The sequence below is a fragment of the Eucalyptus grandis genome, chromosome 5 (assembly GCF_016545825.1).
Source record: "Eucalyptus grandis isolate ANBG69807.140 chromosome 5, ASM1654582v1, whole genome shotgun sequence".
Taxonomy (NCBI): Eukaryota; Viridiplantae; Streptophyta; class Magnoliopsida; order Myrtales; family Myrtaceae; genus Eucalyptus; species Eucalyptus grandis.
In genome coordinates, this window is record NC_052616.1 from 29488735 (window position 1) to 29560823 (window position 72089).

Sequence of the window (72089 nt, forward strand, 5' to 3'; positions counted from 1 at the left end):
CTCCATCATCTAGATACAGCTCAACCAGATTAGTCAAGTATGAGAGATCTGGGATTACTCGCAACAATGCGGATTCAAATTGTAGGTGGGTTAAACTAATTGGGAGTGTCGGCAACTTTTGAATTTGATGAAAAGCCAACAATTCCAATCTTTGCAAGCAAGGAAGCATGCTAATGGTCTCTGGAACTTCACTAACCCTAGTACGTGATAGATTTAGAATTTTTAGGCAGTGCAATCTTCCAATTTCAGGAAGAAGTTGACCTTTTAAATAGGGACTATTGACTTGAAGTGTTTTCAAATTTTGAAGCTTTTTTTCAATAGCACTAGGTAACTCCCATAGTTTTTCTGAATCAAGAGTAGGATTGCTTGAAAAGTGCAACTCACATAATGACTTCAACTTCCATATGGAATCTGGGAGTTTCTTCACTTTATGACATTGTTGTACAATGAAGTGCTCCAAATTCATTAGGTCCCCAATTTCTTCAAGCAAATTTTGAAGAAAATGGCAAAGAAAAATCTTCAAGCCAATCAGATGCTTCAACTTTCCAACAGAGACGTCTATTTTCTCCAAATTGGAACAATCTTCGAAAGCAAGCCTCTCTAAATTCAGGCATCTGGAGAAGTCTAGTGTTCCAGTTATTCTTTTACAACTTTTAAGAGAAAGAAATTTCAATTTTTTTGCCGTTTGTCACAATTAATGCAATAGTCAATGGATGAACAATCAATTATTACTATCAAAAATAGAATAGGAAAAAGTATATCACACACCTTGATGAAGCTCTGTAGTTTCGAATCAACTATGAAGTCATTGTCTGAAAATTGAAGGACGACCACATTCTTTAAGTGCATATTGGTTGGATTAGAGTTTGGGGAAGGATGACTCCAAAAAATCCATCTTAGCTGGGTAAGATGGTCCCTAGGTTACCAACAAGGGTTCCCCCATTTAGCTTGAGGTACTTTAGATGTTTAAACTTTCCAATCATTTTGCTTCTAATAATGACCTCAGGATGATTTTTGGGTAGATCAAGATCCAGTGCTTCAACATTCTTCTTCATCTACAAATGAAAGCAAGAAGATAGTGGTATTTAGTAACCTATTTATGAGGAAAGTATTAAAATGGGCAAAAGAAAAAAGAGCATCCAAGTGCAACATAGAGGATCTTCTACTAGAGAAACTATTAGTTCTCTTAAGAATTACTTTACCTCATTTGTTTCTATTGCATGAAGGATCTCCTTGCAAATCCACATCCAACTTCGTTCTCCAGGATTTGTTCGATTTTCTTGATTAACAATCTCCCTTCCAAGATCTCTAAGCTAATCATGCATCCGAAACTTATGATTCTCCAAAATTACTAAAGACCTGCTAATGAGGACACTAAGTGCAGTATGCGGGAAAATCTCACAATCTTTCCATGCGTAAATTGCACTTGTCTTATCCTCACCAATAAAAAAGCATGCAATATCAAGGAAAAAAAAATTGGGCATTAGTTAAGGCATCATAGCTAATCTTCAACACTCGAAAAACATTTTCGTGAGGTGCTTTCTATAATTTGTTCCATGTGTCTTTCCATACTTCTTTCATCTTGTGGCGGGAGAGGAACAAACCAATTACTTCAAGAGCCAAAGGAAGTCTCCCAGATACAATTGATCTTGAAAGATCCTTATAGTATGAAGGAGAGTCTCTGTTAAATGCATGCCTACTAAAAAGCTCAAGCACATGATCATCACTCATCACCTCCATTTCATAATCTAAAATTTGATACTTTGTCCATAGATCATCTTTATTTTGAGTTGTAATCACTATTCTAGATCTCGAATACAAAGTACAATTTCCAATTAAGTACTTCACTTGTTCACTGTCATCAACATTATCAAGTACAATAAGGACTTTCTTATTGGAAAGTGCTTCTCCAATCCTCCGCATTCCATATTCGATATTGTCAATGGTCCTCGTTCCTCCATGAACGCCAATTTCATATAGTAAATTTTTTTGCAACCCAACTAAACCATCACTTCTTGATGACTTATATTGAACATCCTCAAGGAAACAACAATTATTTCCAAAATGAGAAGAGAGTTGATTAATGACAGCCTTGGCAAGAGTTGTTTTACTTGATACCCCCATACCATAAATTTTAATGAGTCACACACCACCGTAACCGATGTCTAATAATTTGTTTACTGCTTCTACTCGATCATCAATTCCTACTAAATGTTCAGTAATCAATCTATGTTTCGTCTTCAGCTTTTCCACAACCTCCTCAACTATCAAATTGATCGGTTCACCCTGGCTGTCACAATGAAAACCATTTTAGCAGGGGGTAAAACGCGAAATCACAATTACCTAGCTAGAAGTGATGATAGGATAAATTCTAAGACTTAACAATCTAGAAGTGATTTTCTAAGAGTCAATATTGGGCATAGACGTCATTCCACACAGAAATTTTGTGAATTATGTTCGAGCAACGACCGTAGAATGCACTTGGTAATGTATGCACAGTTGACTTCATTCCAATATGAGTTGAGGAATCTTGGGATGATGTTGATAACTTTCGCGCAAAACAGTTGTAAAAATATTTATATATTTGACATTAATATTTTGTGAATTATGTTGGAGCAACGACCGTAGAAGTTGAGCATCGTGTTTAGAGAAGAGAAATTTTAGAAAATTGAAAGATTAAATGTTTAGATAAAAATGTGGATGGAATTTCATTAAGCCGTTCTTTTTCCTCCCACTGCCCACAATCAAATCTTAATTCAGCTACGTTAGCTGTTAATATCAGTATTCACCCATTATATAAGACAACCTTGTTAAGCAGGTTCACATTTTTTTGACGAACGTAGTATAGGTTCATCATTTCGTAATGCTATACTAGCAGTTCCACCACAGCTGTACTGGAATTTTTTTACCAATAAAAATTATACTGGAATTGTCACATCTATGATTAAATGTTAAATTGGGAACAAGCGACTTGAAAGGAGTTAGCTTACCCTTCATAATTCTTCACTTCCCATCCTTTGATCGCAGCAACCTCCACGAGCCTCTCTCCACACAAGTACTTGCCCATTGCTCAATTTCTTCTCACGCTTCAAATTGAATATGGCATCTCGATACAATGAAGTTTTAAACTTAACATCGTCAAGTTCCACATCGAAGAAAATAGGTAGGATCTCTTTATTACCTTCCAATTTGTTGGTGTTTGTCACAAAAGGAGAGGCCATGACTACAAAAGCAGCTCGGAGAACACCATTTGAGCTGTTAGTTGCGGTTGATGGGAATGGGAATAGCTCAGGACAAGTGTTCTTGGATGACGGAGAGGATGTTGAAATGGGAGGGGAAGGAAATAAGTGGAGTCTAGTGTGGTTTTATTGTGAGAAAATTGGGAATGATCTTGTTGTCAGATCAGAAGTTGTTAATGGGGAATTCACTCTGATTGAGAAGTAGGCAATTAATAGGATGACAATTTTAGGATTGAGAAAAGGAACTAGGATGTTGAGACTGAGAGGGCATGAGTAATACAATGATGTAGAAGCAAAATCTGGACAGAGAACAGTGAACACAGTGGGAAAATGGAGTGATGGTGGAGAGTTTGCGATTGTTGAAGTCTCAGGATTGTCACGTTTGTTGGGAAAGGATTTCAAGTTGGACGTCATATTGAGCCAATCTTAAAACATCATCAGGAGAAACCAATCAGTGTGTAATAAAGAACAAAAGCATGTCTTCAATAAGTAGTTCCTTTCCAAAAGGACAAAGCAAACCAGTATCAAGCCACTTTGCATCAGTGGTTCTTTCTTTTCCCCATTCGAATGGGAGCGTGCAGCTTCTGAACTGCTTAAGTTCCCTAGATGAAATTTCTTCTTATTTTTCTAAGAAGAGATTTTTTTTTTTTTAAAGAAGAAAAATTAGGTATTCTTAGAAAAGCATGTGGTAATATTTTTGTGGCAACGAGACTGATTGACTTGACTCCAAAATTATGAGAAACTATTCAATCAGTCTTAGACATATTGTACATATGTCAATTTTATCTTAAAATTTTCAATTGTATCAATCTAGTCTTAAATCTTTGCGTAAAATTCAATTGTGGTCTTTTTAGTCTTAAATCTCTAACGTGGCAATGTGTCATGGATCGTCACATCAGCAGTTTCTGCCTAAAATTAATTAGAAGCACTATATTGAAATATCACGCAAAAATTTATGACTAAATTGGTGAAATTGAAAATTTTAAAATTGAATTGATATCCGCATAATGAGTTTAGAATTGACTGGGTAATTGTCCTCCAAAAGTTACAAGAGTGAATAATATACAATTTTTCTCTCTCCTTATTTTCACTGTTATCACACCCGGGCGACCAAATGCAACTTAAAATACAGCATAAGTTCTAAGGTTTAAGATATCTTCACTTTACACTGGAAATCAATATATATATATATATATATATATATATATATATATATATATATGCACGTGTATTGATCTATTTATAATTTTCTTTTTTCCTTTGTAAGGTTTTTCAAGTTCAAATATGAGAAATGGAGGAAGGAATATTTATTATTTGCATTTAACATTTCTTAATGTCTTAAAAGTTATGTTAACATTAAATATGAACTTTTTATTATTATTATGTAATATACTACTGTTTTTTGTTTCAAAGTTGATGACAGAGAAGAAACGAATTGAAGAAGAGAATTTCTTTGTATTCTTCCTTGATGATTTCATTACATTATTTACATGTATTTGTAGCGTGGTATATGAACAATAAAAGGAAATAATGAAAGATAAAGTGTTAATTGTAATCACAAATTGATTTAATTGTATCTTCAATATCAAGGCTATGTTAATAATTACAGTTGTGGGAACTTTTATTTATTTTTCTATAAAAAAGTGAGAGATCACAATATCCGTGAAATTGACAGAATCCAGGTTTCAAGATAGTTGTGTAGCTCTATACACACTTACATGCAAAAAATTTAAATTTAACGAGATTGTCAATTTGATCAAGCACACTCATAAGCTTGGGAATAATTAACCGGGCACTTTGATAAGATTTTAAATTTAAATGTGAGCAAAGTAATTAAGTTTTTGTTGAAAAATTATATTCTAGCTTTTCATTAAAACAAAGTATGGGAACTAAATTTGTTCATTCCTGTAAGTATAGATAAGGGTGATAAGTTCTTGACCTAGAGCTGAGAACTAGCCTGAAGCACCGATCTGGCTTGAGTCTGGCACTTCCCGTTCGCCATTCTTGCCTTCCTCCTCCAGTATATCCTCCAAGTATCAAAATCCTATATCTTTACTACTTTTGTTGACAAGTTCTCAATTATGAGAAATCCTCCAGCTTACCCCCAATCAGACACCAGCAAAAAATAACACAGAGTGAGAAGTCGACTGGGATAAGAAATTACCTTCTCATCCAGAAGGTATGAGGGATTGAGGATAAACTTTTTCTAGCAAAATTGAGATCTTGGCAACGACATGGCGCACAAGGCACTCGTGTAGGATCAAGCGAAGATGGTGAAGCAGATGAGAGAGCAGTAGCTAAGAGAGGCAGTGCTCTAAATGTTAAATATGCCCTCCAAAGAATAGGGGCTTCAACATGACCAGCTTCCATAATGTGACAGCCGGTGCAACCTACTTGCCCAGCTCGAGGCACTTGAACTTGAACAACTCTGCCTTGTCCACTGCCAAGTAAACTCGCTCCACCGGCAAGAACAAGTGCAACATCTACTTCATTCACTTCTCTGGAGTAGCCATTATCAGAGAACGCAATGGGGATTCAGTACCGCGACTGGGGAGAATAACAAACATAAGGCATTATGTTGAGGATGCTTGTCTCTATGCATGAGTGTGTTAGTGGTTATGTTTCGGGATAAAACACCAATGTGAGCTGGTTCCTAGTTAGAATCAATGGTTCTGATCTTAGAACCGAGAATCAAATCAGTCCTTAGCCAATTTTAGGTTTTCAAAATCGGGAACTGAGCCAGTTCTCTCTAGAACCAGCTTTGAGCAATTCGGTTCAAGCCGATTTAGTCAGGTTTATGAGTGGAACCGAACTCGGTGCTTACCGCTAGCAAAGGACCAAAAATGTAATTTACTTAAAAAGGATTGTATATATGAGTGCCACGCGTCACCAGCCGGTGCAGACAATCTTCTATAAGTTTTAATTGGAAGTTTGATAGAAGGACTTACGTTGGTACTGGAGATCTTCATATCTACTTTGAGGACGAGCGCCGCCAATTCCTCGAACTTTCTCGAGATTTTCATCTCTCTTCTATTACAATTTCTTTTCTTCTTTCTCCCTCTCTGTCCGGATTCTTTCTTTGTGTTTTCACCGATGCACCAAGCTTCTTTCTTATCCCCATTGTGGATCCATGCCGCCTCTGCTTTTCTCCATGCTTGCACCCATGCCTCTGTTCTCTCTGCTCTCTCGGTTTTCTCACGCTCACATTCCATCACTTCCTCAATCTCAGCTGATCTTCACTGTCATTTTCCCTCTAGTTTCTGATCTAGACTCGCTGAAAATGGCCTAAAGTGACCTAAACATCATAGTCAAATATGATTTGAGACAATGACATAAATGGTCCCTCTATTTTGACTTAGTGTGTAATATGGTCCATGAACTTTAAATTTGCTTAGTTTGGTCCATAAAACTTTAACCCAATGTCTAATATTTGTTCAATATGATCCCTAAATTCTTTGTATGCATTCAATTTTAATCTGTAAATTATATGAAAATGTTCAATGTTTTCTTTCAATTAATTCAAATTCAAAAACAACATTAAATTCATTCAAACAATTTAGGGACTAAATTGAATATGTACCCAAAGTTCATGAACCACATTGAACAAATTATATATTTAGGGATGACATTACATATTAAACTAAAGTTCAAAGACTGTATTGATAAAACTTAAAGTTTAGGGATCACATGGTATACTGCAATGACTGCTTGCGTCATTTACCCATGCAATTTCAGTCAACCAGTAGGAGGGGAAGGTAAGGTAAGGACTTGAATTTTGAGACAAGGAGAGAGAGAGAGAACAAGCTCGTAGGATGGACCTTAATTGACGGAATGGGCATGGCGGACACGTTGTTCCCAAATAAAAATGTCCGTAATTTTTAAGTGCGATGAAGAGCGAGGATGAAAGATTATCCGATATGAATTTCTTGTTCGGGATCGAATTCTGATGATTCGGAACGTAGAATGCAGGAAAAAAATTAAGTATCAACGGTCTCTTTCCACCTCTTTCTTTCTATGCCTTCCTGCTTTCCCTTTTGACCCAATGTACACACAATCCTTGTTCATGTCACCTCACTGGGGATCTAAAGGCCTTCACTAAAAAGTTACTTTAGTCAGCAATCACAAAATCCTAAGAAGCCCCGTAAAATATGATTAGGCACACCCATTGTTTTTTTTTTTTTTTAAACTATCCCAACCTCTTTTAAGCAAGGAAATTATCTTAGTTACATCCGGTTCATATGAGACTTAGACCGAGACGCACTATTAGACAAATAGTATATGCAATATGGTGCAATGGCGCGATTTGCACATGGTTGGCGGTGGCGGTACACATTTAACGACAAAATTATAGTAGAGTGAACCTTGCCAAAAATGGTGAGAAGGGGCATTAGCTCTAGCAATTTTCTTTGAGCGTTACCACAAAGGTCTTACAAAATATTCAATTTAAGTCATAATTATTGTGTACCACCAACTACCAAAAAATCCAAGATTGACAAATCTGTCACGACAATTTTATCAAGATTCTAGCAATCAACAAGCCTCTCAATATGTAGTAATTAGGCAACAAGACACAAATTCGTTCAAAAGATTGCTCAACACATGAGTCAAACGCATGATATCATGGAATGCATGGTGTTGTAATTATGAGTTAATAGCTCAATAAAGTGTCTTTAAAGTTATGTCTCTTTGGCTCATGTCTGTTCAATTTTTCTAATAAGTCATGTCTCTTCGGATCATGTACTTTCCGTATTCTGCAACGGCTGTGTCTCTTCAGGTCATGTCTATTAGTTTTGTACAGCATTGTACAACGTCTCAACAATCTTAAGGCAATTTATTTACGGATTGTTTAATGGGTTTATAAAAAATCGGGATGACCGATAACAATCAAGTATCCAATAATGTCCAAGACATTCTAGAGACATTCTTATGGTCCATTCGACTATTGTTGTTGGAGAGATTCAAACCTTGGGGCCTGGTTTTGTGGCAATACATGCTGCGAGCTTTCACGTCGAGACCATCTATGATGATATGGGTACAAGTCGCATGGTTGATCTACCCAAGGACTATTTTTCATAACAGTAGAAGTCAAATGACATATGATTCTATTTTTGGAGGGATGGTTCAATGGACTTTGCTATCAAGCCCAACAATGTGAGCTTATAACCCAAGTGGGGTCACTAAGGTGATGGGACATAGGCTTAGATACGTTGGGCCAAGCTTGCCATGGCTCTTTGCTGGCCTACCCATTCCAAGCCAACAGTTGGCTCATGTGGCTCAGGTGAAGGCTTGGACCTTGTGTGCACTAGAGTGGAGGGTTTAAGGGCAAAAACCTCCCTCCGCTCTAGGCAGTTGAAGGATAGCAGGTTGATGCTACTTAGCCCCGCCATGGCCAATGGGCTAAGTCCTACCAAATCAATGAGGTTACCATCCCACGAATTTTGAAAGTATGGAGGTGCCTTACCAAGGTGGTAATTCCTCCCCCTAAACAAATTTAGTTAGAACCTAAAACATTTGATTACATATTCATTAGTTATGCTCAAAATAGCACGCATACAAATTTTCAATTCACAAATTTGTAAATGTGAAAATCCATGCCAACAATATCCTAGAATTAAGAGATTCTAAATTTTGTGAGGATATATATCTTGGGAAAAAAATCAAGATGAACCTTCTCAAAAGAGACTTAGAAAATCAAAATTTGAGAAGGATGAAGTTGAGGCCGAAGAGCCAAACTTCGAAGGAGCAAAAGGTCACAAATTGGAAAATGTTTCGAAACTAATTTTTTGACATAGACGTTAGACGCCTCAAATGTTGTAATGTGTATAATGCAATAACATCAATTAGAATATCTATTGTTATAACTTTGCTATACAATTTGCACAAATTCTAATGAACCAAAATCGACTAGTGAATATGTGTTCACGTTAGGAGGTGTCTCAATAATGTGAAAATCCTCAACAAAAACTTCAGTAGTGCACTTCACAATGGAATTTAAGTTTACTAGTTAATTTGCTAAAGAAGCAAAGTGGTTTCAAAATGTTTTAGAGGATGTTCAATTGTGGCCAAAACCTATGCTTGTGTTATGCATTCACTGGGACAATCAAGCAACAATTGCAATGGCTAAAAATGTGATATATAACGGTAAATTTGGACACATTCGTCAAAGATATAATAGTAAGCCAGTTGCTCTTAAATGGAATAAATTCTTTAGACTTTGTAAAGTCAACAGAAATCATTGCATATCTATTAACAAAAGGTTTGTTAAGAGAGCAAGTAAACTGCGTATCGAGGGGAGTAGAGTTAAAAGTCTAAACTTAATAAAGAGACTCCCACGTGGAAATCTAACCCAACAATTGGAGATCCCATGGACTAGGCTCAATTGGGCAATGTAAATTTTGGAAACTTTAGTATAAGCATTGTCTCACATATGTATGATGCAATAGTGTTTCCAACAATGTTTTAAGAGTACATTTATATGTTTAATGATTCATATAGCTTGGACTACAATATCCTAGTAAGGTATGGAAGGATATCTTTGATAAAAATGTAGAGCTAGCCGACTCTATTAAAAATCATAAAGAAAAGAAAAAAAAATAATCTAAAATTAACATTTTCTTTAGAGGAAAAATGCCCTTGATCAGTCTAAATATTTAGCTATAGTCAAGCCCTTATTTAAAACAGTCATGACCACTTCGAGCCCTTATTTGATATAAGATCTACTTCAAACTATTATTTGAAAACGTGATGGCACTTTAGACCCTTATTTAGAATTTTCTTAAAGATTAAAAGCTTCATTTATTTCATGAAAAACAGATGGTTTGGAAAATATTTTTCAAGAAAATAATTGCTTGAAATAATTAGTAAATGAAAATTGTTCTCATCAGTGATAAAAATTTATATCTAAGTATTTTTGTAAACGATAAAAATATATATCGTTGATTCATTTTTGTGGTCTATACAAGTAGTCAGTTTTAGCAAAAAAAAAAATAATTTTCAAATTATTCATCTTCTATGAAAGATCCGAAACGAGTGACATCAAGTTAGTTCACAAAAAAGAAAAATAATGAATGATATTATTAAAAGGGTCCTTAAAGATTAAATGCGGAAAAATGCAGCCTAGCATAAGAATGCAAGACCGTGCAATAAAAATATTCATGAGTAGGTGTAAAGTTATGTCATTTTCAACAAATTTGATCTTTACTTTTCATGAAGTGCACGAGGATTTTATGGATAAAAAGTTTAGGTGTAATCACAGACTAGTTGCCTTGGTAATCGTGAGTCTAATCATAGGGCTACCGAAGGATCATCCCTTCACATTCCTACACAACCCAACTAGAGATAAAATAAAAAATAAAAAATAAAAAGTCACTAGTGCTATGAGTAACCGCAATTCTTCATCAAATTATCGTGATGGATAATGAATCACGTTATGTAAATTTCATGTAGGATTCACCATATTAAATCTTAAGACAAAAGAGCATTAAGCTTCCACATGATTTCTCCTCAAGTCATTCTTTAACTAGATCTTGATTGAAAAGAATACAATTACTTTATACCTTTAGTGTAAATTTTCGTATAATCAAGGTCGCAGGAATAACTAGTAATGTATAATCATGCATGCATCATGTTTGATATTATGAAACTTGAAATATCAAGCGGTGAATTGCGATTACCCAACTAAAACAAAAAAACTATAAGCACTAAAAAGAAAACAAAAATTTCGTAAATCATCATTTAGCAAACAACATAAAAAAAAGCGACATTTCCGTTGGTTTCGCTCGTCGATCACACTCGCGCCTCTCCCGACCCTCCCGCGGGCAAGAGTCTCTCCGACAAAGGCGCAGAAACGAAATGACGAGCACGTGAGAAGCGCGTGAGCTGGCCCCGCCAAATTGGAATTTCCCCAGTCTCGCGGGCCCCCCCAATTTACTCCACTCCCAAAAAGAAAAATAAGGCTTTACCTTCTCGTCGTCTTCTCGTCGTCTTCGTCTTTCTGAGGAATCAGAAAGGGACGGGATTGGAAGACCAGACGTGGGAAGTCCGCCGCGGTCGGCGGATGAAAATCAAAGCTCCTCCCACTCCCTCTCTCTCTCTCTGTCTCTCTCTCTCTCTCTCTCTCTAGCCGAAAACATGCGGAGTAGCAGAGACCATCATCGCCGTCTTCCGCCTCTCTCTGCGTTGTTGATCTTCTTGTACCTGCTGTCGTCGCAGTCGGCCGTTCGCGCGTCGGTCGGAGAAGGCGAGGGGACGCCTGGCGTTGTTGGGTACGGATACACGGTCGGGTCCGTGGCCGTCGACGCGTCGGGAACGGCGTTGACCGCCGGTCTCCGCCTCGTCAACGCGACCTCCGTATACGGGCCTGACGTCGAGAACCTCCGCCTCGTTGCCAGGTACAGAGCAAAACTTCACTCTCATTTTAGTATTTTTGCTAGATTCATTTTTACAATCGACATATATGTGCAAAAAAAAAAAAAGTTAGTTTATATATATAAAGTTGAATGTAGAAAATTTTAATAATTAAATAATGAAAATAGATATTAGTAATAATACACGATAAAAATTCATAGTATAAATATGCTTAAAAAAAGGAGAAAAATATTTCGATATTTCCAATTATCCTAAGAAGGTTGTTGCTGGAAAGAAAATAATCAAATTTCGATATTGAAACACCTGCAAGATTAAATTAAAATGTTAGTTTATATATATATTTGAAAAATAAATAATTAAGTATATTTTAATGGGTAATTTTTGCTGACGTCATCACGGTTCTCCTTCCAGCTTCGAAGCGAGCGGACGTCTTCGAGTCCGAATCACAGACGCCGACCGCCGCCGATGGGAAGTCCCCGACGACCTCATCCCTCGCCGATCTCCCTCCTCTTCCCCCCGAACCCCGACTCCGCCGCCGCCGCCGTCCCCCTCCGGCTCCTACCGCCGCCTCTCCGCCGCCTCCTCCGACCTTGTCTTTGTCCTCCGCAACACCACCCCCTTCTCCTTCGCCGTCTCCCGCCGATCCTCCGGCGACGTCCTCTTCGACACCTCCGCCTCCGACCCCTCCGCCTTCCTCGTCTTCAAGGACCAGTACCTCCAGCTCTCCTCCTCCCTCCCTCCCGGCCGCTCCTCCCTCTACGGGATCGGAGAGCACACGAAGCCGTCGCTCCGGCTCCAGCCCAACCAAACCCTTACTCTGTGGAACGCCGACATCGGTAGCTGGAACCTCGATGTCAACCTGTACGGGTCACATCCCTTTTACATGGACGTCAGGTCGTCTGTCGGCGGCCGCGGCCGCCGTGGCGGAGGAGTTGGGGCGGGCACGAGCCACGGCGTTCTGTTGCTGAACAGCAATGGCATGGACGTGGTGTATACTGGCGACAGGATCACTTACAAGGTGATCGGTGGGGTGTTGGATTTGTATTTCTTCCAGGGGCCGTCGCCGGAGGCAGTCATGGAGCAGTACACCGAGCTCATTGGCCGGCCGACCCCAATGCCATACTGGTCCTTTGGTATCTGGTTTTGATGAGTTTCTTTCAATTGTTGTTGCGTACATTTCGATGAATTTGATTCTACATTGTTAATCGGCTTCCAGCTTATGTTGCAATCTCTATGAGATTTTGAGCTTGACCGTGTGGTGGTAGTATCTAACATAATGATTTTGAATTCGTGTATGCTGGTTTTTACGTATTGCTTTCAATTTTTGATGCTGACATTTTGATGAATTTGATTCCAATGTTGTGCTTCGGCTTCTGTAGCTTATTCTGCAGTAAATATAGATTTTGAGCATAATTATGTGGTGGTCGTATATAATATAAAGATGATAGTATTGAAGATTCTGAGTTCATTGCCCTTGAATTACATTGTGAGGTTATTCTCTCGTGGAGATGACACTAGTCAGATTGTGCATGTTATGCTTAATAGGGAACAAATCTTAAAGGTGTGTTATTATCCTTTGAAAACCACTGCTTCCCGACCCCCAGTTGATCCTACCACTTGGCTCACTGATTTTCAAGAAAAGTAGCCGCTTTTCTGGTATATGCTGCTAGGCATGGATCAATTGTAAAGTTTGATTCATGCTAGATGGCTTCTTCTGCACGTTCTACCTGACAAGTTTGAAATGTAGTTCTACTGATAAAGTATCTTTGATTTACTTTCTAGGATTTCATCAATGCCGGTGGGGTTACAATAATGTCACAGACTTAGAGGGCGTGGTAGCTGGTTATGCAAAAGCTGATATACCATTGGAAGTTATGTGGACTGACATCGATTACATGGATGCATATAAAGACTTCACTCTTGACCCTATCAATTTTCCAGTGGAAAAGATGAAAGAATTCATCAGCAGCCTTCACAAGAACAAGAAAAAATATGTCCTGATACTTGATCCAGGTACACTAGTGCAGAAATGCTTGCGCTTGAAACTCGATCTTTTAATTTCTCTCTAAATTGCCATCATATTACTACTTTCCTTTTCTTTTGACTGGGTGATCTTTCACAGGCATTAGTGTGAACGAGACATATGGGACCTACATCAGGGGGATGCAAGCCGACATCTTCATCAAGCGTGAGGGAGTGCCATATTTAGGTCGCGTATGGCCAGGGCCAGTGTACTTCCCTGACTTCCTTCACCCATCTAGTGAGAGTTATTGGAGTGGGGAGATAAAGAGGTTTCATGATGTTCTTCCATTTGATGGCCTATGGATCGACATGAACGAGTTGTCCAACTTCAATGATCCTCCGCCTCTTCCTTCCACTCTTGACAATCCTCCCTACAAAATGAACAATGCAGGAGTTCATCGGCCTATCAACAACAAAACTATCCCTGCAACGTCACTTCATTTTGGAAATATTTCAGAATACAATGCTCATAACCTCTATGGACTCTTGGAAGCCAGAGCAACAAACGAGGCCTTAGTCAATCTTACTGGTAAAAGGCCATTCATTCTCTCAAGATCAACTTTTGTGAGCTCTGGCAAGCACACTGCACACTGGACTGGGGACAATGCCGCGACGTGGGATGACTTGGCTTACTCAATTCCTGCAATTTTAAATTCTGGGCTCTTTGGAATTCCAATGGTAGGAGCTGATATATGTGGTTTCACTCGAGACACATTTGAAGAGCTCTGCAACCGATGGATTCAGGTAAAATCTTTTGAGCCTAATCTTAATTTATATTAACTGAAGAGCTTTGGAACTGAACTTTAAGATTTTTCCAAATTAATATTCAGAATTAGGAGTTTATGAATTTTCTATTTCTTTTTTTAGGTTAAATTTTACCTCCTTTTGAAGACAGAAATAAACTATATATATATATATATATGATGAGGGGAAGTTGGGTATCTTGTGTGCTTATACTTCATGCTATGTTGAAGATATCTCAATCTTATACGGAAGGGAAGAATATATAGTAGAGACTAAATAGAGGTGTAAATCATGTTTTTCTGTCATACATATTTAAGCATTTTTTTAAGAGCTTTTACTTATGCAGCTTGGAGCTTTTTATCCCTTTGCAAGAGACCACTCTGATAAGGGTACTATTCGTCAAGAGCTCTATCTCTGGGAATCGGTCACTGCATCCGCCAGAATGGTGCTCGGGCTTCGTTATCGCTTGCTCCCATACTTGTATACCTTGATGTATGAGGCAAATAGAAGGGGAATACCCATTGCCCGGCCCCTATTTTTCTCATTCCCCGAGGATACAATGACTTACAATATCAATTCCCAATTCTTAATTGGTAAGGGTCTGATGGTGACTCCTGTACTAAAATCAGGTGCCCAAACCGTGGATGCTTATTTTCCGAGTGGAAATTGGTTTGATCTCTTCAATTACTCAAATTCAGTAAGTACAGCTTCAGGAATGAATGTGATGCTCAATGCACCGCGTGATCATCCTCATCTTCATGCAAGGGAAGGTAATATATTGGCCATGCAAGGAGAGGCCATGACTACGGAAGCAGCTCGAAGAACACCATTCAAGCTATTAGTTGTGGTTGATGGCCATGGGAATAGCACAGGACAAGTGTTCTTGGACGATGGAGATGATGTCGAAATGGGAGGGGAAGGAAATAAGTGGACTCTGGTGAAGTTTTATTGTGAGAAAACAGGGAATGGTGTTGTTGTCGATCGAAGTTGTTAATGGGGAATTTGCTCGATTGAGAAGTGGGTAATTGATAAGGTGACAATTCTAGGATTGAGAAAAGGAACTAGAATGACGAGATTGAGAGGGCATCAATTATCCAATGATGTAGAAGCAATGTCCGGACAGAGAACAGTGAAAACAATGGGAAAATTGAGCGATGGTGGAGAGTTTGCGATTGCTGAAGTCTCAGAATTGTCACTTCCACTGGGGAAGACATTCAAGTTGGAAGTGAAAGTGCGCCAATCCTAAGAGCGTTATCAGAAGAAATTGGTCAGGGTGTAATAAAGAATGAAAGCATTTCTTCAATAAGTTTGTGTGTTTCCAAAATGAAAAGGCACACAGGTATCAAGCCATGTCCTTTCCATCACTGGCTCTTTCTTTCTTCCCCATTTTTATGGGAGGGTGCAGCTTCTGAACTGGTTAAGATCCCTAAATAAAATTTCTTCTCATGTTTTTTCAAGAGCGAAAATGAAACAAATGGTCTTAAGTTTTGACCGAATGTGCAATATCGCTCATGAACTTTTAATTTATTTATGTAGCCCATGACTGTCCATAAAATTTCAATTTGTTTAATGTGATTATGAACTTTGGTAAATGTTCAATTTGGTTTTTGATTATATGAAAATATTCAATATTATCTTTTTATTAATTCAAGTTATCAAAAACATTGAATATTTTCATATGCTTTAGCGAGTAGATTGAATATTTACCAAAAGTTTATGGATTATATTGAACAAATTAAAAGTTATGGGATGATATTGTAAAATTAGCCTAAAGTTCTTTAAGAAATAATATTTTTGAAGAGAGAGAGAGAGAGAGAGAGAGAGAGAGAGATTCTTAGAAAACCATGTGTTGATATTTTTTGCATATTCTTAGAAAACCATGTGTTGATATTTTTTGTGGCAACATGACTGATTTAATTTTGTTCAAAATATGTTATGTGATAGAACAAACTTCTGAAATAACCTATAAGTATGCAACAAACTTAAATATGAAAAATTAAGAGAAGAGAATGTTTGCACACGAAATTTATAGTGGTTCGGCTTAGATCAAGCCTACGTCTACTCTCCCACGCTAACAGCCTTCTAATTGGATTTTACTATGTGATCAACAAGAGATTACAACTTTGAGTGCAAATACTCAATGGTAGATTATCTTATTAAGATACTCTTTGGTATTTCTCTCACAATCACAAACGTTTAAGCTCACGAGAAATAAGTGTATGATCGAAGTTCACTCAAATTTTGGAATTATAAATTCTACGCTCCGTCTTTTACTTGCTCGTCAATCCTTGATCTCCTTAAATACCCATCCACTTCTAAACTAACCGTTGGACAGTATCTAGAGGATCGTTTTCCAATATACCCATTGATCAAGAAGATTTAATAGCCATTGAGTGACAGAAGTAGAATCCCAAGTTGATTGTGATTGCCCATAAAACAAAATCTTGATTTTCATAAGTAGAGCTTCTTCGTATATAAAGTTCTTGTCTTCATGATCCAATCGTCAATCAAATCTATCTTGATGTAAAATCCAAATCATTTCATTAGCCGTTATATATTCGGGGCTTGTGTTACGTTCTATCAAGTTGTTTCATTCTGAACATGATTTGTTCTTGAATTTGTTACATTATGAACTTGTGTCCTGTTTTGGACCTTATCACGTTCTGGACTTGTGTCTTGTTCTGTCTGAAATAGACTTTACAATCTGGACATAAGTATGAACATATTCTACTTCTGAACATATTTATGTGGCATCCCAAAATTCAATGACAAGCCATAAGGTGTGTTAAAGTCTCTAATTAGGTGATAAAATTTCCTAAGGTTTATGCTTTAGCCATTAGTCTCTTTTTTTTTTTTTTTTAAATAGATGATGTGTGCATATGTTTGTGAGAATTTAAATTTGATAGATTATGATAATAATCTATGCTTGGCCATGCACCTTATAAATTAAATTTCAATAAACAAAATGCCCCAAGACTTTAGCCAAGATGAAAATTGAAATTTTAAAATATTTATAAAAGAATTTTAAAAAAAGGGGGGAAATGTCAATTTTTGGATTGTGCCTTAGGCCTATTGGTCTAAGCTTTTAATGGCCAAGTTAGTCGGCCCAATTAGGCCCACTAAAGGGGGGCTGTCGCCAGCCCAAGAAGAGGAGGCCCAAGCCCATCAAGACAAGTGGCAAGAAGTCTTCATGCATTGGCCTAGACTAGGATGCCATGCATTGGCTAATTTAAGTGGCATGCAATGATTATCAATGATGAGGATTAGGGGAAATAAAAGGGAAGGAGAGAGGAGAGAGAGTGGCTGGTTTCATTCGCCCAAGAGAGTGAGAGAGAGAGGGAGAGTGATCGTGCGAGAGAGAGGGGGAGCGGCCGAGAGAGAGGAGGAGGAACCACCATCTGTCCGCCGTGTGCCGCCGTGCTCCCCGCCTTACGCCGTCGACCGACCAGTCTAGAGGCAAGTGGGAGTCCTCTAGCTTCTCTTGCATGTGTGTATGATGCTTGCATGTTAAATTCTTGGGTGTTAGGTGAGAAAAACCGAAGCATGGTCGATTTATGTGTGAATGGTGTGGCTGTTCTTGCTCGTACCCTGTGAGTCAGAATGTTGTTTGAGCTTGCATGTGTGTTTAAAGTCCGATTTTGGCTTCTATTTCTTCATGAAAGTTGTAGCTAACATCTTGTACTACAACATACTAAAATTTTGTGGAAAATGATGGAGAGTTTAGGGGTTAAAGTCTCATCCTACGGAGACCCCAGATCTGGAAAGATTTTACTGATCTCTTGTTGGATTTGTGGTTGCATGTTGGTTTGTGTTGAGAATATCTCTTCGATTTCTTCATAAAAGTTGTAGGGGACATCTTAAAATACAACATACTCAAATTTGAAGTGAAATAAACAAGAATAGCCTAGTAAATCAACTAGATCATGAAGACCGTGATTCTGGTGATGTATTCCGAGACACCCGAGACTTCATGGACATAGATGATGACTATAATCTGGTTATTTGACTTAGATCTCTTCATGAAACTTGTATAGGACACCTTGATGTATAACATATCCAAATTTCAGAGAAAACGAAAGAGAATAGGTAAGTTAAAACTCAATGTTTCGGAGAAGTATACACTGGACGATGCGGTAATGGATCCAGAAGCTTCGTGAGACTGTATAAAATAATATAAAAATAATCTGGCTTGGAGTTCTTCATGAAAGTTGTACGAAAATTTCTTTTCTATAACTCAGTAAAATTTCATAATTTTTGGAGGCCATATGGATATTTTAGTTGAATTTCTTCGAAAACCGTGCGTTCTGGTTTCATCCGAGAATCATAGGATGTTTTGTGAGAATGGTGAGATTGTGTAAAATTCAATTTAGCCATGAATTTTGCATGAAATTGTCATCCTATTGGTTTTTTAATGATTGCTTGAATTTTTATAATTTTGGGAATTAATAGATATTGAATTTAATATTTATTTTTAAAAATAATATAATAATATAATAATATAATAATAAAATAATAAAATAAAATAAAATGGATTATTTTATTGGCCATAAATTTCATAAATGATTACACCATGTAGCATGTATAATAAGATATTGGTGTATGTATGACATTTAATTGTGATGCATGTGTGAATCATATGCCAAATATGACTTGTTTGATGTCACGACATATGCCATGTTAAATTGAGAAAAAAATAATGGTAAATGTGGATAATGATAAGTGAGGAGGTGGTTGTGGTGGAGGATAATGCCCGGAATGTATAGAGATGCATTGCCGATGGTCTTGGGAGATTCAGGATGCCCCGAACGTGGGGTGCCGGAAGCCCCCGTCGGAGGTTTCGCTCGAAGGGAATGCCTCGCGATGCCGATTGGGGTGCGGGATGCTCGGCCAGGGAGTGTAAATGCCGGAAGCCCTGTCGGAGTTTTCTGTCCGAGGGGAGTGCCTCGTGATGCCAGTTGGGATGCGAGATGCTCGGAATGTGGGGGGCCAAATGTCCGGTGGCCTGGGATGGCTGAATGCCGAAAGCCTCGAAGGTCTTTGCCCGAGGGGATGATGAAATTGATGATTTGAGGAATGGGTGATGTGGTGATCAAATTGAAAGCTAAAAGTGGAAATTAAACCATGGCATGATATGCATGATGATGAGGATGATGATGATGATGATGATGATGATGATATGTGATGTGAAATAATGATGATCACCCATGGCATGACATGCATGATATGCATGATGATGATAATGATGATGATATATGATATGCATGATGATATGCATGATGATGAGGATGCTGATGATGACATGTGATGTGAAATAATGATGATCACCCATGGCATGACATGCATGATGATATACACGATGATGATAATGATGATGATATATGATATGGCACGATGACATGTGTAATGTGATGATGTCATGATGATGATGACATGTATGATATAATGATGCCATGACAATAATGACATGTGTAATGTGGTGATGTCATGATGATGATGACATGTATGATATAATGATGCCATGACAATAATGACATGTGTGATGTGGTGATGTCATGATGATGATGACACGTATGATATGATGATGCATGATAGTATGCGCATGGCTTCAAGGTAAGTAACGTCTGCAATGCATGTATGATTTGCCTGATGTGTTGAGTTGTTATTGAATTCATTATCTGTTGAGTGGTTGTACTCACCTCTTTTGGAGACCAACATTTCAAATTAGCAGTATGCTACTTCCTACCGTCACGCGGGGTGCATTTTATGGGTTACCGTCCGACGTCGAGGTAGAGTGTGAGGAGTTCAGCTGTCCTTCTGTACCTGGACTCACCTACATACGTGTGCGCTGTTTTGTCTTGTACGACATAGGCTGGCTCGGGGCCCGATTGTCCGGAGTTTGTCTCCGTCCACGTTCGCCGCGATGGGGTGATGAGAGGGATGCTGCCACCGCCGCCGCCTGACGCACCAGACTGGGTGTGAGGCCTATGCGTGACGAGTAGGGGCTGTTTCTTTTTGGATAGTTAGCCGACACTGATGATGGGGAATTGTTGCACGTGAGATGTAGAGGGTCGAGGGTTCTTTTTGGGATTTTAGGCTGGACATGGCTGAGTCCTAGCTTTTCCTTTTTGATGTATCGACCCAAAAGAAGTCCCATCTTGAAAATATATGTAAATAAAGTGTCGTGGCTTGTCTATAAAAAAATTATGATGGTTAGTGGTGTGTATTTGTATCATGGTTGGTAGGGGGAGAGATGGTGATGCTTTAGTTTGCTTCCGCTAATGAGTCGTGCTAGGACCGTTTTGTTAAAAAAAAAAAATGCTTGTGAATAACGACGCTTCTTCTAAACAGAAAGGTAATAAGGTATAACGTTGGCGCTGTTGGCAACCTACGAAGGGTTCAGGGTGCCACAATTTAGCCTTAAGGTCTTAACACGGTCTGAAAAAGTCCAACTTCAGTATAGAGTCTATCTTCTAGTTCTTCCAAGTATAGACTTCGACAATATCATTTACATGTTCTATCATCTACATAGTTTGTTACTCAACCATTAAACACGTTAGTAGTATTTGATTTATTTTTTCATCTTCAAAACATCACAAGAGATTTCCTTAAAAATCTCCTCATTTTTTTTTTTGTGATGACAAAACTCTTTGAATATACAGATGTGTAAACACGCTTTTAAAAATATTAATAAATCAGAGCAATCTTAAATAATAATGTAATTCAAATCAAAAGTTAGCAGAAGATATCAAATAGATTGATCATAACAATATATAGAAAAATAATTGCAGCTCAATATTATGCAATAAATAATATTAACCAATCAACACATATGCATATTTATATTCCCCCCCCTTTTTGTCATGATAAAAAAACAATAACAATGGAAAAAGTTTCATGTAGAGAATATAAAATGATAACAAATATCTTACATGAAATACAATTTCCAAAAGAATAAGCTTTTATAAAGTAAATCGAATTTCAAAGATATGTAATATAGTTCACTTCGATCATAGATATTGGCAAATATCTAATAAAATCACGGATATATTATAAAATTCACTTGCCCTTTGTCATAATAAAATGATAATGTAAATAAGAGTTGTGAATTACAAAAGATAATAAAAGATGCACTAACCAGATTTTTTAGAATTTAACAAGTTCGACACATTTAGCTTTTCCTTCATTCCATAATAATCAAGATCACAATCCATTCAAAAAAGGTTTTTCCATAATTGATCAATACTCCCTCTCAATTTGTTGCCTTTTTGAGTTTGATCACGATTCTTTTCATTTCTTTTGGATGCATGTTCTCCCCCATTTTGATTGCACCAAAATTTGTGTAGATTCACAATTATTCTTCCTCTGGATCCTTCCATTTTCGTTAGAGCAAAATATAAAATTTCCATAGATAATCAAATATTCTTTCTTAATTCATCATCATAAAAAAGTGTTTAAGGGAGAATATCTTGCACAATAATATATTGAAAAAGAAATTCTCATTTAGTCAAAGCACAATAAAATTAAAGAGAATAAAATCCTTGAGTATCTGAGAAAGAATACCTTGCATAATAAATTAATATCTCGTAAATCAGATTTCTACTTTGCAAAATAAAATTTGATAAAATCAACCTAAATAAACTCAATTGTCTCTAAGCAAGATATCAAAAATAATCACACATATTAAATCAAATCTCAACTCACAAATTAAAAAAAAAAAAAATCACACGATTCTTCCTTCAATCAAACCAATCAAAGAATACGATCATTATAAAATCTAAATCAATCAGGGCACGGAGAGAATATAAATATAATGAGAACTTTTAAATTATGTACTCAAACCAAATTGAGAATAAAAAATATATTTTCCTTACCAAATTCTCTTTCTTATTTTCCTTTATTTCCTGCAAAAAAACAACTCATCTTTTCTTTGGTACCCATATTTTTTGGGGTCCATGAGAGTTAGTAGAGTATGTTGTTTTTACCAATCTTTCTTAATAGGTCTCAAGACTTTAGTACATTCTTTCTCAAAGTGTTTTGAGTCTCCATAATTTTAACACTTAAGGGCATTTCGACCAATAGGTTTTGTAAAGATTCTTTGAAAATGTTTCTTGTACGCAAGTCTAGGAAGTCTTTATCTAAGTCTCTCATGGACTTTAGGAAAATATATTAGAGAATCAATTTCTTTATTGAAGCCAAGTCTTGACTTGTTATAGTAAGGTACTTGTATAGAAATGATATACTCTAATGTTTTGAATCCTTTGAAAATTTTGTCAAAATATTTGAAAATTCTTTCTTTAAGGAATCATTTTCTTTGACAAGTGAATCTCAGCTTTCTTTTGTTTGTAGAAAATCTTTTTGCAAAATTTCAAGCTATTTTTTTCAAGAAAAATCCTGTTGCCTAAGCCATAAATTCTCATTTTTTAGTTCAAAGATCCTTTTAAGAGAAGATTTGAAGTTTAAGCAAAGCTCATTTATATACTTTGAAACTTTAGTAGGAATTTCTGAATGACTTATCTCGATTTCCTTATCGGATTCTAACTTTGTGTTTGAGTCAAATTATGAGTCCAAGTCTGAATATGCCATCAAGTATATATTTCCTTACTTGTCATCTTCTTTCATTATTCTTTTCTGCCCATTCTCTTGTATTCTCTTCTTTCACTGAATTTCCTTCATTTTCTACTCAACTTTTTGAATTTATTGATCATAAAAGCAAGTTCTTCGTCGTCCATGTCATTTTCTAAGTCTACATTATCAGAATTAGCGTTAGATTTTAAAACAATAGACTTCTTACTTCGGGATCTTCATCATTGATTTGTTCCACTTCATAGGATTGAAGAGTGCCAATCAATTCATCAACGAAGAGTGGCATAATCCTCTAAGTCTCTCAAATTGAGGTCTTAACATGGTTCCAATCTTTTAAGAGACCTCACACAAGTTTGTTGACCTTCATTCGGGGTTTCTCTCGCTTTTGACATAGCGGGCCCCGGCGGGAGGCCTGCACGGGGAAAAAATTGGATGACTTTGATACGCTAAACCATTTACAATTTCTGTAAAACAACTGAACATATCTTCAATCAACTCTCCCGGCTTCATCTTGAAGGATTCATATTTTCCGAGTAAGAAATTTACTTTTGTCTCTTTTACACGATCAATCCCTTCATAAATGACATGAAGTTTATCCCAAACTTCTTTTGTTGTTTCACATAAAGAGATCCTATTATACCCAGTGGGAGACAATGCGCAATATAAAGAATAAATGGCTTTTACATCAAGAGCTTCTCTTTTAGACATTTTTGTCCAAGACATAGGAGCGAGGGTTTTGGTATTTTTGTCTTTGCCATTTTTATTTGATGTAGATACAGCAGTGGGATTGATTCTGTTTTCCACAACATCCCATTGCAAAAGATCTCTAGATATTAGGAATGCCTTCATTTTTTTTTTCCAAACGTTGTATTCATTTCGATCGAAATATGGTGGCTTGGTGTTGCTATGTCTTTCAATCAACCCTGGTGCCAAGATACTAGCCATAGAAGATCTTTAGCTCAGAAGTAAAAACACTTCAACAAAACAAGCACTTGGCTCCGATACCAATTGAAAGTACTAGTACAAACACCTAGAGGGGGGGTGAATAGGTGTTTAAAAGAAATCTTGACAAATAAATGTGGAATAAAACAAGTTGCGAGCAAAGTCTAAATAAGGATTAGAGTCTAACTAAACAAGCCACCAGACTTCTCGTAAATGTTCAAAATCTGTTATGTGATCGAACAAACTTCTGAAATAACTTGTAAATATGCAACAAACTTAACTATGAAGAGTTAAGAGAAGAGAATGTTGCACATGGAATTTATAGTGGTTCAGCTTAAATCAAGCCTACGTTCACTTTCCCATGCTAACAGCCTTCTGGCTGAATTTCATTATGTGATCAACAAGATATTACAACTTTGAGTGCAAAGTAGATCACATTATCTTACTAAGTCACTTTTTTGTATTTCTCTCACGATCACAAACGTTTAAGCTCACGAGAGATAAGTGTATAATCGAAGTTCGCTTAGACTTTAGAATTATAAATTCTACGCTTCGTCTCTTACTTGTTCATCGATCCTCATTCTCCTTAAATACCCATCCACTTCCAAACTAGCCGTTGGACAATATCTAGAGGATCGTCTTCTAATATACTCATTGGACAAATCTGTATTAAGAAGATTTAGTAACCGTTGAATGACAAATAGAATCCCAAGTTGATTATGATCGCCCATACAAACATAGTTCTTGATTTCCATAAGTAGAGTTTCTTCATATAGACAGTTCTTGTCTTTATGATCCAATTGTCAATCAAATCTATCTTGATGTAAAATCCAAATCAGATCACTAATTGTTACATGTTTGGGGCTTGTATTACATTCTGTCAAGTTGTTTCATTCTGAATTTACGATGTTTTTGAGATAGCTAGTATAAACACCTAGAGGGAGGTGAATAGGTGCACAAACAATTTATTGAGATACGGAAGCGATTTGTGGCAATCAATATAATGGAAATTCTTTCTTGATTAACAAAATGAAATACGATTGAGGTAGAGAGAATGAGAGAGAGAAAATTGAACACGGGATTTATAGTGGTTCAGCTTATTCCAAGCCTACGTCCACTCTTTCGCACCGACCCACCGGCTGGATTTCACTATGATCAAAGAGAAGTTACAGCACAGCTTTGCCTTGATTCCACAGTGTAGATGTTTTATCACACCTCCTCAAGGTTTCTCACAAATATAGACTCTCTTTTGTATATAAGTATTCGCTCAAAGAAATTGTCTAAACAAAAAGAGCTTCAGACTTTGGAATTTTTCTATCATGCACACCTCGAACAACTAAGAACGTCTTCTTTATATACTCCTTTATGCCATCATACCCGTTGGCACTTACCAAAGGAATTCCTCCAATCTACCCGTTGGACAGAATCAATTAGGAAGATTGTTCGAGCTATTAAAGGAACGTGTTGATAGCCCATCAATCCTGTTCGCCCATACAATCAGGATCTCGATTTCCATAAGTAGAATGTTCCAATAATATTTAGACAATCATCGAATCTTCAATCATCAAATCAATCTTGATCAATCAAAGGATTACATTACGACTTCTCCATACGAGATCTTCTCCGATGATAAGGTTAAATCCTTAACGAAACATCCGATTCTGGATAACCTTTCTTCAACGGATTAGAGATCGTCAATGAGAATAGACTTTATGTCTTGAGTCTGGCTGTCCGGAAGTCTTCAAACTTTAAACAACAGAGTCTGCAAGCCTTCAGACTAGACTGATATAAACGTTTTGTCAACTTCAAAACACTTCAAGAAGATTTCTCCAACAATCTCCCTTTTTTGATGGTGACAAAACTTTCCTGCAGATTTGGATAACTTTGACCAAAAACATTTCTCAAACACATATGCATATCTTATAGAGATAAATGGCTAAAAGAATAACACTAGAATCTGCAACCACAGAAAATAGGTTAGTCTAAAATATGATTAAGCCATCCATAAGATATCAATACTAGTTAATAGAAGCAGTCAAGTCCAAGTCTAGTTCAGTTCTCATCCAGACACAAAACAAAGTCAAACAGAGTTTTAAACAACAAAACAATCCAACAAACAGTTAAAAGTTTAATGATTGAAAATTTAATCAAATCTTGCATCTCTCCCCCTTTTTGTCATCATTAAAAAGGATGAGATGAAGTCAAGATTGCTTGGGAGCGCGGACAAGCTGGAAATCTTCCATAGATGAACGATGCCTTCCGGCCTTTTGAAGTCTTCCTTTAGTTGTGCAATCTCCTCACTCTTGGCATTGGCCTGATTTTGAAACAGAGATGGCTTGCATTTTATCATTCAATGAACAGGAAGAAGCTTGACTTTCATTCTTCAAGCTTTGAACTTCGCATCCCAAGGCATAAATTTGACCTCTCATTTCCAAGAGAATATCCATGATTCCGCAAAAATCTGTTCCATTATCAGTCAGTACTTGCTTCGGCTCGATCGATGGAGTAAATGCGGGTGATGGTAGATCAACATTATCTCGCAGGTTTGGCGATGAAGCTTCATGACCTTCCTCTGGAAATGAGATGCATAAACATCCTCGGGATCTGCGGGTGAGCGGCGACTCCTTCACTTGCATCGGGATATGAAGACTTCACTCCTTTCTCCCGATCTCCCCCGTTTCCATGCCTACGGGTGGAGAAGAGATTTCCCCTCGGGTTCTCCTTCTTCTCATCTTTCTTCTTCAAGTCTTTCTTTTTCAGCTTCTCTTTCTTCTTCTTCTTCCTTCTCCTCTGCTTCTTTCGTCATTTGTTCCGATTCTTTCTGAGGAACAGGACGACTTAGATTCTTCAAGGCTAATGCAGAGATGGTGATGTCTTCCTCATCATCTTCATCCTCAACGAGAAGAGCTCTTCTTCTTTTGGATGGAGCAACCATGGGCTCCTTCCCTTTTCTCTTAGATGCAAAAGAGATTGGATGAGATTTGGCAGGAGTCTTCTCCTTGAATTTCTCCAACTCCTTGCTTAGTTCCTTCAGATGCATTTTGGTCACCATTTTCAATCCTACCACCATATGATCGCATGGTCGAACACAAAAGATTTGTGGAGGCTGAATATTCAAGTGTCTGAATAACTTTGTAACAAGGCTTGGGTAGGGAAGTTGACCTCTGTCCTTCATCACTGCTCTACACATGTGAAACATAACAGTATGAGGGAGAGAAAACTTTTTGCCACAGAGGATGGCATACATCAACTTTGCCTCTGAACTTGAAACATCAATTTTAGAAGTCGATTTCGATCGAAGGCAATTAATCACAATCTTGTGAAGCAGGATATTAAATGCACTCATCCTTAAGTAAGTGATTTTCTCATCTATTCTCCTGTCCTTCACCAGTTCCAATGTGGCTCGAGTAATGGAAACTTTGATTGGTTGATATCTGCCTCTCTCAACTTCTAGCACATCTGCCAGCATATCCATATCCACAACATAGTCCTGATCTTTAACGCTGAAAGAGAATCTATTCGCATCCAAAAAGCTAAGATTTGAATAGAAATATGCAGTTAATCTAGCATAAGCCTCAGTAGAGTTAGAGCGAGAACTTTTCAAGTTGAAGATAATTGAACTTTTCCTCAAGTTCACATTCACAGCATCCAGAAAATCAAAATCCACACTTCTAGGGTTTATTACCCCACGCTTGACAATTTCGAGTACAGATCCTTTTGTTCCTTTGATCCGAACAAATCTCCCCTTTTCCTTGAATTTCCCGCAATACCCATTTTCGGTTGAAATAGGCTACAAATTATCATCATCATTCCATCTACAAGATTCGACCCCCCGATCCACGAGATCACTTGGGATATTCGCAAGGGATTCCTCAGCCACCCCTTTACGAGCAATTCCCAAACTTTCCATTTTCGCGGAAAGATATATTCGTTCCTATATCCTTTGTCTTTAAGAAAGTCATCAACATAGTTCAAAGGAGTATGAATTCCTTTTAAGGCACGGTATAGCTTGTAAATGAGCGAGCTTTTGAACTCTTCTTTGGTGCATCCTCGATGATTTCTTCCTGTTGTTGATGAACAACGCCTTGAGGACTAGATGGAGGAGAATGACGCTGCTTTGAGAATGTTGTGGGCTCGCTTCTTTGTTCTGGAGTCACTTCTTCTTGATGGATAAGATGCGTAGGCCCCTCACTCATTTGCCGTGGTCCCTTGCTTGCGATTCTCGAAGACTTTCTTGAAGATGACATCTTTCTCGGTTTTTTGGAAGATTCCTTGCTTGACTTTCCCGGGAAAGATGACAACTTTTGAAGATTAAACAAAAGAAACCAAACGGGAATGGAGGATTGATGCTTTCTAGGGTTTTGAGAGTAAAGTGAAGAGGAATCGACAGTGCCCGATCGGTTAAAAAAAAAAAAGAAAGATAAACAAACCGTCACAAAGGAAATAAAAGATGCCTTTTCAAAATAACTGTCGTTTTCATGAAAATAGTCATTTTCAAAATTAACTTCCTTTTGAAAATGAAATGATGCAATAATTACGTCGTTTGAATATATCAACAATTAAAACACAATCTGACGATCGTACCTTTTCAATATGAGATTGAGAAGAGAAAGACTTACAGTCTGACGGTCGTACCAAGACTATCTTTCGAGATAAAGTCTTGTAAGTCAAATCTGAAAGTCTTTAGACTTTGATATCCTCATACCTCAAAATGTTGAGTGCTGGGAACGTATAGATTCAAATTGATTTTTCTCCAACGGCTTTGTGAATATGTCCGCCGTTGATTCCTTGAGTCAACAAATTGAATTGAAACATCTCCATTTTGAATATGGTCTCTAATAAAGTGATGTCGAATCTCTATGTGCTTTGCTCTTGAGTGGAGAATTGGATTTTTGGTGAGGTTGATAGCTGGTGTTGTCGCAATTAATCTCCGTGCATGAGTCTTCAATTTCAAAGTCTCTTAGCTGTTGTTTTATCCATAGAATTTGCGAACAGCAGCTTCCAAGAGCTACATACTCTGCTTCTGTTGTTGAAAGAGACACAATGCTTTGTTTCTAGAAAACAAGACACTATCTTTCCAAGCAGCGGCAAGTTCCCGAAGTGCTCTTTCTATCAACTACGCAACCGGCGGCCAGATCTGCGTCTGAATATCCCATAAGATTAAAGTATCCCTTCTTAGGATACCAAAGACCGATGCTTGAAGTTGATGAAACATATTTAATAATACGCTTCGCAGCATTCAAATGAGATTCTTTTGGGTCTGATTGAAATCTGGCACAAATGCAAACACTAAACAAAATGTCAGGTCTAGAAGCAGTAAGATAAAGAAGAGATCCGATGATACTCCTGTACAGCTTTTGATCGACTTTCTTCCCTTCTTCATCTTTGTCTATCTTCAAGGAACTTGACATTGGTATGTCAGCCTTTTTGCAATTGTTCGGAGAACTTTTGACTAGATCATTTGCATACTTTTCTTGATGAATAAAGTTCCTTCCTCAATTGTTTTATTTGAAGTCCAGAAAGAATGTTAATTCTCCCATCATACTCATTTCAAACTCATCTGCATAGTCTTTTTTTTTTTTTTGAAAATTTCTTGCCTGAGACTTTCATTAGAATATCCAAAAATAATATCATTGACATATATTTGAACAAGCAGAAAACTTTTGCTTTCTTTTTTAATAAAAAGAGTAGTGTCCACTTTACCTTTAACAAATCCATTTTGAATTAAAAACTTACTTAATCCGTCGTACTAAGCCCGAGGTGCTTGCTTTAAACCATACAAAGCCTTTTTTCGATCTGAAAGGCGAGTCTGGCTTCTTTGGGTCTTCAAACCCTGTCTTCTAAAACCATTTATATACCCTTGGCCACGAGTCTTGCTTTGTTTCGTACAACTTTTTCCTTTCTCATTCATCTTGTTTAAGACACCCATTTAGCTCCAATAACAGTTTTACCTTTTGGTTTGGATGTCAATCTTCTCACCTTTTGGATCCCATTTGAAAAGTCAGGAGGAGTTCTCTTCTTGATGCGTCGACTTGATTCATCTTTGGATCTTTTGTATTTTTTAATATAAAACATTTGCAACCAAATACATGAAAGTATGAAATAATAGGCTTTTTACATGCTGTTGAATCTTTTAGTTTCTTGAAGAGAGATCCATTTTGCTGAGGAGTATATGGAGAGGAAAATACATGCTTTAATCCAGATTCATCACAAAATTTTGTAAAATCTTGATTTTCAAATTCACCTCCATGATCTGTTCTTATACTAGATATAACACATCCTTTTTCATTTTGAACCTTTTTAGCAAATTTTTCAAAATACGAGAAGGTTTCGGACTTACTTGCAAGAAAATATACCCAAGTGAAATGGGAGTAATCATCCACAATTACTAAGCAATATTTCTTACCCCCAATACTACGAGTTACGGTTTGGTCCGAAGAGATCCATATGCATAGTACATGATTAGTAGAGACATGATTTATTGTTTTCCCCGAAATACATGGAGTGCATGGATCAGTCTTTTGGTATGGCAATTTGGGTAGACCTCAAACAAGCTGCTTTGATGAGATTTTGGCTAATTGCTTCATGTTGACATGACCAAGCTTTTTGTGCCATAAGCTTGCTTCGTCTTGAATTGAGATAAGACATTGCGATTCATTTGGTTTCACATCCGTAAGATAGATATTTCCATGTCTTCGACCCATGAAAGACCGAGTAGAGTCTTTGCCGATTCCAAACATGTTCCTTCTTGAAAGAAGATCTTGAAACCAGTATCACACAATTGACTAATCTTTGAGAAGGTTGTAATTGAGTCCTTCCACTAAGGAAACATTACTTATTGTGAGACTTCCAATTTTTACAGTTCCAAATCCCACAATACTTCATTTGTTGTTTCCTCCAAATGAAACTTTTCCACCATTTACTTGAGCAAGCTTTATAAAACAATTTGAGTCTCCTGTCATGTGTCTTGAACATCCACTGTCAAGATACCACTTTACATGCTTCTTGACGGAGACACGCATTTAAGATAAAGTCTCAAGCTTTCTTGGTACCCAAATTTTCTTGGGTCCTTTGATGTTAGTAAGATAAACGAATTAGCCCATACTTTCTTAACAGGTTTCCAAACCATAGGACACTCCTTTTCAAAGTGATCCTGACACTTTGAACATCTAAGAGCATTTCTTCCAACCAAAAACTTTCTTGAAATGATTTTGTAAGCTTCTCTCGAGGGTCTTTTCTTAATTCTTTATTTTACTTTAGGAAAATCAATCAAGGGAATTGTTTTTGACATACTTAGACCGGACTTATTGAAGTAAGGTCTTTGAGCCGAAAAGAATTTTTCAAGTTTTTCAGACCCTATTGAAAATTTCTTTGAAGTATTTGATAAGTCAGTTTTTAAAGAGCATTTTCTTTTAAAAGATTATCTTCATTTTCTTTAAGAGTGGAAACGGTCGAGGTTTAAACTTTTAACTCTTTCTTCTAAAACGTTTTCCTTTTTGTTTTAGAGATGAGTTTTCCTTTTAAGTTCGGAAATTCTTTTAAGAGAAGTCTTAAGACTAAAACACAGTTCATCAATGTATTTAGAAACTTTGACAAGAATTTTAACATTACTTGCCTCAAATTCACTGTCTGAGTCTGATCCAGAGTCTGAGTCTGATTGTGCCATCAGACATAGATTGGCATATTCATCATCACTTTCTTCACACTCTGTATCACTCAGGTTTCGGCTTTGAGAGCTTTTAAATTTTCAGCTTTTCCTCTCTTCTTCTTCTAAAGAGGACGGTTGGAGTCTCATGTGTCCCTTTTTCTTACATTCAAAGCGAGACTCCATCTTTGTTCGGTTCCTCATCATCAACGGACTTGGTTCTTTGAAAGCTTTGTTTCTTTGAGTTGAACCTTCTTCCTTTTCTATTCAGTTTTCTGAATCTTCTTATCATGAGCAAGCTCCTCATCGTCCATATCATCTTGAGAATCTGTATCATCAGAATCATCATTTGATTTTAATGCAATGGATTTCTTACCTTTTGGATCTTCGTCTTCATTGATCCGTTCCACTTCATAAATGAAGAGTTCCAATCGGCTCATATACAGATAGTGGCATAATTCTTTGCGTCTCTCTTATCGAAGTCTTTATGTGATTCCAATCCTTGGAGAGTCCACGATAGCTTTTTACCTTCATGGGATCAGAAATTGGTTGACCTTGATTTTCAAGACCATTCACAATATCTGTAAAATGACTAAACATTCTTATAGATTCTCCTAGTTTCATTAGAATATTGATTCTTGTTTTCTTCACTTTCGGTCTGTTCCTTCATTTAGGTGACAAAGCACAATATAAAGAGTAAATTGCTTTTGCATCTAGTGCTTGTCTCTTGTTTATCTCTTCAATCCCCTCTTTCGGAGGTAGTGCGGCTGTAGGAGTAATTCCTTTTTCTACAACGTCCCATTCCGGAGGATCCTTTGATCGTAGGAAAGCTTTCATCTTGTTTTTCCGGATGTTGTAATCCTTTCCATCAAAGTAGGGTGATGCAGTGAATCGGCCCGATGCTAGCATACTAGCCATGGATCTTTAACTAAGTAAAACACTTCAAACAAGGTGAGTACACGAGCTCGATACCAATTGAGATAGCTAGTATAAACACCTAGAGGGGGGTGAATAGGTGCACAAACAATTTATTGAGATACGGAAGCAATTTGTGGCAATCAATATAATGGAAATTCTTTCTTGATTAACAAAATGAAATACGATTGAGGTAGAGAGAATGAGAGAAAAAATTGAACACAAGATTTATAGTGGTTCGGCTTAGACGTTCTTCTTCATAGATCAAAAGAAGTTAAACAAAAGAACCGGGCTTTGCACACATGCTTTGCCTTGATTCCAATTTTTATCACACCTCCTCAACAAATATAGACTCTCTTTTGTATACAAGTATTCGTCAAAGTTAAATCCAAAAAGAACTCGGATCACTAATTGTTACATGTTTGGGGCTTGTACGGAATCAATACGATTGTTCGAGCTATTAAAGTCAAGTTGTTTCATTCTGAATTTCACGATGTTCAAAGGACTTGTGTCTTGTTAAGGTTAAATCGACATTATCACATTAGAGGACTTGTGTCTCATTCTATCTGAAGTAGACTTTACAATCTGGACGTAAGTATGAACATATTCTACTTCTGAACATATTTAGCTTTAAGGTTTGGACACAATCTAAATAAGTTCAGCTTCAGCATAGTGTCTATCTTCTGGTTTTTCCAAGTATAGACTTCACAATATCATTTTCTTGTTCTATCATCTACATAGTCTGTTACTCAACCATTAAACACGTTAGTAGCATTTGATTTATTTTGTCATCTTCACGACATCATAAGGGATTTCCCTAATAAGAAGGACTTCACTCTTGACCCCATCAATTTTTCAATGGAAAAGATGAAAGAATTTGTCAGTAGCCTTCACAAGAACGATAAAAAATATGTCCTCATACTTGATCCAGGTACACTAGTGCAGAAATGCTTGTCCTTGAAACTTTATCTTTTATTTTCTTTCTAAATTGCCATCATAATACTACTTTCCTTTTCTTTTGAATTGGTGATCTTTCCCGGGCATTAGCTTGAATGAGACATATGAGACCTACATCAAGGGGATGCAAGCCGACATCTTCATCAAACGTGAGGGAGTGTAGGTATTGTTTGGCCAGGGCCAGTGTACTTCCTTGACTTCCTTCACCCATCTAATGAGATTTACTGGGGTGGTGAGATAAAGAAGTTTCATGATGTCCTTCCTTTTGATGGCCTATGGATCGAAATGAATGAGTTGTCCAACTTCATAACTTCTCCACCTCTTCCTCAACTCTTGACAATCCTCCCTACAAAATCGACAATTTAGGAGTTCATCGACCAATCAACAACAATACTACTCTTGCAACATCATATCATTTTGGTAATATTTCATATTACAATGCTCATAACCTCTATGGACTTATGGAGGCTAGAGCAACAAACAAGGCCTTAGTCAATGTTACTAGTAAAAGGCCATTCATTCTCTCGAGATCAACTTTTGGGGATAAGTACACTATCAGTGCCAAAACTTGTGTATGGCACTCATTTTGGTGCCAAAAGTTTCTGTCGAATCACTTAAATACCAAATTGGAGGAAAAACAATCACTTTGGTGCCACCAGCGAGAGATTCAAGCCAGATTAATTACGTGGCTTTTATATTTAAAAAAAAAAATTGCGATGGCTTTGAAACAACGTCGTTTTCCATCCTTCTCAAGAAACGACGTCGTTTTGCTGTTATACGTGGACACCCTCACGGAAATGACGTCGTTTAGCTCACATGGGGATTGAAATTAGGGTTTCTGTCGCTCGACCACCATCGCTCAGCCACCATTGTAGTTGCTTGACCAGGTGAGCAAGAAGAGATTGAGATTGTTGCTCAAGCAATAAGTGGCAGGAAAAATCGGTGGTGAGGGAGAAGGAGGAGGAAGAGGAAGATGGGTCGAAGGTGCCGCTGGTGCGCTACTGCTGTTGGTGCGTTGCTGGTGTCGCTACTGGTGAGCTGCCAGTGTTGCTACTGGTGCGCTACTGGTGCTGCTGCTGGTGCCGTGCTAGTGTTGTTGCTGGTGTGGATCTTCGAGGAAGAAGAAAATGAAGACAAGCCTTCTCTCTCTCTCTCTCTCTCTCTCTCTCTCTCTCTCTCTCTCAATTTGAGGATTAGGGTTTCGAGTTTAGGGAAAGATGTCAAACGGCATCGTTTTGGTGTTTGGATGCTAACTCAACTCTCCGACAAGCCACGTCGGCTTCAAAATTAATAAAAAAAGTGCCACATCGGATTGCCGATCAATTTCATTAGCGTTGGCACTGAAATGATCATTTTTCAGAATTTTTGGCACTTAAGTGATCTAACAGAAAATTTTGACACCAAAGTGAGCGTCGTACACAACTTTTGGCACCAATAGTATACTTATCCCTCAACTTTTGTGAGCTCAGGTAGGCACACTACACACTGCACTGGGGACAATGCTGCCACATGGGATGACTTGGCTTACTCAATTTCTACAATTTTTAATTATGGGCTCTTTGGAATTCCAATTGTAGGAGCTGATATATGTGGTGGATTTTACCTCCTTTTGAAGACAGAAAATAAACTACACAAATGTTCTTTACGGTGTGGGAAAGTTCGGGTATCTTTTGTGCTTATACTTCATGCTATGTTATATATGTCAAATATTTGCTAGTTGGAAGAATATAAAGTAGAGACTGAATAGAGGTGTAAATCATGTTTTTCTATCATACATATTTACGCATTTATTTTGGAGCTTTTACTGATGCAGCTTGGGGCCTTTTATCCCTTTGCAAGACTTTTTCTCATTCCCTGAGGGTACGATGACTTACGATATCAACTCCTAGTTCTTAATTGGTAAGGGTCTAATGGTGACTCATGTACTTAAATCAGGCACCGAAACTGTGGATGCTTATTTCCAAGTGGAAATTGGTTTGATCTCTTCAATTACTCAAATTCAGTGAGTACAACTTCAGGAATGAATATGATACTTGATTCACTGCCTGATCATCCTCATCTTTATGTAAGGGAAGGTAATATATTGGCCTTGCAAGGAGAGGCCATGACTACAAAAGCTGCTTGGAGAATGCCATTTGAGCTCTTAGTTTTGGTTGATGGGAATGGGAATAGCGCAGGACAATTGTTCTTGGACGATGGAGAGGAAGTTGAAATGGGAGGGGAAGGAAATAAGTGGACTTTGGTGAAGTTTGATTGTGAGAAAATAGGAAATGATGTTGTTGTCAAATCAGAAATTATTAATGGGGAATTTGCTCTTATTGAGAAGTGGGTAATTGATAAGGTGACAATTCTAGGATTCAGAAAGGAACTAGAATGGCAAGACCGAGGGGGCATGAGTTATCCAATGATGTAGAAGCAACGTCCAAACATAAAACAATGAAAACAGTGGAAAAATCGAGTAATGGTCAAGAGTTTGTGATTGTTGAAGTCTCAGGATTGTCACTTCCATTGGGAAAGACATTTAAGTTGGAAGTGAAATTGCGCCAGTCAGGTGTAGTAGAGGAAAGCAGCATGTCTCCTAGTGTGTTTCTAAGAGGAAAAAGCACACTAGTATCAAGCCACTTCCTTTCCATCATTGGCTCTTTGTTTTCCCTATATTGTGCTGCTTCTGAACTGGTTAAGATCCATAGAAAAAAATTTCTCCTTATAATTTATGTTTGATGTGCAATGTCGTCTTTGAAATTTTAATTTGTTAGATATGGTTCATGGCCTCAAAATTGGCCTTAGCTTTTCACACATTTCAACCACTTAGTCTCCTAATTGACTAAGGTTCATTGATTACTTGTTAATGATGATTGGCCACCATTTGCATTCACATAATGATGGTCAATATCAACTAACTTTTAGATTCTGTTCTAATCATTTCACAATAGGCTACCCGTTGAGCATGCACCGGACCTATCCATTTATCTAGCAAACACATGCATAAGCATCAAATTAGGTATGCATTCAGGTCATTTGACCTTGATTTACAATCAATCACAAAAGGAAGTGAATCATGAGGGTCACTTATTCAGGTTTATCCTAAATTCAGATTAATTATGTCTTGACTCAGTTAACATACCAAACGAGGTCCTGTTGAAATGATTCGGGCATCAATAGAAAGCTGAGGGTGTACAGTTCAAAGTACATGAAGACCACTTGACCCAATTCTGATCCAGAAAACCCGAAATTGAGGAAAATGACCCAGCAGTCCACATTTGACTCGGCTTTTATCCGTAAGAAAATTCAGGAAGAATATCTGAAAATTACGAAATCCCTCCAAATTTTACAGGTAGGTAGCTCTAAATGTCCTTTACAGCATTCTTATTTTGAGCTTTCACAAAAAGACCACGGACTTGTGTTAGTTTTCAAATAAGCGCAGGGACTCATTTGCAAAACATTTTGAAAACAGAAATGTCTTATTTTGGGATTTTGCTCCAAAAGACATTCTAGAAATACAATCAAAGTCTGAAATTTTCCTACTTACTAAGTAAGACCCTAATGAACAACTTTGGGGTCTTAAGTTTTTGTAAAAGAAAAGACCTCAAATACCTCAAAATTGCAAAGCTCGTTGTTTATCCTAGAAACAGTTTTTCCAAATCTGAGTGCGGAATTTAACTAGCACATTGATCAGATATTTGGCTGACCAAACGAGACGAATATAATATCAATGAAAAGCTCAAATTTCTGGCTATGACTTTCACGAAGAAAACTTTTCCAAATTATGAATGTAGAAAATCGGAAAAATCAGGGAACATGAAAATGGAATCACTTAACATAGGTCAATTTTTAGATTCTAGCCTCAGATTTTGTGACCTATATGACATAGCAAACGATCTTCAATGTGTACACATGAAACTCATTAGCTCAACCTATTAGGCTACGTTTGGTCATCCGGATTTCTAATCGGGATATGACTGGATATGATAGGATATGAAAGCTTGGGATTTTTTTATATCGTGTCAATTGTTTGGTGAGTCGCAGTATTAAAGTCAGATATATTCACATCATATTATATACATTTTTTTTTTTTTATATAAATGGCATATCATTACAAATGAACCTAAATGTTCATAAATGGAGATAGTGAAAATCTCTCGTAACACAATTCCTTAATTTATTTTTATTTTATTTTTCCTCTTTTTATATTATTTCTTTTTTTCCCTTTCATCATTCTTTAATAAAATTTTATCAAATAGTAAATTGTACTAACATACCTAAAATATATAATAAATATAAATATTTAATTTATAGATTGAATGTTTATTATAAGATAGAATTAAAGTTGAATATATAAATTAAAATAAGATTAATTAAAAATAAATTTCTACTTTTTTACTTTTAATTTCTTAAATTATAATTCAAATGTTATTTATATTGAAATAAAATTTCAATTTTGTTAATTTAATAAGTTTGCTATTTGAGAAAAATAACTTTCTTATTATGGACATTAGAAATCATATCCACATTTATCCCACCTCTCCTATGAGATAATTGTATCCTACCTATATCCCCCTTATATTCAACTCTATCTTGTCTTGAGTGAGCACCAAACGTAAGATAGGATAAATCATATCATATCCCAAATTTTATCCCGACTGCCAAACGCAGCCTCAAATTAAACAGGTTGGGGTTTTTTTTATCTCATTTCCCTTGAAGTCGCCGCCTCTTTACAATGCCATCACTCTGAGAGAGAAAGGACCCTCTCTCTCTCTCTCTCTCTCTCTCTCTCTCTCTCTCTCTCTCTCTCTCTCTCTCTCCTTGTTCCCTCTTTTAAAGCTCTTTGTCTTTCTTCTCTCCCAATTTGTTTTGGGTGTTTGTATGTGTAAATAAATTTCTGCAACTGATCTTGTACCTTGTACGAATGTAGGGACTAGTTCTGCCATTTGTTTAATCAACTGTCATCGAGAGGATATTCATTATGTGGCTCTATAACTAGAGTGTCAAAACCGAATCGAAAAATCAAACAAAATTGATACTAATCCAAACCGAACCAAATTTTCATGCATTTTTGTTGGTTCGGGTTTTGATTTGAATAATAAAAATAACCATTTTTTATTTTAGTTTGGGTAATTTCGATTTGGTTAACTAAAGCAAACTGAAACTCACTATTCTATTTAATAGTACAATTCACACTCTTTCTCTCCTTTTCCACTAAATCTCTTTCTAATATTTCCAAAGAGAAAACTGAAAACTGATTAGATCCTAACCGAGCCAAGTCTTCGATTCGAGTTACTTTTGGTTCGGGACGCAGTTTGGTTCAAATTTTATGCACTAGCAAATAGTTTGGTTCGGTTTTCCAAAATATTCAAATAGAATCGAACCATTGACACCCCATCTATAACCTCTCTAAGACTAGGCCACTATTCTCCCCGATTTAGATTTAGGTCAAGTTTTGGGGTTCTACTCTCTCGAACTAGATCTGGATATAGATCTAAGAGTCACTTACATTTTTCTTTTTTTGGTGAAGGCAAGATATATATTGACTTTAAACAAAAAGAGCTATATAAAGCTATACAGCAAAAACTCAGTCCCAGAAACTTGCACTCACACAGACAACAAGTCTGAGAGTGAAAGAGGACCAAGGTAAAAGAAACCAAGCCAAAGGCAAGGGAAGGAAAAAGGCCAAACAACGGCACGGAACCAGTAAGCCCAAACCAACACAAACAGCAAAGAGAAAGCACTACCAACAAAAGAAACCAAGCACAACTCTAAGGTTGGTAATGGGCCGTCTCGAAAGCCAAGAGGAGGGCGAAATCCATCAGCTCACCAAAATGGAAGGGTTGAGCGACTAGCTTTGCAATAATCTCCTATTAGCCGCAGTGGGAGGGACTTGATGGAAGGACAAGGCTTTGTCCTTTATAACTTATTCAAGCCGTCTTTTCATGGCCAAAAGAGAGGGAGGTCTACCCCGGAACGGTATATTGTTATGCTCCTTCCAAGTGATGTTGCATAAAGCAGCAAAATGCAAAGAGAGCAAGAGAAGAGCGGAAGGAGGGTCCTAAGAGAGATTTGATTGCCTAAAGCAAGTTTTCCTTCCAAGATTTATTCCATCAAGCATAATTAAATCTTGCAGCCCAAAAAGTGACTAAGGCAGCAAGAATGGGGCATCGAAAAAACAAGTGATCAATTGAATTTGGGTGACAGGAGCAAAAGGCACAATTCCCATCCGGTAGTCTACCATAGGTAAGGAGTAGTACCTGAGTCGGTAGTCTATATTTGATTTGTGTTCTTTTAACATTTTGATGCCGATGTCTCTTCACGACGATGCTGATAAGGACGTTGAACCTAGACACACACCGTAAGTCGTTGCAAATGGAGTGGGAGATCTCGATATATGTCATCATTGAACCTAGTGATTAGTTGCCAAACATTTACAATAGCATATCTATTCTTGAGGGATGAGAGTGTGCTTCCAATGCAGATTGTGCCTAGTTATTTGTTTTCTGGCTTTTAGTTTATTCTACAATTATTTGAGATCTACTAGGCTTGCAAACCTCATATGTACTTGTTAAGTGTTATTCCAATATATGAATGACCTCTTTCTTTCAAAAAACAAAATAATAATAAAAAATCTTCAATTTTGAGATACGACCTATTAAATCAAAGCTTAGAAAGTCAGGATCATTTCTCTAGTTAGTCATTTTTCCATATTTTGAAGTCTACCTGGTCAATTTAGTCAATTAAGCCCATTGACTCACTAAACTTCGAATTTCTAGAATACAATATCATGTAACAACCTATCATCAAACGATCACTTACCAATTTCTACACATGATTTGCAGAACATGCATCATTCTAAGTCTATATTCAACATCTCAGCAACATCATTAACCATCATTAACTCAACATATGCAATTGGCCATAAACATCCATCCTCCATCATCATTAAACTAAGTTCAATAGAGACTAACCTTGTTATTTAACTTTGCAATGCTCGGTCGGGCTGATTGGCCGTCGTATCTCCTCAATAAATTTCACAAATCAGCCAAAAATAGTCCTGCCACGCTATGAATCAATGAAGTAAAGGATGGTATGAGAAATAAACTCAATGAAATTAACTGAGCAATTAAATGAAATCAATTGATTAAAGAGTTTCCGATGGCCGAATCGATGAACTTCGGCTACCGAGACTTCAAGGAAAAGATGAAGATGAGTGTCGCAAGTTGAGGGAGGCCAATGCACGCGAGGTGCAAATTAGCCAAAACCGAATACAGTTGATTTAACACTATCCAACTCCAATATAATCTTTGACAAAACCACAATCATTTAGTTTAATTTGACCAAATTAGTGAGCATACAGTTTCAAATTCAAATACGAAATTCCCTAATTGACCCAATTACGCTTGACCTATTCTAGACTAGCATTCAATTTGATCAATGGAGGTTCAATTTGCAATCTTCTACATTATTCAAACTAGTAAGTACTCCACTTGCTCCTCATTTTAGATTATTGGCTAATTTATGTCCACAAATAAATGAGGATATAAAATATGTCACATATTCCATACTCTATGTAGTTTGTAGTTTTATATATGATATGATTTGTCCTCGACTTGACATTTCACATGTTATCAGTGAGGTAATTAGATATTAAACATACATAGGCAAAATTTATGGGGAAGCTATGAAGTGGATTTTGATGTAGTTGAAGGGTAATTTTGATTTTAGTTTAGATTTTGAGAAAACTAGTGACACTCTTACAAGATATGTTGATTTCGATTATGCTGGTGGCATTGACAAGAGATCTTTGATTGGGTACATCTTTACTATAGGAGGTTGTGTAGTCTGTTGGAAATTTACTTTATAGCATATGATTGCTTTGTCTACTACAGAGGCAAAGTATATGGCTATTATAGAGGCCGTTAGAGATGATATATGGTTAATAGGCTTATCTGGAGAGCACGATGTGGATCATGGCGTGACTGTTTCCATAGTGATGGTCAAACATCTTGCTAAAGATCAATGGTATCATGAGAGGACATAGCACATTAATGTGTGGTATCACTTTATCCAAGACATTCTTATTGACGGCTATATCAAGGTATTGAAGATTGGTACAAAAAACAATCCACTTGATAAGTTGACAAAGCCCTTGCCTATTGCCAAATTCAATTATTATTTGGATTTTTTTAATGTTTGTTGTACCTGAGTTTTACTCTAGAGAAATGAGAAGATCATTCATTGCTTATGTAGAATTTTTAAGCCAAGGTGGAAATTTATTGAATATTTCTTGAATTATCTATAGGCTTGAGCCAATGTTAGGGCTTGAGAGCAATGCAAATATTTTTTTCCTCGAATTATTAGATTAAGAAATTGAGACAGAAAAAGTCTTAGGTTTTTGAGCCATTGTTTGTAATTCTTGAAATTTTATAATGGATTTTGCTTTTCCACTTTCCATAGTTTTTCCTGGAAGGATTTCCATGTAAATTTGCTTGTTTTTTTCTTCTTCTCAGCTTTAATTGTAATTTTCGTATCAGTCGATACAAATTCTAAATGAGATATGAAAAAAAAACTAGTAAGAAAACTAAACTAACCATATCATGAAGTGTGAGAGGCACCTTAATGCGTCATGAATCAGTAAACTCTGCATGAGGGAGCAATGTCATAGAAAATTGACATTTATTTATTCTTTTTTTTTCTAAATTTAGGTGAAAAATAAAGTCTTAACCTTATGGAAAAAATGCCTAATTGAGTATAAATCTCGTGCGTTAAAAATCACAAGACTTTCTTACTTATACATCTATTGACAAAAGATTAAGGAAAATTTTAAATAAGAGCTTGAAGTAGACCTTGTTTCAAATAATAGTTCAAAGTGCACTTATTTTTTCAAATAAAGATATGAAGTGGATCATGTTTCAAATAAGAGCCTGGAATAGATATGTTAATTTCAAAGAAGAGCCTTCTTTTCATTATTTACCTTTTTTTTTTATTTTATTTTTTCATTTTCTTCTTTTTCCCTTTTTCTGATTGTTTTCTTTCTTCTTCATTGGTGATTGATCTCAAGTGATGGCTGACTACCGGTGATGCTTGGAGAGGGCTAGGCAAGGGATAGCCTTGCTATCGCTCGCAACATGTGAGGCTTGTAGCCCTTGCTTAGTGGCTAGTGAGAGTCATTAGGCCCTCGTTAAAAAGAAAAGAAAAAGAATTAAAATTAACATTGTCTTTAGATGAAAAATGCCCTTGATCGGCCAAAACATTTAGCTATAGTCAAGCCTTTATTTAAAAACAATCATGACCGCTCCGAGTTCTCATTTGACATAAGATCTACTTCAAACTCTTTGTGAGAAAGTGATGGCACTTTAGATCCTCATTTATAATTTTCCCAAAGATTAAAGCTTCATTTATTTCATGAAAAACGAATGGTTGGGAAAATATATTTCAAAATATAATTTCTTATATTGCTTGAAATAATTCGTCAATGAAAAATATTTTTATTATTGATAACAAATTATATCTAAGTATTTTCATAAACAATAAAAATACATATCGTTGATTCATTTTTGTAGTTGGTACAAGCAAATCGGTTTTAGGAAAAATATTTTTCAAATTATTCATCCTCCACGAAAGATCCAGAACAAGTGACATCAAGTTGGTTGACAAAATAATAATAATAATGAAAACAATGTTATTAAAGGGGTCCTTAAAGATTAAATGTGGAAAAATGTAGCCTAGCATAAGAATGCAAGACCGTGCAATAAAAATATTCATGATTAGGTGTGAAATTATGTCATTGTCGACAGATTTGATCTTTAATTTTCATGAAATGCATGAGAGTTTTTTGGGCAAAAAATTTAGGTGTAAACATAGGCCAGTCGCCTCATTGATCATGTGTCTAATCATAGGGCTACCGAAAGATCATCCTTTCACATTCCCCTGCACAACCCGACTTGAGATAAAAAGATCACTAGTGGCGTGAGTAACCACATTTTTCATCAAATAATTGTGATCGATAATGAATCGCTTTACATAAATTTCATATAGGACTCATCATGTTAAATCTTAAGACAAAAGAGCATTAAGCTTCCACATGATTTCTCCTTAAGTCATTCTTTAACTAAATCTTGATTGAAAAAAGTACAATTACTTTGTACTTTTAGCGAAGATTTTCCAGTAATCAAGATCACAAGAAGTTTCATAATTTATAATCCGTAATGTATAATCATGCATGCATCATGTTTAACATTACAGAACTCGAAATATTAAGCCTTGCTCGACCGGTACACGAGCGCGGGCAAGAGTTTCCCTCCGACGAGCATGTGAGAAGCGTGTGAGCCGGCCCCGCCAAATTGGAATTTCCCCAATCTCGCGGGCCCTGCAATCCACCCCTGTAAAGAAAGTTACCTTATCGCTATCTTCCTTTATCCCCGTCAAGAAAGTTATCCTGATGTGGACGGGAATGGCAGACAAACCGTGGGAAGTCCACCGCGGGCGGCAGATGAAAATCGAAGCTCCTCCCACTCTCTCTCTCTCTCTCTCTCTCTCTCTCTCTCTCTCTCTCTCTATCTAGCTGAAAACATGCGGAGTAGCAGAGACCATCATCGCTGTCTTCTTCTACCTCTCTTGGCGTTGTTGATCTTCTTGTACCTGCTGTCGTCTACGTCGGACGTCCACGCGTCGGTCGGAGAAGCCGAGGGGACGCCCGGCGTCGTTGGGTATGGATACACGGTCGGGTCAGTGACCGTCGACGCGTCGGGAACGGCGTTGACCGCCAAGCTCCGCCTCATCAAGGCAACCACCGTCTACGGGCCTGACGTCGAGAGCCTCCGCCTTGTTGCCAGGTCTTATTTTAGCAATGTTTTAAGTATTTTTGCTAGATTCATTTTTACAATCGACATATATGCGCAAAAAAAAAAATTGTTAGTTATATATATCAATTTGAAATCATTCTATTGTTACACAATAAAAATTCATAGTATAAATATACTTAAAAAAAAAGGAAAAAAATATTTCGATTTTTCAAATTATCCTAAGAAGGTCGTTGCTGGAAAGAAAATAATCAAACTTCGATATTGAAAGACCTGCAAGATTAAATTAAAATGTTAGTTTATATATATTACATTTGCAAGATAAATAATAAAGTATATTTTAATGGGTAATTTTTGCTGACGTCATCACGGTTCTCCTTCCAGCTTCGAAGCGAGCGGTCGTCTTCGGGTCCGAATCACAGACGCCGACCGCCGCCGATGGGAAGTCCCCGACGACCTCATCCCTCGTCAACCGCCGTCCCCTCCCCGCCGAACCCCGACTCCGCCGCCGTCGCCGCCGCCGTCCCCTCCGGCTCCCACCGCCGCCTCTCCGCCGCCTCCTCTGACCTCGTCTTCGACCTCCGCAACACCACCCCCTTCTCCTTCGCCGTCTCCCGCCGCTCCTCCGGCGACGTCCTCTTCGACACCTCCACCTCCGACCCCTCCGCCTTCCTCGTCTTCAAGGGCCAGTACCTCCAGCTCTCCTCCTCCCTCCCTCCCGGCCGCTCCTCCCTGTACGGGATCGGAGAGCACACGAAGCCGTCGCTCCGGTTCCTGCCCAACCAAACCCTTACTCTCTGGAACGCTGACATCCGTAGTGCGTACCTCGATGTCAACCTGTACGGATCGCATCCGTTTTACATGGACGTCAGGTCGTCCGTTGGCAGCGGCGGGGGCGGCGGTGGAGGAGTTGGGGCGGGCACGAGCCATGGCGTTCTGTTGCTAAACAGCAATGGCATGGACGTGGTGTACACTGGCGATAGGATCACTTACAAGGTGATCGGTGGGGTGTTGGACTTGTATTTCTTCCCCGGGCCATCACCAGAGGAGGTCATGGAGCAGTACACCGAGCTCATTGGCCGGCCGACCCCGATGCCATACTGGTCCTTCGGTATCTGGTTTTTATGAGTTTCTTTCAATTGTTGCTGCTTACATTTTGATGAATATGATTCCACTATTGCTCATTGACTTCTGTAGCTTATTTTGGTAGTATCTAGCATAATGAAGATGGAATTGAAGAGTTTATTGCCATTGACTTGCTTTATAAGTTTTTTTTTTTTTTTTCTCACGGAGATGACACTAGTCAGACTTTGCATGTTATGCTCAATAGGGAACAAATCTGAAGGTCTGTTATTATCCATTGAAAACCACTGTTTCCCGACCCCCAGCTGATCCTACCACAGTGCTCACTGATGTTCAAGAAATGTGGTCGCTTTACTTGTATATATTGCTAGGTGTAGATCAGTTGTAAAGTTTGATTCACGGTAGATGGCTTCTTCTACATGTGTTACTTGACTAGTTTGAAATGTTAGTTCTATTGATTTACTTTCAAGGATTTCATCAATGCCGGTGGGGTTACAAGAATGTCCCAGACTTAGAGGGCGTGGTAGCTGGTTATGCAAAAGCTAATATTCCACTGGAAGTTATGTGGACTGACATTGATCATATGGATGCAAACAAGGACTTCACTCTTGACCCTATCAATTTTCCGGTGGAAAAGATGAAAGAATTTGTCAGCAGCCTTCACGAGAACAGTCAAAAGTATGTCCTGATACTTGATCCAGGTATGCTGGTGCTGAAATGCTTGTGGTCGAAACTTGGTCTTTTTATTTCTTGCAAATTGCCATCTTAATAGTACTTTCCTTTTCTCTTGAATGGGTGATCTTTAACAGGCATTAGTGTGAACAAGACATATGGGACCTACATCAGGGGGATGCAAGCCGACATCTTCCTCAAGCGTGAGGGAGTGCCATATTTAGGTCGTGTTTGGCCAGGGCCAGTGCACTTCCCTGACTTCCTTCACCCATCTAGTGAGAGTTATTGGGGTGGGGAGATAAAGAGGTTTCACGATGTTCTTCCATTTGATGGCCTATGGATCGACATGAACGAGTTGTCCAACTTCAATGATCCTCCGCCTCTTCCTTCCACTCTTGACAATCCTCCCTACAAAATAAACAATGCAGGAGTTCATCGGCCTATCAACAACAAAACTATCCCTGCAACGTCACTTCATTTTGGAAATATTTCAGAATACAATGCTCATAACCTCTATGGACTCTTGGAAGCCAGAGCAACAAACAAGGCCTTAGTCAATGTTACTGGTAAAAGGCCATTCATTCTCTCGAGATCGACTTTTCTAAGCTCTGGCAAACACACTGCACACTGGACTGGAGACAATGCCGCCACATGGGATGACTTGGCTTACTCAGTTCCTGCAATTTTAAATTTTGGGCTCTTCGGAATTCCAATGGTAGGAGCTGATATATGCGGTTTCTTCTGGGACACAACCGAAGAGCTCTGCAACAGATGGATTCAGGTAAACATCTACCATGCCTTTTCTTAATTTATATTGACTGAGCTGCTCTGCAACCGTGTAGCTTTAAGCCTTTCTTGATATGCATTTAGACATAGGAGTGATCAATTTTCTTTTCCTTTTTTCTTAGGGGGCAGGGAATTTTACTTCCTTTTAAAGAAAGAAATAAACTACATAAATTTTCTTTAGGGTGAGGGGAAGTTCGGTTATCTTTTTGCTAGTAATTCATGTTATGTTGAATATGTCAAGTGGCAAATGAATAGAGGTGTAAATCATGTTTTTTTGTCATACACCTTTAAGCACTTATTTTAGAGCTTTTATTGATGCAGCTAGGGGCCTTTTATCCCTTTGCAAGAGACCACTCTGACATTAACTCTATTCGTCAAGAGCTCTATCTCTGGGATTCTGTCACTGCATCCGCCAGGAAGGTGCTCGGGCTTCGTTATCGCTTGCTCCCATACTTGTATACCTTGATGTATGAGGCATATCAAAAGGGGATACCCATTGCCCGGCCCCTATTTTTCTCATTCCCTGAGGATACAATGACTTACAATATCAATTCCCAATTCTTAATTGGTAAGGGTCTAATGGTGACTCCTGTACTAAAATCAGGTGCCCAAACCGTGGATGCTTATTTTCCGAGTGGAAATTGGTTTGATCTCTTCAATTACTCAAATTCAGTGAGCACAACTTCAGGAATGAATGTGATGCTCAATGCGCCGCCTGATCATCCTCATCTTCATGTAAGGGAAGGTAATATATTGGCCATGCAAGGAGAGGCCATGACTACGGAAGCGGCTCGAAGAACACCATTCAAGCTGTTAGTTGTGGTTGATGGCCATGGGAATAGCACAGGACAAGTGTTCTTAGATGATGGAGATGATGTCGAAATGGGAGGGGAAGGAAATAAGTGGACTCTAGTGAAGTTTTATTGTGAGAAAACAGGGAATGGTGTTGTTGTCAGATCAGAAGTTGTTAATGGGGAATTTGCTCTCATTGAGAAGTGGGTAATTGACAAGGTGACCATTCTAGGATTGAGAAAAGGCACTAGGATGACGAAACTGAGAGGGCATGAGTTATACAATGAAGTAGAAGCAAAGTACGGGCAAAGAACAGTGACAATAGCGGGAAAATCAAGTGGTGGTGGAGAGTTTGTGATTGCTGAAGTCTCAGGATTGTCACTTCTTTTAGGAAAGACATTCAAGTTGGAAGTGAAAGTGCCCCAATCCTAGGACCAAACATTATTAAAAGAAACCGGTCAAGGCGTAATGAAGAACAAAAGCATGTCTTCAATAAGTTTGTATTTCTAAAAAGATAAAGCCCCCCAGTATCTAGCGACTACTTGCCATCATTGGCTCTTTCTTTTCCCCATTATGATGGGAGTGTGCGGATTGTGAACTGCTTAAGATCCCTAGATAAAATTTCCTAATTTTTTTTCTTAGTAAAGAATATTTTGAAAAAAAAAAAGAAATTGTGTATTCTTAGAAAACCATGTAAAGAGACTCTAAAATCATGACAAATTGTTCAATTAGTCCCAAACTTACTATGCGGATTGTGATGAGATGATTGGTTTCTAATTATCAAAATAAAATAGGGTCACATATGTGCATAACCCTACTCATAACTAAGTTACTATTTTACCCTTATTATTTATAATATTTCTCAACACTCCCTCTCAAGTTGGGATATAGATATCAAATAATCCCAACTTGTTACAAAAGATGCTCACTCTATTCCCCCATAGAGATTTCATAAAATTGTCTATGAGTTGATCCTCCGACTTTGTGTGTTGAAGAATAATCTCACCTTTCTGAACTTTTTCTTGCACAAAATGACAATCAACCTCAATGTGCTCAGTTCTCTCATGGAAGTCTGGATTAGATGCAATATGAATAGCATATTGATTATCACAATACAACACTGATGGATTTGATGGTGACATTCCAATCTCTAATAGTAACATTCTTAACCATAATAATTCACTTGTCACATGCGCCATAGCACAATATTTAGCTTCAGCACTTGATTGGGAAACTACATGTTGTTTCTTGCTTTTCCATGCAACTAAATTACCCCCAAGAAACACACAATAGCATGAAGTAAATCTCCTATCTACAGGACATCCAGCCCAATCGGCATCAGAAAAGCCTGCAATGTTTAAATAGCGATAATTCTTGAACTGTAGTCCTTTACCTGGCGCTCCCTTCAAATATTTGAATATTCGAAGTACAGCATCATAATGAGTGGTATGAGGAGAACTCATGAACTGACTTACTGCACTAACCGCAAAGGATATATTAGGTCTTATGATAGTAAGATAGTTTAACTTACCAACTAATCTTCGATACTTTGCTGGATCATGTAGTAATTCTCCATGTTTTGCATCAAGTTTCATATTGGGATCCATAGGGGTATCAACTGGCTTTACTTCAAGAAATCCAACCTCGCCAAAGATGTCCAGTACATACTTTTGTTGCGATAAGTTGATACCAGCATGTGAATATGATACTTCAATACCAAGAAAGTATCAAAGACATCTTAGATCTTTAGTACTAAATTCTTTATGCATAAATTGCTTAAGTTTTTGAATACCTCCTAAATCACTGCCAGTAATGACGATATCATCCACATATACAACTAGAAGGATACAACCAGTTGACGACATAGAGCTAAAAATTAAATGATCTACTTGACACCGCTTTAATCCAAATTTGATAACCGCATCACTAAATCTACCAAACCAAGCACGAGGAGATTGTTTAAGTCCATACAAAGCTTTGTGCAAACGACATACCACATTCTCTCCCTGAGCAATAAACCCAGGTGGTTGCTCCATGTAGACCTCCTCAGCCAAATGACTATGTAAAAAGGCATTTTCACATCCAATTGATGAAGGATCCAGCCAAATTGCATAGCCAATGAAATAAAGACACTGACAAAAGGAATTTTGGCCATGGGAGAGAAGGTGTCATTATAGTCGACACCATAAGTTTGAGTATACCTCTTTGCAACTAACTGTGCCTTCAATCGATCAAGAGTACCATCCCGGTGAACTTTAACGGTGAAAACCCAACAACAACCAAATAGGTTGCTTATCGATAAGTAAGGAAGTAAGCTGTCAAGTTTTGTTCAGAATTAGTGCCTGCATTTCATCTTCCATGGCACGACACCAACCCAGATGAGCAAGAGCTTCAACAACACTACTAGGCACAGAGACAAAAGACAACGACGAGACAAAGGCAAAGAAGGTAGGAGATAAACGATCATAGGACAAAAATTTGAAATAGGATGACGCATGCTAACACAATCAGAAAGACTAGAATAACAATCAACAGGACGACCAACACAAGAACGTGTACCTTTTTAAGAAGCAATGGGTGGATTAGGATCAGAGGCTGGCACTGCAACTAATGGGGGAACGGATGAATCAGATGCTGATGAAGACTGTATTGTCATAGTTGGAATTGTACTTCGTTGATGATAGGTGCGGTCAGAAAGCTAAAATTTTCTTGAGGTAGCTGGAGAGAAGGAAGGCAATAGAAGCATTGGTAGGACACAATCATCACTATCACTATGTGTTTGTGGAACATTTTGAGAAGAAAAATATGACTGATCTTTAAAGAACATCACATCTATAGACACTCACATACGACGACAAATAGGACTGTGACATTTGTATCTCTTTTGAGTTCGAGAGTATCCCACAAAGACACATTTTTCAGCACAAGGATCCAATTTATCAAGACCTGGAGTAAGACTATTTTCAAAACAAACACACCCAAAGACCCGAAGTGGTAAGGAAAAGAGAGGACGATTTGGATATAAAATTGAGAATGGTGTTTTCCCTCGAAGAATAGAAGTTGGAAGCCTATTAATTAAATACGCGCCGTAAGAACAGCATGGCCCCAAAAATGCTTAGGTAGATGCATATGAAACATGAGGCAACCGGCAACATCAAGAAGATGGCGATTTTTATGTTCAGCTACGCCATTTTGTTGTGAAGTGTATGTGCAGGATGTCTGATGAATAATACCATGAGATTCCAAAAATGGCTGGAAACCAGAAGTTGTTGCAAGGTATTCTCTAGCATTATCTGACCGTAAATGTTTGACAAAGATATTATATTGATTCAACACTTTGAAATAGAAAAATTGAAATCAATGAAAAATCTCTGTATGATCTTTTATTAAGAATAACCAAGTCATTCAGGAAAAATCATCCACAAATGTAACAAAATATCTAAATCTAGGGACATCAGACACACGACATGGACCCCATACATCTAAGTGAACCAACTTAAATGGACTAGACACATGACTCTGAATGCGGGAAGGAAAAGAAGCTCTATGATGTTTACCAAACTGACAAGCTTCACACTTAAAGGAACTCACGGACTTAGACTCAGGAAATAGGCATCGAAGTAGGTTTGGTGGTGGATGACCAGCACGACAATGCATCCGATATACATCGGTGGATGTCTGTTTCACAACTGCAGTAGCTAACACCTTCTTATCAAGATAGTACAGGCCATTTGATTCATGTCCCCCACCAATCATCTGTCCAATCCTTAGATCCTGAAAAACACAATGAGAAGAGGAAAAGGTCATAGAACAATTTAGTTCTTTGGTCAATGAGCTAACAGAAATCAAATTATAAGGAGATTTTGATAGGTGAAGGACAGGTGACAAAGAAAGAGAGGGACTCAAATGAGCAACTCCCATACCAGTAACCTGAAACTGTGAACCATTTGCTAATGTAACTGAATTTGATAATGAAGGAGATGTAGAGTGAAAAGAAGACAGTAGGTTAGAGTTACCAGTCATGTGATTGGTAGCTACAAAGTCTATAACCCAATAATCAGACGATGCAAACAACAAACATGATGAACTACCTTTAGAGGTTTGTGCCAGAGTTACAGTAGGAGCTGAAGATCATGTCACTTTTTAGGAGCGAACTAATGTATCATACTCAGCACGTGTTAATGTAACTAAATCCCCTGTCTTCAGAACTTGAGTTGAACTTGGTAGAGCCATTGAGGGAGGACCAAGAGAATCCTCAATCTCTGCATATGCAACAAGAGGTGGTTTGAGCTCTGGGTGAAGTGTATAGTAATACGCTTCTATATGTCCAACTCTTTGACAATGATGACAATAGCGGGAACCACGACTATTCCAAGAATTAATGGTACCACGAGTCCCAATTCCCCCTTCACGTCCTCCACGACTTCCATCATGAACAACACCGCGTCCATGACCTCGACCTCCACGTCCACTAGAACCATGGGAAAGAATAGCACTCATCTCCACCACCGGCGTGGAAGAACTCTTCTCAAGAATTGTAGAAAGAGAGCCTGGGAGAAGATTTCATCTACTGTGGGAAGAGAACTCTGAGATGTAATGTGCTGACGAAGCGATGAATACTCAGGCCCCAATGACTTGAGATATAATATTACCCTCAAATCCTCTTGGTGTTTAGCCAAAACATCTGGATCATTCAAAGCAGGAAGATAAGTATCCAATCGTTGGTAAAGAGTGGTGAACCGAGCATAATGATCAGACAAAGATTGATCTCCACGTTGAATATCAAATAACTTTTCCTACGTGTCACATACTCGCATCATATTATTTTGCCCCAAATAGAGTAATGCGCACTTATCCCAAACTGCTTTAGCGGAGTCACATTGAATAAAGTGAGGACTGGCCTTAGGGTCCATGCTATTCCACAATAGGGTCCAAATCATCGCATCTCTTGCAATCCAATCAGCAACTTTACTCTTGTCAGACAATATTGTAGACATGAGATAGCCCAGTTGTCTTGTGGCAGTAAAATAGACCTTGGCCGCTTTAGACCAGGATGGATAATTAGTTCCATCTAACTTGACAGATGTTAATTGAAAATGACCAAAAGGAGATCCGGAAGTTGATCCATTGGTCGCCATTAGTGAATAAAGAATGATTGAGCCCAAGAAATAAACTCCATAGTTGCCAATAGTTAATTCCAATAATTCAATCAAATACACAATAATTCTGAACAAAAAGGCCTCAATCAAATCACCATATGAATCACCAAAGCACCAGTATACTTATTCTCAATATCTCCATTGATTCAATGCAACATCACTTTCAAGTGCGAAACAACAACTCTATCCTCCGTAATAACCACTTCTAATATTTTGTGCAGTACAAATAATAAAGTAGGTTACCATCCACCACCAGAAAGTATCCCATCATTCGCCATTTCTAGAAGCCTTTCCAGCACCCCACAGCCAGCACCAAAGTCAGCAAATCGTGTCAATCCAGTAAGAGCACCACTGGCCTCATTACAATGCAAGACACCAAAATCAGCAACTCGTGTCAATCCCAGCAGCCACACCAAAGTCATCAGACAAGCGTCCCAATGCAAGAGCAAATAAAAAAAGAGTTCACGAGCAAATTGGAACGCAATCCAAAGGAGCAGCTAACGATATTACATTCAACCTGCGATATTTCACCCAGGTCAGAGGAAAGAACGAATTCAAACACGATCGGTTCTAATGCCTTAGCCGATGTGTTTGCCTCTGTCACGACTCGTGGGCTGATAAACTGCTCTTTCATAATCCATAGTAAAAAAACCACCAAGAAAAGAGATGTGGCTAAACCGAATCGGCAAATTTGCCGATACACTACTGATTAAATGCCAAAGGGTCCTCAACTGCATGCAGGATTTGAACGATGACAACTGGGGTCACCAATCAACGTCGTGGGTCGCTGCACACAGAATTTGAACGATGACAACTGGGGTCGCCGATCAACGTTGTGGGTTGCTACACATAGGATTTGAACAATGACAGCCGGGGTCGCAGATCAATGTCGTGGGTTGCCAGCTGGAGACACGACCTTTTCTGATGACGGATTAGTGTCGCCAACCGGAGGCACGGCCTTTTCCGATGACGGAACAGTGGTCTCCGATAATCTGGCTACTAGGGTTTTTATTTTTTTAAGTGTGGCTCTAATACCATGTGAAGAGATAATTGGTTTCTAATTATCATAATAAAATAGGGTTACAAATGTGCATATATATATATGCTTATATGTATATAACCCTACTCATAACTAAGTTACTATTTTACCCTTATTACTCACAATATTTCTCAACATGGATGTTAATTTTATCGTAACTTTAATCCATATGATATATTTTGACTAGCTGACGTCGGTGTGGACACCCGCAAGCTGAATGACATTAATATGGATAATTTTAATAATATTTTTAAAAAATTAATTTTTTCCATTTCTTTTCCCTTTCTTTTTTCTTTTCTGTCTTATTTACTTTTTTCTCCACGTTGGCTAGTGAGTCTCTAAGGAGGGTTGGGAAGCCCTAGCCAACTACCGACAGGAGTCGCCGCTCTCACCCGGATTTGGGCAAAATCGCCTTGCCTACAGGCCCTAGGCCTCACCTAAATCTAGGCAAGGTCAGAGAGGGCCACAACCCTCGCCAACACTACGTGGAAAAATAGAAAAAGAAGGAAGAAAGAGATAAAGATAAAGTAAAGTTAAAGATTATAAAATTAATTAAAAATCGAAAAAAATAATAAATAATTATTACAAATTGTCCACGTTAGTGTTGGTTATCTAAAATTTGTAGGATGGACTGAAGTAGCATACTTGCAAAAATTTAGGATTGAATTACAAATTACAATAGGCTTAGGACTTCTTCTTCTTTTTTTAATTTTCCCTGGTCCATTTGTCCAACTTTCGTCAACATGGTAGTGGGGCTGCCGATGACTAGACCATCACGCCAGTAATTTCTTCTGAAAATTAATCGGAAGGATTACAGTGGAGTTTCATGCAAAGGTTTAAGACTAAATTGATAAAATTAAAAATTTTATAAATGAATTGGTACCCGTAAAACAAGTTTAGGATCAATTGAGTAATTTTCTTTCCAGATAAGACTTAAATGGCGTTGTTTATCTTTAATACATAATATCTGTTTGTACAAATCTTTGGAATTAATGTGAACTACCTCACTAAAAATAATCGAAATAACTTTTCTAAGCCATCTAATTTTCTCAGATCAGAGACCAACATTCGATACGAAGTTTCCCCACAACAGAAACGAGTCCTAACAATTAATGTCATGCTGCCTTGTGCATATTACTAAAATAGGACGAATTCCCATGAATTATCTAAAACATTTTGCCGGTTACATTAGTGAGTCAAAGCTATAGTCAGAAAAATTTACAGTTATCCACGTTTTTACTAAAAGTAATCCTTATGTCTATATGAATCTGAATTGAAACTGTCTATGCGATTGGTGCTAGGGAGTGTGCAAGAGAGTAGGTGCAAGCTATGGATCCGACATGGCTAGATAGGCAGGGCTACATTTGGTAGTCCAGATTTGAGTCTATAGAATTATCTTGTCCCGTGCATGGTGACGACCTCTAGACTAAATAAACTCATATATACCTAGAGGTACGAGGACAATCTAAGAGAGAAGATATTCAAAGGATTTTCAAAGATTTTCAATTCAGGTTACTCCAAACATATAATGAGATTTTTTACAATGTTTAGAATATTTGAAAGATTTCTAATACCTGTTTATCCTATCATATACAAATCCGGATGACCAAATGTAATTTACATTAGTCACAGAGTGAAGCATAAGGATGAATGGAGTGAGCAAGCACGGAGTGGGCCAACTCAAGAGAGAGCAAACTAGTGCACAGCTATGAGTGAAGTTACATTGGTAGTAGCATCTCAATAGTAGGAAACAGCCGGCATGACAAGACAAGGCGTGGATAGATAAGGCAATTCAGTAGACAAAGTAAGGTAGCGGATCTCAAGCTAGAGCAAATCAAGTATGGAGGTTTTGATGTGAAAGCGCATTTCTCTCTATAATAAGGGTACATTCTGAGATGTGAAGTGAGAGAGAAGGGACAGAACACAAGATAGGTTCTAAGGTTCTAAGGAAGATATGTATATATGTATGTATGTATGTATGTATGTATGTAGTGATTTTCTTTTCTCTATGAAGTTTTTCATGTTCAGATATGAGAAATGGCAGAAGGAATATTTATTATTTGTATATAATTTTTCTTAATGTCGTAAAATTATTTGAACATTAGATATGAACATGTCCTTTATTATGGAGTCTACCAGCGTTTTTGCATCACATGTTGATGTGTTAATAATTAGAATTGTAGGAACTTTTATTAATTTAACTTTTAAAAAATAATAGACAATGAAATTCGTGGAATTGACCAATTCCGGGTTTTAAGGTAGTTGTGTGACCCTAAGACTACACTCCAGCTTTCAAAAACTGGGATTCGATTCATGTAGGGTGGGCTCCATGGAAAACCAAACACCCTACTTGTCTGTTATCGGTACACGCCTAATTACTACATGCAACAAAATTAAATTTGATGGGCGTGCCACTCTGATTAAGCACATTTATAAGTATGGGAACCACCCAACTAACAGTTGAGTTTGACTTTGGCACTTTCAGAAGATTTCAAATGGAAATGTGAGGAAAGCAATTAAGTTTTCGTTGAAATTATAGATACTAGTTTTTCACTAAAACAAAGTACGGGGACAAAAGCTGTTATTTCTCATTTATATAGGTAGGGGTAGTCGGCTATAGGCCTAAAATCAAGAATCGGCCCAAAGCACAGATTTGGCTTAAGCCCAGCACTTCTGCTTTGCCATTCTCGCCTTCCTCCTCCATCATGTCCTCCACGATCTCTATCTTCACAAGCACAAAAATCGTATGTTTCTACATAATAAGCTACCTTTGCTGATAAGCTCTCAATTCTGAGAATTCCTTCAACTTACCTCCCTAATCAGACACCAGCAAAAGATAACACAGAATATGAGAAGCCGATTCGTATAAGAAATTACGTTCTCATCCTGAAGGTCGAGGGATGAGGATCAACTTTTTTCCAGCAAAATTGAGATCTTGACAATATCGCGTAGGAACTGAGCAAGAGTGGTGAAGTGGACGAGAGAACAAAGTATCTAGGAGAGGCAGTCAACCTATTTAAAGGTAATCAATTTTCGATCCAATCCAGTCTCACCCAAAAACCGGGAACCGAACGGGAAGGACCAATTCCTATTCCTAGTTTCTGGTGGGGTCTAATGGTACTGGTCACTTTGCAATTCCACCTCCAAATTTCGGCATTCTGAAAGTAAATCTTTCCCCTAAAAATGACACATAATGGACCAGGTAAATCTTTTCCCCAAAATAATATTGGACTTCTTGTTATTTTAGGGTTTGTTGCTTTTTTAATAATTTTAAAATTTTTCGAAAAAAATAGTCGGTCCTATCCCCCACCCCTGCGGATTTAGTAACCGGGCTCATGCCCCTGGGAACTGCCCTGAACCAGCAGGTCCCGACTTTTCTTGATTCAGTCAGTCCGATATGCTCATCCTTAAACCTATTTGCTCAGCTCGGAGCACTCGGACAACTCTGCCTCGTTCGCTGCCAAGAAAACTCGCTAAACCAGCAGAAACAGGTGTGATATCACCTTGCTTCAATTCCGGAGTAGCAATTCTCAGAGTTCGCAATAGCGATTCAGTACTTCGACTGGGACTAACAACAAATCTAAGGCATTCTCTTGAGGATATTCATCGCTATGCATGAGTGTGTTATTAGTGCTTATGTGTTGGAATAAAATACCGGTTCTTCCGGTCTTGGAACCGAGAACCAAACCTGTCCTTAGCTGGTTCTAGGTTCTCGAAACTGGGGACCAAACTAGTTCTCTCTAGAACTTGCCCTGAACAAGTCAGTTCAAGCCGCTTTAGTCAGGTTTCCGAGCAGAATCGAACTCGGTGCTCACCCATGTACAGGATCAACAATGTAATCGAAGTTGTGGCACTTGCATTATAACCAGAGAATAGCAAAACGACCAAAGTCGTAATCAGAGTATAAGGATCAAAAGTGAACTCCCTCAAAATTATGTACACCGAAAGGGATAAACAGTGTCATATAGTCATTGAAAGCCTTCAGTTCCCAAGCAGTTGGGCATATCCACACAAAATCACATTGACATTGCCATAACAAGTGAAAGACAGCATTTAATGGTTCAAAAATGAAGCCCGAGTTACATTTTAAGTTCACATGTATCAAACGAATCGTCCATCAAGCTTTTATACAGTAATAATGCCATAAGGAGCTATTAGCAGATACAAGGTATACATTAACTTATACTGGGAGTCTGGGACATAGGAGTGACAAAATTATCATTCATCATATCGAAAACGAGTAGTACAGATAGTGATACAATATCAAGAAATGCCTTCAATGCACCTGGAAAGGAAAAAATCTAACCAATATGGTCTGTCGCCCTATAGTCTAAAAGAGAAACCTCTATATGTTTACAAATTCCAATGTCATGGAAGATACCACTTCCTAGTTGCCATAAGGATCATGTTCTCAGTCTGGTTGCTAAAAAATGTCCCAATAAAGCTCCACCGTCACAATGCATTAATAATTCAGATGGAGTAACATACAACAAGCAAGTCATAAAAAAATAATAGTATAAATCTCTAGAGCCCAATATTTGTCACTGCCAGAGGATTATTTTACGATAAGATGTATAAAGATGAAAGCGATGAATGCTCTTGGTGCTTCGTATGCGTGTCCTGCCGTATTGGAGAGTTAACATTCTTATGTACTATGTGAGGGGAATTGTTAGTTTGCCTGAACAAAATATAATAATGTCACAATTTCTCACTTTGTAATTAGCTTGTATGCACTCGAGTTTATTTCTTTGAAGAAAACTCAATTACTGACGCAGCAAGTAGTCAGACGACTCAGACCCCACTTTCATGACCCAAATTACTTGACATTCAAATGGTTTTTTCTGGAGAAGGGAACATGAAATCTATGACTCAATCCAATGCTAGGTTTAGCTAGAATCTTTCATGGAAGATGCCAAGATCAATTAAGCAAGGTAGACAAAACTATTAGAAGAGTAATAGCAACACTTCAGACATTTGTCCTCAACCACTGAGGTTTGCCCCAATGGCCACCCTTCCAACATAGAATGGGGAGGTGTGGGATACGAATCCCACCTTCTCAGGGGGTACTAGGTTGGACACGATTTAGTTTCAAGTGTGGATTTCGACTTGAGGCGGGGCAAAAATTTGAGAGTGGAAGTTAAAGTAGGAATAGAGTAGAACCGACCAAGAAAAATACATTTGTCCTCAACATAAGGCGGTTTGGTGCACCAAAAGGGCTCCGGGAGAGAGGAGATTCCTTCATGGCTCATCGCTATCACAAAAATAGTGAATGTGAAAAAAAGTGGAAGTATGAGGACAATTTGAGAGAGGCCAATCGAAGGATTTTCATAAATTAGCAATCGGTTACACCAAATATGTAATGAGTTTCTTGCAAGAGAATATTCGGAGAATTGCTGATCTCACTTTATCCTATCTTGTCCCAATTCGAATTCAGACAACCACATGCAATTTAGAATACCATATAGGTGCTAAGGTTTGAGATATCTTCATATATCTTCACTTTTTTTTTTATCAAAAAAGTCCTCATTTAATTTCAAGTAGATAATATAGAGGAACAACCCAAATGGGCTTCAAAACAAAGAATATCCAAAAGAGATTGTGAGGGACTTGATGCCCAATTCCGAGGTAGAGATTGGCATAGTTGGGCTTTAGCAACCCAATTTCGATATGGGCAAAATGGACCCAAAGAAGGCCCCCTTCTAGAGTCTAAGATTACTAGATCCTCCAGGTGGTTCAGTGATGGACCCGAGTCTGTCGGATCCAGGAAGACTCGAATGCTTAGAGGATCTATAGCATTCTAACCCCCCCCCTTTTTGCAGACCTTGTATATATTGGCTAATATTGCATATAACTTAGTTTGATATGTACATAAGCATGTCGTGGTCTGAAAATTTTGTGGCCCTGCTTTTCTATCACATCTTGTCTTTTGTCTGGGGATTTATTTATTCACTTCCGCATGCACATTAAAATGAATGGGTCGGCGACGCGTCCTAGGACGTCGCATTTTATTCACCACCGAGGAATGGGCACGTGCTCAGAGGATTGAGGTGTGACAGACAGCGTATTGAAGATACCATTGGGCAAGCCATTCAAGATGTTGTCTATACTCTCATCCATTTTATATCACAGCATTTCGTAGGAGATCCTTCCCATATAAGACTTCATATACTCCTTTAAAACCAAAATGTAAAGAAAATTGTCCTCTTGAAAAAAAGGAAACCCAAAAATCATTGTAAAAACAAATCATAGGCTAATAAACAAGATAAACCCAAACAAAAACCAAAAAGAAAAATCAAGAAAGACATTCAATGTTACAATTGTGGGAAGAGGGCAAATTTCTAAATATTGCCGAATAAATAAAAAACTAAATAAACTTTCAATAGATGATGAGACTCTATCAACTTAATAACATCATGGCTACCACAGATGATGATTCTTCTTCAGAAGACTTTCTTGAGGAAGCGGGTCTTCAAATCAATGAAATAGAAACTTCATCAGAATCTGAAGAAAATAATTCCTCTCTTGAAGAGCCGACACATGAAATCAATGTTTAACAAATGAAGAAGAATTATTGTTAGAAATAGCTCATAATATAAATAGATAAATCAAATAGATATAAAATAGCATTTACCGTACAACCAAAAAGTTTTACAATTTTGACAAAAGGAAATTCAAGACTTATTAGATAAGAAATTAATTAGAAAAAGTCAATCACCGTGGAGCTGCGCTACTTTCTATATCAATGAAAATGCTGAACTAGAAAGAGGAGTACCCAGGTTAGTTATCAATTAAAAACCTTTGAACAAGGCACTAAAATGGATTAGGTACCCAATACCAAATAAAAAGAATTTACTAATCCGACTATATATACACACTTTGCACACTATATTTTGTACTCTATGCGAGGTACCCTATATAGCGATGGAAAATATAAATATATATGTGTAGACCTATTTGTAATTTTCTTTTTCTTTGTAAAGATTTTCAAGTTCAGATATGAGAAATGGTGGAAGGAAGATTTATTATTTGAATTTAACATTTCTTAATGTCTTAAAATTATGTCAACATTAGATATGAACATTTATTTTATTATGTAATGTACTAGTGTTTTTTGTTTCAAAGTTGATGACACGAAGCGTGGAAGAAACGAATTGAAGAAGAGAATTTCTTTGTATTCTCACGTGATGATTTGATTACAATCTTTACATGTATTTATAGTACAATGTATGAATAATAAAAGGAAATAATGAAAGATACAGTATTAATTGTAACCATGAATTGATTCAACCAACCCAAATCTTAGATTGATTTAATTGTATCGTAGATATCAAGGTATATCTCCAATAGATGTATTATTAACTAGAATTGTGGGAACTTCTATTTATTTTTCTTTTAAAAAAAAAAAGGGTGAAGGATCACAATATCCGTGGAATTAACAAAATCCAGGTTTCAAGGTGGTTGGATGGCCCTATACATGCCTAATTACTCCACGCAACAAAATTAAATTTAACGAGATTGCCAATATGATCAAGCACACTCGTAGGTTGCGGAATTACTAACTAATAGTTGATTGTGACTTGGCACTTTGAGAAAATTTCAAATGGAAATGTGAGCAAAGTAATTAGGTTTTCATTGAAAAATTAGGATCCATTTGATAACGCTTTTGTTTCGGGAACAATTTCTTTCATGAAAGTCTTTTTCTGTTTCTATTCCACATAACAATTTTTGAATAAAAAAACACATTTTGTAACTATACAAAATTTCTATTTTTCGGAATAGAAAAAGAATAAGAATGCATTTGGTACAATTCATAATTTTTTTATAACGTAAAATTTCTTTTAATTTTGGAAGATTTTTTTTTTTTTTATCTTTTCTTATTCTTCCTTCTTTGCCGATTGACCGCTGCTCCGTAGGCGGTCGGCGGCTGAGACGGTTGCAATGATCGGTCGACTGCCAGTGGTGGCCAAATGGCAAGGGCAGTAGCAGAGGGCTGCAAGCGACAAGGAAGAAGGAAAGAAAAAAAGAAAAGAAAAAATAACTTATTTGTAAAAATTATTCCTAGGAATAAGAAATTACTTTTTTCTACTTCTTGCTTCTATTACAAATATATTCCTTAGCCACTTTTCTATTCCGAGGAATAAAAAGGAAAATGACGTTACCAAAGGGATTTCCATTCTTTTTCTATTCTAGTGAGCAAAAGAACATAAAAACAAAAGAATAGAAACATTGCCAAACAGCCCCTTATATTCCACCTTTTTTTGGTGTCCTCTCTCCTCATTTTTCACCCATGCACCAAGCTTCCCTCTTATCTCCATTGGGTACCCAATGCCTCTGTTTTTTCTCCAGCTTGCACCCATGCCTCTCTATTCTCTCTGCTCTCTCGGTATTCTCATGCTCACATTCCATCACTTCCTCCAGATATGTTGATCTTGACCGTCATTTTACCCCTAGTTTCTGATCTAAACTTGCCAAAAATAGCCTAAAGTGGCATGAAATCATGGTCTAATGCAATTTGGAATGATGATGCAATCTCTGAATTTTGACTTAACGTGTAATGTGATCCCTAAACTTTAAATTTACTTAATGTGATCCATAAACTTTAACTCAATGTGTAATGTTATCCCTAAACTTTTAATTTATTCGATATGATCCCTAGAATTTTGTACATGTTCAATTTAATCATTGAATTTTATGAAAATATTCAATGTTATCTTTTCAATAATTCAAGTTTAGGAACAACATTAAATATTGTTAAATAGTACAAGGACTAAATTGAACATATAACTAAAATTCAGGGATCGTATTGAATAAATTAAAAGTTCGTAAATGACATTGCATATTTGATTAAAGTCTAGGGACCACATTGAAAATATTTAAAGTTCAAGAACCATATTGTATATTAAGCCAAAATTTAAGAATTGTTTGTGTTATTTACACATGCAATTTCAGTGGAGGAGAGGGTAAGATAAGGAGTTGATTTCGGAGACATGAAGAGAGAGAACAAGCTCGTGGGATGGACCTTTACTGACAGAGTTGGCATAGATGGCCCTTAACTGACGGAATGGGCATAGCGGACAAGCTGTTCTCAAAGAATCCCTAATTTTTAAGTGCGATAAAGAGCGAGAATGAAAGATGATGCGATATGAAATTCTTTTCAGTGTCAACGGTCTCTTTCCACCTCTTTCTTTCTAGGCTTTCCTGCCTCCCCTTTTAACCCAATGTACACACAATCCAAGTTCACGTCGCCTCACTAGGGATGTGGAGGCCTTCATGAAAAAGTTACTTTGTCAGCAATCACAAAATCCTAAGCAGCCACGTAAAAAATGCTTAAGCACACCCATTGTTTTTTAACTATCCCAACCTATCTTAAGCAAGGAAATAATCTTAATTACATCCGATTTATGAGAGTGGGACCGACTCGCACTGTTAGACGTATAGTATATGCCATATGGTGCAATGGCGCGACAAGCACATGGTCGGCGGTACACATTTAACGACAAAATTCTGGTAAGGTGAACCTGGCCAAAAATGGCAAGAAGGGACATAACTCTAGCAATTTTCTTTGAGTGTTACCACAAAGGTTTTACACATGTTACAAAATATTCGATTTAAATCATAACTATTTCGCACCACCAACGATCCAAAAGTCTGAGATTGATGAATTCGTCACGATAATTTTATCAAGATTCTAGCAGTCAAGAAGTCGCTTGATAAGTAGTGACTACGCAACAAGGCACAAGCTGTTCAAAAGTCTACTCATAACATGAATCGAACTCGTGATCTCATGGAACTCGTGTTATAATTTTGAGTTAATGGCTCAACAAAAGCATCTTTAAAGTTACGTCTCTTCGGCTCTGTCCATTCAATTCTCTGTATTAATTTTGTCTCTTTGGATCATGTCCTTTCCGTTTATTGCAATAGCTATGTCTTTTCAGGTCATGTCTTTTAGTTTTCTGTAGCATTGTATTACGTCTCAACAATCTTAAGGAAATTATTTACTAATTGTTTGTTGGGTTTGTCAAAAATCAATATGGCCGATAACAATTATCCAAATAATGTCCAGAAAATTTCTGGAGATATGTTCGACTCAACCATTGTTGTTGGAGAGATTCAGACCTCAGGGCCAAGTTTTGTGGCAGCAAATGCTGTGGGCCTTTGAGCCAAAACATTTATGATGGTACACGTACAAGTTGCATGACTAATATATTTTGGGATTGATTTTCATAACCGTATTGGTCAAATGACATATGGTTCTATTTTTGGAGGTATGATTTCGATAAATTTTGCCGCCAAACTCAGCAAGGCAAGCTCCTAACCCAATGGGTCACCAAGGTGATAGAACATGGGCTCGCATCCGTTGGGCCGGGCCTACCATGGCTCTTTGTTGGCTTACCCGTTCCCAGCCAAAAGTTAGTTCATGGGGCTCGGGTGAAGGCTTGGACCTTGTGTGCTCTCAAAAGTGGAAGGACAATGGGTCGGTGCTGCTTAGGTCCACCATGGCCAATGGGCTAAGTCCCACTTAATTAATAAGGTCACCATTCTGAATAATGAGAGTGGTGGGGTGCCTAGCTAAGGTGGTAATTTCTTCTCCTAAACAAACTTGGCTGGGACCTAAAAGGGTGGCTTGCATCATATTCATTGGTCATGCTCAAAATAACAGGGCATACAAATTTTCAATTCACAAATCTGAAAATGTGGAAATCCATACCAATATAATAAAAGGATTTTGAATTCTTTAAGAATATATATCCTGTGAAAAGAACTCTGCATGGCCATTCTCAGAAGAGATTTAGAAAATGAAAATTTGAGAATGGTGAAGTTAAGGCCGAAGAATCTGATTTTTTTACGTAGATGTTAGAGGCATGAAACAATTTAACGCCACTAACAAAAATAATATCAATCGAGATATTGATAGTTATAGCTTCACTATACAATTTGCACAAATTTTAATGAATTGAAAGCGACTAGCGAATATGTATTCACGCTAGTAGGTGAAAATCCTAAGGAAAATTTTAATAGCCATCCATGATGGAATTTGAGTTTATTGCTTTGATAAATGTGCTGAAGAAGCAAAGTGGCTTTAACATTCTTTAGAGGATGTTCCATTGTAGCCAAAACCCGTGCATGTGGTATGCATTCACTATGATAATCAAGCAACAATAGCAATGGCACAAAAATGTGATATATAACTATAATTTTAGACACATTTTTCATTGGTATAACACCGTAAGGTAGTTGCTCTCATATGAAATAATTTCTTCAAACTTTATAAAGTAAAAGGAAAAACATTGTGAATCTACTAACAAAGGTTTATAAAGAGAGCAAATAAACTACGCATCTAGGGGGATGGAGTTAAAAGCCTTAACTTAATAAAGAGATTTCAATGTGGTTACCTAACCCAGCAATTGGAGATCTCATGGACTAGGTTCTATTGGGCTATGCAAATTTGGGAAACTCTAATGCGAGCATCTCTCACATTCCTATGTTGCAATAGTGTTTCTTATAGCATTTTAAGAGTATGTTATACATTTAATGAATCCTATAATTTGGAATACAATAACCTAATAAGGTACGGTAGAATACATTTGATAGGAACACACTTATAGATGTGAAGCTAGCCAGCTCTATGAAAAATTTTAAAGGCTACATTTTCTAAAGCATGCATGAATCCCAAGACATTCAAGGCCAAAAGAATGAACAAAATTGAGAACCAATCTTGAGTTGGAGAGATGTGGTGTGAGGTCTTTTTTTGGGCTTGGGCTTACACATATAAGTAGCAACTCAAGACTTAGTCTATCAACTAGTTAAATAAGTCCAATATGTTTTCACTAAAAGGTTTGAAGCAAAAGTTACATATCTTGACACAATGTATTTCCACAAGCACACTTAGGTTGTGTTTGGTTTGGATTTGGAAATTAGTCTTGGAGAAATACAAATGCCTTTTGCCTAAGGGGCTTTGGAAAAATGCAATTGTGTTAGTAAAAAATTCTTTATAAAGCTATTTTAGCCTAAGTAGTGTTTGGCAAATTTCTTTTTTGCAAATTTAATTTTTCATTTTTTAATTAAAAATATCAAACCCTTTGTCGGCTCCGATTAAGGGCTAAGGCCATCGAAGAGCCAATCTAGCATTGAGGACTATTGCCAATGTAGTACAACCCCCGAATGAGGGCCCCAAGTTGCGCGTCCTCAAGCAATGGGGGTTGAGGTTACGTGACCCAAACGGCCCTCGCCGAGGTCACGCGACCATGCCGGCCCAATCTGGCCTCATCGGCCCTCGCCAACCATCCTCACACGGAAAAGAAAAAAAAAAGATTAATAGTAATAATGAGAGGCAACACCATAAAACTAAATAATTTGTGATGGTAATTTTGGAAGAAAAAACTAGTTTAAGCTTTCCCAAGGCCAGCATTTGGCCAAAAGCCCCTTAGGAAGACTTGCCAAACACTCAAGCATTTCCCCAATGGATTTTGGAGGCCGGAAACCCCTTAAGAAAGCTGAATCAAATGTACCTTTAGAATTCTTCAAGTCAAAAAATATTTTGTTGATCCATTGATGTGGGAAATTGTTGTAATTATGAGTTAATGGCTCAACAAAAGTATCTTTAAAGTTATGTCTCTACGGGTCATGTCCATTTAGTATTATGTAGCAATTATATCTCTTCGGATCATGTCATTTCAATTGTTTGCAGCCATTTTGTCTCTTTAGGTCATGTCCTTTCAGTGTTCTGCAACATTGTATTATGTCTCCTACAACATGTGATTTATCTACCACCAGGCTATCATGAGCTTCTCAAGATAAACCTTAAGAGGGTTTAATAGAATGTTAGGTGGATGCAAATGGTTCTCCGCAAGATGGCACCTACGCTTAGCACGAGCTCTCTCAAGTCTTACCAAATGCAACTTCATTTTTCTCATAATTCATTATCATTTCAGAGTCACCATTAACATGTTTACAAGGCCAATTAGGAGCTTGATGAAGTGTGATGGACCATTTTACATCTAGGAATTTGGAACTTGGTTACTCTAGATTAAACTAAAGTCTATGAATTTTTACCTTTTTCTCCTTTAAGGCAAACTTTTAATATGAAATCTAAATTGATTTTATTTCCTAAACATGCAAATTTATAATAGTCATGCATAAGGGCACATGCAATAAAAATCACTCCATAAAAATTGAAGCAATGCAAAAATAATGCGAGTCGTACCAGGCAAAATGAGTACAAGCCTTTTTATTTCGACCTGGGATGGAACCCCATGAATTATGCATAAGAGTAAACCTCCATTCGTCTGAAAAATGGAAAATCTCCAAATTTATGTGATGAGATACATATTCTAGATGAGATACAACAAAACTAGTGAGAAAAGTAAACTAATCTTATCATGAAGTGCGAGAGGCGCCCAAATACATCTTAAATGACTTCGGCGAGGAAGCAATGTAGGAGAAAATCGACATTTGTTCATCTTTCTTTTTTGTTACCTAGGCGGAAAATAACATATCTTAATCGGATGGAAAAATGCCTAATCGAGTATAAGGCTCGCTCGCGAAAAAGCGCGTAACTTTCTTGATGAAACACGAGACTTCGAACCCGAGTTGCTCTCCTTCAACCGGGACGGCTGATGTGATGGGCGTGCGAAGGCGAAGAGGACCATTTCAAAACTTGAGGAAGAGGAAGGCGTTGGAGTAACAACCCGGAATGACGACGAGCGTCGCCAATTCCTCAAAGCTTTCTCAAGATTTTTCTTTCTCGTTCTCACGATTTGTTCTCTCTATCTCTCTCCTTTTCTTGTTCTTGACCTCTCCCCTTCGCTCTTGGCAACTTCTCTTTCCTTTCTTCTATTTTTGTTCCCCTCGTTCGTCGTTTCTTCTCCATTCTGGCCACAACTTGAATTTTGTCCCCTCATCCTTTATTTTTATTTTTCAGCCCCCGTTCCCCTTCCCCCGTTCTCTCTCGACATGGGCCTATGACCTGTACGTGAACCATAAATCTGCCCCGATTAACCCTCCGTCCAAATCTCTTGATAATCGAGAGAGATGGAAAACTTCTAAGCATGAACTGCTCCAGAGTCTTAAGCAAAGTGTCTTGAGCGTGAGCTCTCTGACCGCAAAAGATGAAAGACTCTACAACACGAGATTGAAGACTAAGTGCAAAGACCCCTGAGTGAGACAGTAGGAAAATCCTCTTGAAAGTACGAACAATTGAAAAAAGCCAACTCTAATTGCTCTAAGTTTTACCAAATTTCAAATCCGATAAGACATAGTTTGGGCTGACATGGAAATTCATATCCAAGAATTCATCTCCAAATGACATTTTCTTTTGGATATGAACTTTGAGAAAAAAACTAGAATAATGACATATAAATGCCATATCACTAAGGCTGATTTTAGACGGAAGGTTTACGGAGCCAGATATGAGGCTCAAGTAAAAACTGATAATTTTTTATGAGACAAAAAATTAGGGTAAAATTGAAACTGAACCAAAAGTTATGATTATTTATAAGATGAAAAAACATTTAAAGATAGAACCGGGACTAAAGAAGGAAAAAAAAAAAGAGGGCTAAATAAAATCTTCTTCATTTGGAAGACTGGACATGAAAAATGACTCTTACATCGGTTGCATTCATCTTTCACACCTAATACGCGGAGACCGGACAATCCTTGCACATCGCGAGGTTTTCCTCGATGGGTAAGCGAGCACGAATATGAAAATGAAAGCGACCAGTACGTGAGAAGGCCGGGGAGAAAGCCTGTCGTTGGTTAAGGATACACGGTCCGCTCCGCGGCATGTACGTTTATGATTCTTTAATAGAAATAAATCAGAAAAAGGGACATGTTGCCGCCATTATGAAATAATTAAAAATCACCGAAGTAATGTCTAAACCTAATGATTCAAGGCGAAGATAAAATATTTTGGAATGATGAAATATCTTTTTTTTTAAATTGTTTCGACGAGTAGATCAAGAATAAGGAGTCAAGATATATTCTAAGTAAAGACTATTTTGTCGTGCAATGTTGAGTTAATAATGTACCCATGAGACTCCTCCTTTAGCCCCAAATGACGTTATTGGATAGAAAATATAGGGACTGATTTATGTATGTGTATGATATATTATGTACCATTTCTTGTTTCAAAATATTCTAGTCAAGACCGAGAAAGGGTGCAAAAAAACCGAAAGAAATCCCTTATTTACTGTTCCTTCTAGATACATGGCTCACATAACTAGCTCAACAGGAAAACAATCGAATCAAGGGTCCGGAGGAGAATTAGCCATTCAATTTTGTGAGCTAATCGAGACCAAAATCGGAAAAAGAGATACGTAACCACTTTTTTTTTTTCTTCTTTTTTGGGTTCAAAACGGGAACCACGTTCTTTTTTTTCCTCTTTCTTTTTTCGGTCAAACGTACGGGAACCGCGTTCATCGCTTTTGGTTTTGCATGCCAATATAAAATTTTCATTTTTCAAAGCATCTAAAATTCCGCCTGCGTTTCTAGACAAAGCATTCTAACTTCTTTTAAATGTGGACCGAAGAAGCACAACGGATGCCCTTTGACCTTCTAGTTTGTTTTGTTTTCGGTCAGAAATTTCTTCCTAGATTTCTAGGCTAGGACAAAAAAAAAAAAAGCAAATTTTTCAATTGCTTTTATTTTGCTCATTAAATTAAATATCTTTTTATTTCGCAAAAAATGAATAATTTGAAAATTATATTTTTAAAATTAATTACTTGTATTAGGAGAAATAATTATTTAACGCAAAATGTTTTCATCGTTACAATAATTTATATTTAAATGTTTTTTTGGACAATAAAAATATTTTCGTTCATTCATTTTTATAAACGATATAAGTAATCATTTTTAGGGATATATTTCCCAAATCATTTCCTTTTCGCGAAACAAATAGAGTCAGGTTAGCTTTTGTTAGGCTAGAGCCAGAATTCCGTTTTGCTTTTGCTAAGTCCAACAAAGAATATCTTCTTATATTTAATCCAAATTCACACTAAGTGACAGGATCGATCGATCCTTTATCAGACATAAAGAGAATTAATAGTTGTGATATTATTATATTGAAATGTAATGCACCATCAAAATCTTTGTTGGTCCTTCTCGATTTTCGAAAGAAATCCCATGGATCCTATTGAGAAACTGTCTAAATTTATTAGATAAATTCAAGATTTTGATCTAGCACCCTAATGTTCATTTCCAAATATATTTGATACTCAAGAAAATAACAATCGTGCATCGCACGTATCATGTTCCGAACATGTTATGATGTCATCTTCAAGGTAGGTACTAAGTCTGAGATCTAATGTTACGGAATTGTGTAGACATAAATGTAAAATTTTAAGGAATTATTGACAACTGATCTAAAAACTTAAGATATTAGATTAAAGTGTGTTTAATAATAAAATTAAAATAGACATACATAAAATGTTTTATTGGTATTGATGAATAACTTCATAAAAAATTTGGCTTCTCGAACATGCTCCTAATTTGGGAGGCACGATGTGAGAGGGAAGAGGCTCTCGGAATAATTGTCATTGTATATAACTTTTGTGATGACAGATGTGTATTTAATCCAAAGTATGCAATTCAACAATCTTGTGAATCACAAGATCCCAATTAAGATGTTTTTCTAGCGTTTTTCCATTTTGACGTAAGTAGGATTATATAAACATAAGATGATTTAAGTGGTATGATTCGGCCATGATCTTCTGGGCTGAGAAATCTCTTCCTTTATTTTCTAGGCTACAAAAAGGTAGATTTCAATTGTTTTTTGTTTAGTGAGATTTTTGTAACACAATTATCAACTGTTCTAAAATTTTAAACTTTTAAATAAAAGTATGGTTTTTTATTTAAATATTCTAACACTCCCCTCTCATGCTTAGTCTAAGGAGTGATTTGTTATTTAAATATTTTTACACTCCCCCCACACTTTAGTTTGGTTTTTTTTGCCTAGTACTAAGAATGAAAATTTAATTGGGGAGGCAAATGGCTCTTGAAAAGATTCGAATTCAGGATCTTCAATTTTGATACCATGTAAAATTTTGTAGGATCATTGCCAATCGTTCTAAAAACTTAAGCTATTAGATAAATACATAATTTGTTATTTAAATATTCTAACAAAATTGCTCATCAAATTAAAAAGGATTAGCTTTTCACGGCTAGATTCATGATTCTATTGTGCTTTCACTCTTGTAAGTGTCATATTTGTACTCGTTTTTGAGCAACCTTGTTTGGATGTTGAACCTAGGTGAGCAAAAGGCAAAGCGGTGATTTTGGATGTTGAACCTAGGTGCGCAAAATCACCATCAAAATCCGGCAAAAATGCGGTTTTTCCAGCAATAGATGGAGATATCAATGTACAAAACATCGTTTTGGGCTCAAGACGGAAAAAAATAATATAAAAATTAAATAAATTAAATTTAAAATTAGATTTAGTTAAAATATTAAAAAATAATAATTTTAATAGTTAAAATTTTAAGATTTTAAATTTTAAATTTTAAAAAATTTTAAAAAATTAAAAAATAATAATTTTAAAATTAGATTTAGTTAAAAAATTAAAAATAATAATTTTAAAATTAAATTTAGTTAAAATATTAAAAAATAAAAAAATTTAAGAAAAATAAATAAATAATAATTTTAAATTAGATTTAGTTAAAATATTAAAAAATAATAATTTTAAATTAAAATTTTTTAAAAAATTTATAAAAAATTATCAAAAATTATAAATTAATAAAAAGGGGGTGGTTGAGGGCAGCCTTAGCCACTACCCCCTTTTAAATTTGTTAATTTTAAAATTATTATTTTTAATATTTTAATTAATTTTAATTTTAATTTTTTTAATATTTTAAATAAATCTAATTTTTAAATTATATATTTTTAATTTTTTAATTTTTTTATTTTTAAATTATTATTTTTTAATATTTGAACTAATTTAATTTTAAAATTATTTTTTAATTTTTTAACTAAATCTAATTTTAATTTTTTAATTTTTTTTAATTTTAAATTTTTAAAATTATTAATTTTTAATATTTTAATTAAATTTAAATTTAAATTTATTATTTTAAATTTTTTAACTAAATCTAATTTTAAAATTATTATTTTTTAATATTTTATCTATATTTAATTTTAATATTTTAATATTTTAATTAAATGTAATTTTTTATTTTTATTTTTCTAATATTTTAACTATTAAAATTATTATTTTTTAATATTTTAACTAAATCTAATGTTAAATTTAATTTATTTAATTTTTATATTATTTTTACCCATGATTATTTACCACCAAAACTATTTTGGTTTGAAAAAATCTCATGTCTACCGTTTTTCTTTGAATGTGACACTTAACCTTATTTTGAC

At 37.0% G+C, this 72089-nt stretch overlaps 1 protein-coding gene and 2 pseudogenes across 1 annotated transcript; all 3 read left to right on the forward strand.

Annotated features, from left to right (window-relative positions):
- Window positions 1-11213: 11213 nt before the first annotated feature.
- On the forward strand, window positions 11214-15863 carry LOC104425585 (alpha-glucosidase). Its single transcript, XM_039312417.1, has 5 exons — window positions 11214-11629; window positions 12018-12739; window positions 13389-13619; window positions 13729-14372; window positions 14719-15863. Exons 1-5 carry the CDS (start codon window positions 11370-11372, stop codon window positions 15364-15366), a joined length of 2505 nt encoding a protein of 834 aa, XP_039168351.1. The 5' UTR covers window positions 11214-11369; the 3' UTR covers window positions 15367-15863.
- On the forward strand, window positions 15439-41443 carry LOC104427564 (annotated as a pseudogene).
- Window positions 41444-43859: 2416 nt separating this feature from the next.
- Window positions 43860-48183, forward strand: LOC104427563 (annotated as a pseudogene).
- Window positions 48184-72089: the final 23906 nt, after the last annotated feature.

What these genes read in the sequence shown, in the direction of transcription:
- LOC104425585 (XM_039312417.1), top strand. Translation starts at nt 11,370, where the DNA reads ATGCGGAGTAGCAGAGACCATCATCGCCGTCTTCCGCCTCTCTCTGCG. An exon ending in TGTCCTGATACTTGATCCAG is followed by an intron (nt 13,620 to 13,728) that starts GTACACTAGTGC and finishes GATCTTTCACAG; the next exon opens with GCATTAGTGTGAACGAGACA. An exon ending in TCTGCAACCGATGGATTCAG is followed by an intron (nt 14,373 to 14,718) that starts GTAAAATCTTTT and finishes TTACTTATGCAG; the next exon opens with CTTGGAGCTTTTTATCCCTT.